At 38.6% G+C, this 71,775-nt stretch overlaps 5 protein-coding genes and 1 long non-coding RNA gene across 8 annotated transcripts; 2 read left to right on the top strand and 4 right to left on the bottom strand.

The window, feature by feature from the left end:
- Positions 1–4,233: 4,233 nt before the first annotated feature.
- Positions 4,234–5,183, bottom strand: LOC112168401 (auxin-induced protein 15A). The gene has a single exon (XM_024305518.2). The coding sequence runs from the start codon at positions 4,983–4,985 to the stop codon at positions 4,605–4,607; it is 381 nt and encodes a 126-aa protein (XP_024161286.1). The 5' UTR covers positions 4,986–5,183; the 3' UTR covers positions 4,234–4,604.
- Positions 5,184–15,897: 10,714 nt separating this feature from the next.
- On the bottom strand, positions 15,898–17,143 carry LOC112202224. Its single transcript, XR_002937170.2, has 3 exons — positions 17,041–17,143; positions 16,345–16,420; positions 15,898–16,145 (listed from the first exon to the last, which is right to left on the bottom strand). It is a non-coding gene; the product is annotated as an uncharacterized LOC112202224 (long non-coding RNA).
- Positions 17,144–22,431: 5,288 nt separating this feature from the next.
- LOC112166385 (UDP-glycosyltransferase 86A1) lies at positions 22,432–24,475 on the top strand. The gene is made up of 3 exons (XM_024303229.2): positions 22,432–22,983; positions 23,062–23,985; positions 24,335–24,475. The coding sequence occupies exons 1-2, from the start codon at positions 22,455–22,457 to the stop codon at positions 23,961–23,963; spliced, it is 1,431 nt and encodes a 476-aa protein (XP_024158997.1). The 5' UTR covers positions 22,432–22,454; the 3' UTR covers positions 23,964–23,985; positions 24,335–24,475.
- LOC112166384 (ABC transporter G family member 3) lies at positions 24,148–32,098 on the bottom strand. Of its 2 annotated transcripts, XM_040506719.1 has the most exons (13): positions 31,963–32,098; positions 30,631–31,236; positions 30,442–30,521; positions 29,037–29,323; positions 28,371–28,542; positions 28,021–28,134; positions 27,642–27,770; positions 27,229–27,420; positions 26,105–26,191; positions 25,182–25,454; positions 24,793–24,900; positions 24,497–24,544; positions 24,148–24,393 (listed from the first exon to the last, which is right to left on the bottom strand). In XM_040506719.1, the coding sequence occupies exons 2-13, from the start codon at positions 31,100–31,102 to the stop codon at positions 24,283–24,285; spliced, it is 2,073 nt and encodes a 690-aa protein (XP_040362653.1). In that variant the 5' UTR covers positions 31,103–31,236; positions 31,963–32,098; the 3' UTR covers positions 24,148–24,282. The 2 variants fall into 2 exon arrangements, with proteins under 2 accessions (XP_040362653.1, XP_024158995.1); XM_024303227.2 differs by having other exon boundaries at positions 24,148–24,544.
- A 2,943-nt stretch (positions 32,099–35,041) lies between these two features.
- On the top strand, positions 35,042–40,697 carry LOC112202214. Of its 2 annotated transcripts, none has more exons than XM_024343154.2 (4): positions 35,042–35,170; positions 39,506–39,657; positions 40,009–40,157; positions 40,244–40,697. In XM_024343154.2, exons 1-4 carry the CDS (start codon positions 35,119–35,121, stop codon positions 40,359–40,361), a joined length of 471 nt encoding a protein of 156 aa, XP_024198922.1. In that variant the 5' UTR covers positions 35,042–35,118; the 3' UTR covers positions 40,362–40,697. The 2 variants fall into 2 exon arrangements, with proteins under 2 accessions (XP_024198922.1, XP_024198923.1); XM_024343155.2 differs by having other exon boundaries at positions 40,271–40,512.
- Positions 40,698–50,531: 9,834 nt separating this feature from the next.
- LOC112202059 (high affinity nitrate transporter 2.4) lies at positions 50,532–52,957 on the bottom strand. Its single transcript, XM_024342961.2, has 4 exons — positions 52,630–52,957; positions 51,806–52,287; positions 51,587–51,702; positions 50,532–51,447 (listed from the first exon to the last, which is right to left on the bottom strand). Exons 1-4 carry the CDS (start codon positions 52,955–52,957, stop codon positions 50,781–50,783), a joined length of 1,593 nt encoding a protein of 530 aa, XP_024198729.1. The 3' UTR covers positions 50,532–50,780.
- Between the last annotated feature and the right edge of the window lie 18,818 nt (positions 52,958–71,775).

Genomic DNA, 71,775 nt, shown 5'->3' on the forward strand with positions numbered 1-71,775 from the left:
TTTTCTTGTCATTGATATAGCATTATAGTTGGATCCATACATCCATTGCTTAATTAAAGAAGAAGAAAAAAAAAATAACCTACCAAAAACATCATAAGGATTTGTAAAATCTAAACAAATACTAGTAAATCAATCCATTAAAATCAATCAGGGTCCATATAGAATTTCAACAATCCGTGGATTAAGTAAATCCATGGATTCTAAAAACTCAAACAAAGTCTTTTAAAATCTGAATTGAATACACCCTTCTTAGTCTTTATTCTCTCTAATTCTCACTTAACAGGTCTTAAAATGACTATTATACTCCTCACTTTTCTCTCTCTCTCTCTCTCTTTTTTTTTTTTTTCCTGCCTCTCTCCACCACTCTGTTTCAACACCACCAACTGAACTTTTCTTACTCACCCTTTTGCTCTTTTCTGAAACAATTTTGATTGAATTCACACAAGCTCCATCTTTCCGAACACTTGAGACCTTTCTCTTTATCCAAAGAAATTTTGTACTTGCTCTTAGATCTACCAGTAGTTGCTTTATTAGTTGTGTTTGACAATTATGCTTACCAGCCAACCTTGAAGATCGTCTAGGAGTCTGAAACCCATCACTGACATTGTTCAATCTTGGAGCTTTTCTTGACTCATAACTCGATTTCTTGCAATTATGTGACCCATAATTAGGTTTCCCCAAATTCCTTAAGACTATATCTGGGGAGGAATCTTCATCTTCATCCACCACCACCATCATCTCTTGATTCAAAACCCTAGATTCTCTAGACCCAACATTGTTTTTACTCAATTTCTTCGAGCCAATCGAAAGATTCAAAAACGTACCACATTGTTGCTTCTAGATTTGGATTTGGTGGTTTTAGGGTTTTTTAGATCATTCAGCTTTCTCTTTCAATTCCACAATTCATTGTGACTTTCGGAGAATTGTGGTCGGCTGCTCTGGTTCTGGACTGGTATTTTGCCCCATTCCTCTTGAGTTTGGATTTGGGGGGTTTTCGGATTTTGCAGCGGTCTTTTTTTTAGGCTTGGTTCTGGAGTGATGTTGCAAGGAAGAAATCTGGGAGATCTTCGTAGAATTGAGCATTGTTGGGCTATGAAGGCCACTGAGTCTCCCTCGTTCAAGACGTCGGTGTGGGGAAACTCAACTAGACAGCCATAGTGGGAGGCCCACTCGGCAAAGGACACGTTGAGGTCAAGGGAGAGATTTCCTCTCGTCAACGGCGCCGGAAAATTGGTCTTGACCTTGTTGCAGCGGAGAGACCTGGCGGCATCGTCGTAGGCGAGAGCTGCCTCCTCCAGAGAGAGAGAGAGGCAGAAAAAATATAAAAATAAAAGAGAGAAAAAAAAAATGAGGGGTATAATAGTCATTTTACGACATGTTGTGTGAGAATTAGAGACAATAAAGACTAAACTGGTTAATTTAAAAAATTTAGACTAAACTGTTTTATGAAGCAAAGTAAAGAGAGTAACAAGTATTTAGTTCTAATAATAATAATACAATTATTGAGAAAGACATATACACACAGTCACACACATACAAATAGACAAATATATATAATTAGGGCTCCATGTGCTGTATATACCCCAAGGCAATGAACTAATAAGGTTGCCGCAGAAGGCACTACTGGCCGGATCCATGAAGTTTCCTTTTCTTATTGTTTATAAGTTTGCGCACAGGGCTCCATCGTTATGATTATTTAGTTTGAATAACTATTAATTGTCATTCATTGTCGAAATAATTGAGACATTATAAATTGAGCTATTTGAAAAGATAGAGTAAGCTCAAAGAGAAAAACATAATATAGCTCTACTTCTGTATTTTAATATGCTCTAGCTAATGTTAAGTCATTACTCATCTGCATTTTAATAGCTATACTATTGAATGATATCTTCAAAGTTGTAATTGCATGTGTGTCATACATGGTTGTATAGTAAATAAATTCTTAATCGCATACCGTAGAACAAAAATTGTCCTAGTTAATTGATAATTTATAGAGCTTGTATTGCACCACATAAGAGCTTATCTAATTTACAAGAACAATCAATTTTTTTCGTTCCAGGCACGAAATGTTATCTAGTGATCATCATAACACTGGAATGGAAACCCTAGAGCATATATAATAGATGCATATGAAAACAGTTGTATGGTTTGACCTTGTAGTAATAATGAAAAAAATCCATTTACCCAAATTTAAGCTATACTAACCATATTTACCTAAGGGTTATCATTTGGCCCTTTGGCCCTAAGCCTGCCCTAAGCCCACCCGGTCCATAGGACTGAAGCCCAACCTGACCCTTGCATTAGGGCGGGCCGGCCCGACCCTTTCTCAATTAGGGCAGGGTATGGGCCATGCAAATGAAGCCCGGCTCGGCCCGTTAAGGCCAAGCTTGGCCCGACCCTTTAAACCCGCCCAATTAAGCCCTAATAGTTTTCTATTTTTTCTGTTTTTAAAATATGTTTCTCTTTTTTTATAACATACAACTTATCTCTTTCTTTGTAATTGATTTTCTAAGCTTTCTTTTCTTTAATTTTTGTTTCCATTGTTAAATAACAACTAATTTTGAGAGATTTAGAGACATAGTTAATTGAATATGACCACCTTAACTAATATTTATAAATGTTATAAGTTAATTTCAATATGTGTGTGTGTGTGTGTGTGTGTGTTAAATATGATCAACATAAATAATGAGTTTTGTATTATCTATATAATCATTGAGCCACATTTTGAGAGAGAAAAAAAAAAAAAAAAAGATAATGTATTTCCTTTTGTTACCCTTTTTGGCTCATTTTGGCCCTATTCGAAAGGCCGGGCCGAACAGGCCCTTTCAGCCCTAGTGGCTCAGGCCTTTCAGTCTAGTAAGGGTTAGCATATATAAGCCCCGACCCGGCCATAAATTTTGTTGACTTTGACTAGGCCCGGCCCGGCTCGACCCTAAGCCCTAAAAATGAGGGTAGGGCCAGCCCTAGCCCGGCCTATGATGACCCATACATTTACCCAAATATCTTATAAGATGGAAATTATTCTATACACCGACGGTGTAAGTGACCAAACCCTTATAAAATAATCTCAACCCTTGATATTTATTATCAACTTTATTTTTAATAAACAAAAAGTGTATTTAATGCAATCTAACCATTCATTTATGTTGGTGCAAGTGCACGGCGGTGCTCTGAATAATCTCTCCTTATAAGATTGCCCACTTACCCAACAAATTACATATTTTTTGCCCTAATACCCAATTAAGTTCTTTTTTATTTATTTTTATTTATTTTTGGGACAATTTTGCCCTCTCTCCCTATGTCATTTAGAGAGAGAGACTTCACTGAACTCCGGTCACCGACCTCGGGAATCCGGTCACCGATAACCGGATTCAGATCACCGGTGGCCGGAATCCGGTCAATGGCGACCGATGTCCGGTTTTATTGTGACAATAAACTTTTTATTAGCCCCCAATAATACCTAATAAACTTTTTGTTGCCTCTCAATAAACTTTATTGCCCCTAATAAACTTTTTATTCCTCCTCCCCCTATAAAAATTTATTAGGGGTAATAAAAGTCTCTAACGACCTCTTTAATTGCAAACTTCCCGCAACCGGAGTCCGGCGTCTTATTTATTGCCCCACAATAATACCCAATAAACATTTTATTGCCTCCCAATAAACTCCCACAATAAATTTTATATTGAAGGGTAATAAAAGTCTCCGGCAACCAGTGATCGGATTCCAGCGGCCGGTGACGGGATTTTGACTGTCGTCACCAAATTCCGGCGAAGTCTCCGATGACTTTTTAATTATTTAAATCGCAAACTTGTCTTTTTACATTTAAATTGGGTAAGTGGACGCACAAATTTTTTAGTGGAATAAGTGGGCATTTGTTGAGTCTAAATTGGGTAAATGGTCAAGAGCCCATAATAACATTCACAGTGCTAATTAAAGTTGTAGTTGTACCAAGTACCAACAGACAGATAGTCCCTAGCTCGACCATTCATGCGTGACCGCATTATTTGAACTCCTTAACTATTGAAACTATCGAACTCATTGCACAGCAAGAAAGTGTACATTTGTTCCAATAATTGGTTTCCAGGAAAATGTATTGTCTAATTTATTTGAAACTATTCTTTTTTAGTTATTTTTTGCAGCTTCGTTGATTTTGATTGTTTCAATTTTCAGCTTGGACCACGTACTGTGCTGTTTAAGAAGGAAAAGAACACTAAACTGTTTTGTGCATATGTTGGGGCCGAAAATAATGTTTTAGAACCAGTACAGTGATTGCTCAACATTGGCTTTTAGGGCCTGATTGTACAAGGTCTGCATGGTGGGAGCGGTAGGACTACTTTTTTTTATACTCAACCATATTTGGCAACAAACTAGTAGTCCTATACATCTCAATGTAACTTCGAGAAAGGGAAGGGCACTTGACATTTAGTAACTCTGGACAATACAAGAAAAAGATGAGCAAAAGATCCTATTTCTTGATATAAACCACCGTACGTGGGTGGTAAGTTACCGTAAAAAATTTTGTCTAAAAAAAAATTTACCATAAAATTAAACTTTATCACTCAGTAGCTCCGCACCAAAGCTTTACAAGAACTCCAGTTAACACCCTAGCTAGATGAGGATGAGTCTTTCTTCTGCCACTGCTCATCACTTAATATCTTCTCAAGCTCGCTTGGCAGGCAAGGAATCGTTAGGGCACCCTCGTGATCAAAACCGTACTCCTCGGCCGCTTGCTCCAGCAGCTTCAAGAAAGTTGGGTGAGCCAGATAACTTAACGGCACCACGAATCTCTTCGGTTTGTCCCCGTCCACGGCAATCACCGCAAAATGACCTTCTTTAACGTCTTCGGGCACTGAGGTAGAGTCGTCTTCAAAACTTGAATTGGATTTCCGGCTCAACAATAGACTCCACTGCAGCTTTTCTACTGCAACCTTGAGCTTCACTATGCTGTTCTTCTTCTTGCCACTGTTAATTCTAGACTTGGCCATACTTTATAAATTCTTTTTCGCTCTGATGTTTGATGGTCTTGATCTTTCTGCATGTTAGTTCGTCTTTATATAGTGTTAGGCAGATGATCAGTGTTTTCGAGCCTGTCAGTGATGATAAAGACTGAACATAAAGTTTCTGTTTACATGAGGACAACAGGAAAGAGAGACGAGGACAACGTATGGCCGACCCTGAAGTTAAATTTGAGAGACCAGCCCATGTGATCAGCTTCCAAACTTACCATGAGAAGTTGCCTTTAATAAGTCATGTCAACCTCCATGCACCAAAATCACTAGAACCACACTGGTACAGTGGTACTGTACACGCGTGCCTCGCTAAAGTGGCCACGTGATTGAAAAGGGTTCAGAGTTCGGAGTTCGGAGTCTTGGGTTTGCGAAGAGCGAAAATGCAAATTATAATTAGCTAGCGGTTCATGAACCCTCATGTCAATTTTTTCTCTTTCTGTAATGAATACTTCGTGAATACTGATGCCATTCTCTGGTACATATCTGCAGGTGCCATTCTCTGCAAGTGCCTAACTATGTCGACTAATAAATTGTTTAAAACGTTGGCACCGATTTCAGCCTCTTATTCACTTAAAAGTCTTAGAATATAAAGTTTGATGCTTGTCTAAATAGTATAATAACTGTTTCTGTTGTTCATGTTGAGACTTTTCAGAACATTATTCATGTACTCTTGCATAGGATTTTTTGCACCAATAGTGTCTGGAGACTCAGGTGACTGACAATATAATACCTGAACTTTAAAAGTTATCAAAATGATACCCAGACTTAATTTTTCGTATCAACGTCGTACCTGCTGTCAATTTCCATCACGTTTCCATCAATTTTGACCACATGCGAGACACGTGAGTCGCATAATGAGGGCAAAAAAGTCTTTTCCCCTCTATTAAATCCTAAATGAATAAATTCAAAATTAAAAATAAAAACTGAAATTTTTTTTATTTTGTTTATTAACCAAGATCCCAATCGGTGTTTCTCAAAAAAAAAAAAAAGATCCCAATCGGTGGGGAGAGGTTTTTTGCGTTTTCTTTGTCGACTCGCTGACTGCGAGTGTGGATCGGGTTGGGTTGCCGCAGCGGTGGATCAGGTTGCCGCAGCGGTGGTCGGGTTTGGTGGTCTTCGTTTGTCAAGTCGCGAAGTGAGGAAGGAGAATCGAAGGGGAGAAGCTTCATGGATTTCCGGCGAGCTTTCCAGATTTCGGCCGTTTCGAGACCTTCAACCGGTGGCCGTAGCTTCCTCTTGACGTCGTGGACGTCCTTGTGGTGTCGGATTGTCCCAACAACGAAGCATGAGTGAGAATCGAAGGAGAGATGGTGTAGGGATTTCACGGTGGATTTTCTTCCTTTTCCGGCGACCTTCGATTTCAACTCAGATATAATTGGTCTTCCTTTTCCGGCGACCTTCCTTTTATGAGTATGAGATATTCCTTTTCTCTCGATCTTCTTTATCGTTTCGATAAACACATATCTACCTCTGCTGCTCCATCCATCGGAAGAACCCAGACTAATGGTTTTGTTAATTATTGGTAGTTTTCGTTGTACTATGGCAGTATGGCTTGATTTGGTCTATGCGTTTTGATGGATATTAGTCATTAATTGACAATTGCCAGTGCCATAGTTTTTTTCTCATATAGAGAGATGGAGAACCCAGTGCCAGTGCCAATTCCTTTCTCTAAATAGATGGAGATCTCAGAGAGATGTTACGAGGATGATAATTAAATAGATGGATAATTGAAAAGGTTTATGGATTGGATTGAATATGGACATACCAGTAGAATTGAAGGCCAAGCTAACTGAAGTCAGCCGGAAAGGTTCGGAGATAGATAGCAAACAATGAACTTCGAGGCTCGAGAAGTGCCCTTCGAAGAGATGGATCCTCCTAATTCAAAACTGGTTACCTTAAAGAGAGAGAGGAATTTAAGGAATTGAGTTTTTTTTTTTTTAAATAATAATAATTAAAATAAAATAAAATAAATAATAATAACACTAATAATAATAATAAATAAAGAAAAAGAAATTGAGGGCAAATCGGACTTTTTAGCCTCATTTAACGAGTCACGTGCTACGCACGTGATTAAATTGACGGAGACGTGACGGAAATTGACAGCAGGTACGACGTTGATACGAAAAATTAAGTCTGGGTATCATTTTGATAACTTTTAAAGTTCGTGTATCATATTGTCAATCACCTGAGTCTCCAGACACTGTTGGTGCAAAAAAACCCCTCTTGCATACAATAAACAAGTTCATCATGCACATAGCTACTGATTTCATCGAATTTTAATAATGAAAAAGTATATTTCTATGGACAACATGCTTAAAAGTATATTTTGTGGATGCAGTTTTTTTTTTTTTTTTTTTTCCTCCTGGTCAGTTCCTAGACTTTTGAGACATGGCAATAAACTTCGTAATAGATAAAACATCCAAGGTATGAGTCGAAAGGCCGACCTCCAACTGCATTTCTCCTCCTATAAATTTCAAAAGCTCCAAAATTTCTTCGCTCTCTCAACATCAAGTGACCCAGACCTGGATGCAGAACCCGTTCCCTTTCGTCCTCTCCCTCTCCCACTCTTTCTCAAAGAAGCAGCTGTCCTTCTCCATAGCAAACACGCAGAGGTTAATCAACACCACTCGGCACCACAGGTTGCCAACAGTACTAACCTTCAGTTTACTTTAATTTAGTATATATGTAATTAGTACTTACTACAATATGCCCCACCTGAATATGAATGGTTGAGCTTGGGCTTACAAGGTACCACGTACAAGCCTCTCATCTGGTAACTTCTCTTTAAGGTCAATTTCAAGTTTTGTTTTGGTTTTTCCTTTTTTGGCATAAGGTTTGTCTCTATTTCATTTTCAACCCAGCTATCATTAAAATTACTTGAGCAGTTGAACTGTTGAAGGTATATATGATGAGCTAGCCCATTGGCCTTCTGGTATCAGTCTCTAGGTTAGATTTTACTCGAGCAAATATGCCCTATCTAATACATATAATTAATTATGAAGGTATACAACAACATTTTCAACTCTGAAATGAAGGTTGATATTTATCCTTCTCGTGATTTGAATGTTACTCTCTTTTTTTCAGACATTTTAAATGTTACTTTTGAACTCTGGAATTTTGAAGTTTAACATTCAGAGAATCAAAGTGTTGTTTAAATTGTTTCAAGTTTGGTGATAACTGCTATAGATGACCTTTTTACGTACGTGCATGAGTGAAATCCACGTACACGTGATTGGCTTAATTAAGAAGTTCGCTCGGAAGCCAAAGCCAACGCCACTACCAAACTCAAAATCTTCGTTCAAAGGTTGTACCAAACTCAGAAGCACCCTCCCTTTCCATTAGTTTCAACTCCAGTACGTCAATACTACTCCAGTAAGTCACCAAAAAAATGATAGTGCATTTTTGAGTCTTTGTCACGCCAGCAATGGCAACCATTCAAATTTTGGTGTCTAAGATGGTGACTATTGCCATTACACACCAATCATTGTTGTCTTTTACTTCAATCCACACCATTGTAAATGGTGTTTATAGCTCAGTTTTGTGGAAGTATACTTAGACATTCGGTTCATTACTTAAAAACTATTAAATGATACAAAAGAAGGTTATACAACTTGTACTATAGTTTCGCCAATTATATTGATGCACCTTTTGTTATTAATTAAGATGAAGGAAGCTGCTCATTCGATTAAGTAAAGCCTGAACTCTAAAATTGTTCAGAATCCAAAACTAATATTCACTGCACAAAAATGATTAAGATCATTTCAAGCAAAGGAAACTACAGAAAACAAAAGTAGGCAAAAAGAGAAAGCAACTCCTCCCATAAATATAATATGCATGTATTTGAAAAAGACTGGTAGTACGGCCAAACTCCAATTCGCAATGTGATTCTCTCTCCCTGACCAGTCTTAATACCCCTTCCTCCCAAGGAAAGTTAAAAACAAAAGTTACAGAGGGAATTTCTTGTAGGCCAAATGAGTGAATTGCCCAATAATAATACCACCATAACAGTTTGCAATAATTACAAATTAATTGCAGCTAGTTCTACCCAAAAAACACTTATTTAAATGTACGGTTTTTCATTTCAACTGACTAGAAACTTCAAGGGGGTCAATAACATATAGAAAAGGTTAGTTGTTATATTTTCCTAGCTGCACTTTATTTCAAACTCAACTCATAACTAAAAATCCATAATAAACTCAAATTTGACAAATAATTGCAGTTGACACTCAGTAACAAATAAGATTGATATTGCTACTAATGGTCAGTAGCATATAAGAGAATGCCACTAATAGTCCGTATTAAATTGGATGTTTCTTCAACAAGATCAAAAGATAAATACTCTCAAAGTATAACAAATAAGATATTTTTATTGACTGTCAGTAACAATAATAAACTTTACCTACTACCAAATATAAGCCTCCATTAATTAATATTTAACAAAGTAACCACAAAAATCAACAAGATAAACAGTAGAGCAAGCCTTAGAATCTTATAAGAAATATTAATATTATTATTCACACTCGACAACAATTACGCATTTGCTACTGAGTATCATTATATTCACCACATTACTACTAAGAGTCAATGTATTTATTGACATTTCTACTCAGAGTCAGTATACTTGCTGACATTGTTACTGCCGTTGGCGCAAAGCTATATCTAGCTAACAAGTTCATTGCAAATGAGATGTTCGGTCTTGTGCATTGAGTTAAGTACAATAATGCGCGTATTGTACTTAAGTAAGCCACTCTTGCCTCTAGCATATCTTCGTCGTCATCATCCTTTGGGCAAAGAAGATCCTTTTTAGGATCAAGACTACAGACGATCATGGGGTTGCTTGAAGGCTTGACCTTGTCAAAATGCCTAAGCATCTATCAACACGATGCTTAAGTTTCAAACCAAGACATAATCGTGTTCTCCCAAAATCCTTCATCTCAAACTCGGATTTCAAGTGTTCAGCTGTTTCCCTCAACTCTTCAAGGGCTTGTAATGAAGATCATGTCCAACATGAACCGCGATAGAATCTGAAACTTGTTATTGAAATGCGTGGGCATATCCCTTCCCAATCAAGTAGTCACTTTAGTGAGCATTTTAACCTCTTTGTAAAACTTGCTCCGTGGTCTAGAGCCACTTGACTTGGGTAAATAAAGTTCACCATGAACCTTCATGTATATTCCGTATCTAGATCCCTATAGAGATATGTAGTGACCACATTCGTAAGTTGCATGATCAGTTATTTGGAAACTACCAAACTGACAGGGTAGTAGAGTGCAATGACATCCATTACGAGAGAATATGTCACATCGTAGTCAATTCCAGGGCGTTTTGTGAGAAGCCTTGTGCCATAAAGCGAGATTGCCATCTCTTTTTCTCATCACGCTTTCTAACGAAGACTCATTAGTCAATATGATTTATGTTAGGAGGTGTTGGCATCACTGGCTCGAAAACCTTCCTCTTCATTAGAGAATCCAACTTAACCTGGATCATATCTTTCCATTAGGCCAAATTTCTCTACGTTAGTATTCATTCATCAACGGAGCGTAGTTTGATATCATCGGACTCAACAAACTCATGCGCAGTGAAATGCGCTACTACATCATCAATGATGATGGAGTTTCTATCCCACGTCTCATGTACACTAGCGTAATTTTCAAAGAGCTCTATATTCTCAGGAATAGGTTCTGACGTTGAGGCGTCCCCCAATGATAACCATAACCCGGAAGATTCCCATGAGACGGATTTTGAGTCTTAATGATCAAAGAATTGGAATGTGCCAAAGTATCATTCGAACCCACGAGCCTCCCATGCATCCTAGCTAGGGCCATGGCCTATAACGCTAGAGTGACACTCTCTTTGGCGTTGGCACCATGCCTACCTCCGTGTAGGGTGGTGCTACGTCCTCTCATAGGGACGTACTTCCTTGCATGCATATTTGCAGCAGATGTGTGATCTCGTCACTTTAGTAGGGATCGAGATGAGACATAGTGGGGACAGGCCACGACAATTCTTGTCGTTCCTACTGAACATCTGTGTTCTTATCTCCCCCTAACGACTGGAAGATTGTCTCATCAAAGTGACATCCGCAAATCTAGCGGTAAGGAGATCGCCATGCAAGGGCATTAAGTGGAGGACGATTGTTGGAGTCTCAAATCCAACCGAGTTTCCCATTCGTCAGTAAAGACCCATCATAGAGTGTTGTGGCGGCGCAATTGGCACATAAATGGCTCACTCAAATGTGTGTAAGTACAAAATACTTGTACTCAGTCAATAGCTGTAACGTAGAGATACATTGAGTGGCGGTAGGTCGTAGACGAATTAGCATAGTTGCATGCGATATTGCATCACCCCAAGCGGATATAAGGAGATTGGTACGCATTACCAATGTTCGGACTACCATGGTAGTCATTTCCGCGATACTATTTGGATGTGTACATGGGAATGTGATGTCCAACATCAGTCCCATTGCAATAACCATCGAAAGTCTTCGATGTAAACTCTCTAGCATGGTCAAGTCCAATTGACTGAATAGGATGATCCGGGGATTGAGTCCATTGTCATATGATATGTGCTAGGAGTGTAGCATAAGCAGCATTACAAGTGGACAATGGCACAACATGTGACCAGCGTGTTTGCGTGTCAACCAACATCATGAGATATTTAAACGTCCGCAGGTTGGTTGAATCAGTCCACAGAATCCCCACTGATTCTATGTAAGAACAGAATGAGTATTTTCATATCCTTTGCATAGGATTGTCTCAGTCCTAATTTCCCTAAGGAACGGGCTTTGTAAAACGAGCGAGAGGCCTTACAATCAACCAATGAGGATTTTAGTTGGGCCTAAGCGTCTGAAACTCTATTTGAAGCAAAGTTGGAGATTGCAACATCACCTGGGGGGCCATCACCATGATGGACACCATCCATAGCCTCATGGATAGGGACTATGCCAGCCCTTGGCTGGTGGCGAACGGTGGCGGTGCTCTAGATAGCGGTGGCGGCCATACTTAGTCCAAGAATCAACTTTTGATTCGTGCTTCGTTTGGCTCGAGAGAATGGATGTCCGTATGAAGTCTTTAGTAGATGGATCATCATATCATGACCATGATGATCTATCTTGTCGTGACAAAGCCAATCTGTGTCTAAATCCAAGAGATCCTCTCTCATAACTTTATTGGATTTAATAGCTCGAATAGTGACATAGAGTCCACTAGAGAGACACATAAACTTCTCTGAGATGCGCCTTTATTCGCAATCATTAGAGGTATTGCAAAGGAACTCATTTTCGTTCTTTCATGTTGTTTCGCACGGAATTTGTTAGTTATTCATAGGTGCGATTTGCCCTAGGAGAGTGGAGAGTTTCTGTGACAGTATCAAGGTGCCATTTGGCAAGGGGAACTTGGGCTATTCCATGTCTTTGAATTAATACTGATAGCCCAGCCATCGTAGTACAAAGAAATATGCTCAGAATCAAAATAGAGTCATAATAAAAGGAACTTGAAATTGTATTCATAAGCCAACGGAGTACATCATTGTCTCTTAACTATTAGGGGAATCTAATCCAAATGCTAACTAATGCAAAATGGTATTTACTACACAGTATATGGCAATTGCCAATTACATCTCTTGGAAAAATAAAGACTTAAACAGAATTGGCGATCAATTGATCCCAGCCTGATTTGTAGTCTTCAACCCTTCACTATAGATCATCTTCTTGATCTTCTTGTTCCACATAGTGAGCTTCTCTTGCTTCACAATATGCTTTGTAGGCGGTGACAATTTCTTCACGAGCTCTACAAATGTGTGCCCAATGACAGGATACTCCACATCGAGAACATACATCTCTTTGCTCAAACTCCATTGATTAAGGAACTTTGAAAGCGTCATTTAGATGGATCTTAGTGTTGGTGGCACCACCAACATGGCCAGAGGCGTTGCCTCCCTTTCTCTTTCCACGTTGACCTCTTCGGTTCCGTGTTCACCTATTTAGGCGGTTACCTTCCCAAGTAGAGAAATTATATGGGCCAGAACGTCCAAATGTATCCCTAAGATTAGGGTTTTGCAATTGGCGCCCTCTCTTTGGGGCGCGACTATAATTGGATCCGTCATATACTCTGTTCCCACGGATCTCGAATTATAGTTCTTCACAAGGATGTTGTCATTCTTTTCAACGACATTCATAGCTCCAATGAGCTCATGAAAACTTGTGATCCGTCTTGCAGTAACATCGATTCGATAGTTCTTAGCAACTATCAATGCAGAGACGGGGAAGGTAGAGAGAGTCTTCTCAATCAACATCGCATTTGTGATTTCTTTACCATAGAATTCCATTAAGGATTTAATGCGAAGTGCTTCCGAGTTGTAGTCAAGAACTGACTTGAAATCACAGAAGCAGAGGCTATGCCATCTCACTTCTAGGTCAGGAAGCATGGAGTCACGGACGTTGCCAAATTTTTCTTCGAGTGAGACCCACAGCCTTCTGGGGTCTTCTTCATTCATACACTCGTACTTGAGCGAATCATCCATATGACGAGTCATTAGGATGATGGCTTTCGCCTTATTTGCCTCTAAGGCTGCTCTATTTGCTTCCAAAGCCTGAGCTTGCTCAACAGTTAGCACGTCCTGGCTAGGCTCGAGAATCGTATCCAAGATTCCATCAGCCTTGAGATGCTAGCGGACATCACGAACCCACCTGTGATATCCAGAGCCAGTTGTTCCCAATGGAGCAAAGTCTAATTTGTTCAGGTTACTCATCTTGAAAGAGAACACGAAAAATGGTCAGTTTCGGAGCGAAAAAGGCTACCACAAAAACAATGAAATTTCTGAGCGTAGTCGCTTCTAAGAAAATCCGATTCCAAGAGGGGTTTTGGATTAGATCGAAACAACGATGTATGTGGTAGATCGTTTTCTTCTCAACAAACTCTAAGTTTGGAGGACTCTACAAGCTCCAAGCTTGGAGTGAGCATGAACCCCCACAGTTCGGTTATTGGTCTCTCCTATGAAGAAGAAAGGGGGGTAGAAGAAGGGAGGTTGCAAGTCCCCGAGAAAACAAGAAAAACTCAAAAACGGGAACTTTTAGTAAAACATACCTCTTAGGATTGCAGGGCGTACTTGATCCTCGTTGAAGGATTGCAGATGAGCTTCAGTCCTAGGCGAGCATTCCAGGGAGATGGAGTTTGCGGGATCGCGGAGTCGCAGTAGTCTCGCGGTCGAGGGCAAATCGCAGGAATGAGGAGTCACGGGGGTCGCGGGACTACAGAGTCGCTAAAGTGCGGAGTCGTGGGTGAGTCGCGGTGTCGTGGAGGTCGCTAGGGTCGCAGAGTTACGAGCATGCTACGGGGGCAGTGGTAGCGCAGGCAAGGCTAATCCAGTGGAGTTTGATCAATTTCTGGGGTTTTGGTTTCTAAAGCTAGGGTTAGGGCTCGTGCTGATAACGTGTTGTAGAGAAACTGAAATTGAAAGGAATTTGCTGTGTATTCTCATTGATAATATGGGCCTCTTTATATAAAGGATTACAATGCATAGAATCCAAATCATACAAGGAAAGTAATTATACATTGAATAGGAATCTAGAGCCTTCTAATGTAACTCTATTACCACTAGGTCAAGTAACCTAGAGTTTAGGCCAGACACAGAATAAAGATTTACTTAAACATGTATATAGTTTAATGCAAGGACTAATATGCAAGGAATTATCCTTACATATGGTCAGTAATGTGGACCCCAAATTGTAAAATGCAAGGACAAATTCCTTGCAAATGATTGTCCAAATGCAAGGAATTTTCAAGTTGTTGTATTTGCTCTTTTGCAAGGACTCAAATGCAAGGAATATTCCTTGCATTTGGGTTAATGCAACGAATTTTCAGTTTTTTACAAGGAAAAAATTCCTTGCAAAAGGCCATTTTTCTTGTAGTGGTGGTAACATGAGTATTTAAAATGGTAAATTTTCTTAATTACCACAGAAGACCTCAAGTGGTAAAATGAGTTCTCAAAGTAGTAAAAATAGTTGATATATGAAAAATATTAACATATCATAACCTTACCCGATTGTAGCTAGCAGCTTTGTTTCGATAAAAGTCTTATAGTTTTCCCTCCAAAAAGAAAAAATGAAAAAGAAAAAAAAATCCAGCTGGATTTTAAATGGGACGAAATGATTATCCAAGGCCACATGCATGATAGTATTTAGCTAGTTTAGAAATTTCATCAATACCGTGCACGTCAAGAAATGTGGTTATTCCCAAAAGCCAAATGCCTATCAAAAGACCAGATGCATGATAGTATTTTGTTTTCAAATTTGCTTCTTGTTACTGACACTATCAACATGCATGGTCGAGAATTAATTCTCATTAGCCATAGGTAATTCTTGGAGGAACAGACTTTTAACTCGCTCTTGCTAATATGTAAGACATATCTCAAGCCTCCAAATGCCAATAGAACGCTAGGGAGTTAGAAGATGTGATCGTTGGAAGGGAAGAGCAAAGTGAATGCAAGGAAGAAGAAAGGGCTGTTAAACATGTTAAGGGGCTAATTGATAAGCTTACATCACTACTACAAAAAAAGCATTTTAGGACGTTCGAAAAACGTCTTCGAAAACTTAAGATGACACGCAAAAAAAACGTCATCTATCAAGGAGTCATTGTAAGTCACTTACGAGGACGTTCAAAAAACGTCCTCTAATGTTTATAAGGACACCAAAAAAACATCCTCTAATCTAAAAAAAACGTCATCTAATGTATTTAAAGACACTAAAAAAGCGTCATCTAATGTCTTTAAGGACATTAGAAGAGCGTCCTCTAATGTATATTAGGACACTAAACAAACGTCCTTATATCTATTATAGGACACAAAAAAAAAATATTCTTGAAACAAAAAGAAGAGATTTACATACAAATAATCTTTACAATCCCAAAACAAATGTCATTGTATCTTTTACTCGTTACAATATACTTGGACTATAAGAACAATCCAGTAATTAATTCCTACTTATAAGTGTTCTAATGTTATGTAATCCTAGATGACAAGAGACATACATACTTGGCCTCTCATCATTTGAACTTAACTTACAGCCACTTATCTTTAAGGGAAGAATGGCATGGTTTCTGTAATGAGCTTCTTCATGAATCCTTTTTACCTTCGCTCCACCTGATAAAATAAAATAAAAAAAGTTCAGCGATTAATAAAGCTTAAGTGTGTACTTATATATAGCAGGTAACAGACATGCTCAAGCAACCATACCTACCAATATACTTGACTGCTATGATACGAAATGAATAAATAAGATCATCATATAAGCTAATAAGCATATACACGTGAATACATTTAGCAACAAACTCTAATTTACCTTTCAGATTACCTTCCTCTTAAACTTTTGTAAAGCTACTCATAGCATGAACCAACGTACTATTTGAAGTCTACACCTGCAATGGAAAAGATAAGCATCAACCACGTGACACATGACAACCTACAACAAAAACACAGCATACAAATGTACAGAGCTTATCTAGAGAAAAACATATAACACAACACTATTAAAGAATGTCCAGGGGTATAGTTTGTTTAATGTATCTCTATTCATAATTACGATTTATGCAGAATTCTCTCAAGGGAACAAAACCTACAGCTTAATAAAGAACTTGACTTTGACACCAAAAAGACGAAAAGAACTAAACTTGTGGATAGCTCAATCAAATAGGGTGGAGGGAAAAAAATTACTTTTCAGTACAAAAGAACCAGCCAATATTGGTAATCATAATCTTGTACAAGTACTGCCCCTTAGACAAAATTGCTTAGAAAACACATTAAAGTGGAAGCAAATGTGCCATGCAGAGACATACATACGGCCATGATATAAGAACGACCTCTCAAGTGCACATGAATAACTATGTTCCACAATCTGAAACAATCAAACACAAAGTATAATTATCCAAAAAAATAAAAATTGGATTAAACTAAAAGAGCCATGCACATGGACAAACATTAGACATATCTCATAAATAACTCCACATATTAACATATACAAAAATTCAACCCAAGTCACCTCATTTGGAAGTAGATCAAATATGGTTTGATGGGGTCCTGGCTTTTGATGAACAACTGTGGGTTCTTTTTTATCTAAAGGTGTGCTTCGGCCACCACCATAAACATTCACAACCCTACCACTGATTTCAAGGTGATAAGACATAAAATCAATAAAATAGTAACAATAACAATATTAACTAAGAAAGGAAAGGAGTTTGGAGTGTACAATTGTGTGGTTCCACTTAAATAGTACAATTTCCATCAATAGTATGTTTTTGTTCATGGTCTAGAATAGTGAATCAACAAAGCATAATTGAAGGAAAAAGAAGAGTAACAATAAGCCAACTGTGGGTTGCAATATGGAAAGGTAAAGCTTGTAGTCTTACTTTGTGCAATAAATGGAAAAGCGAAAGCAATTTTGAAATCAGAAGTTTCATATCATCATACAAACAGTAAAATGAAACTCAAAAAATATATTCATTCTAGGCATGATTAAAAAGAAACACATACGTACCAGAGGAACTGCAGGATATAGCCTCAAAATCTCAGTTAGAGCAGCGTGAAGATGATGCATTTGTTCGAGAGCTGCATCAGTTATATCTGCCACAAATTCATCAATGTTAGCTTCATGATTTATACCAACGACATCCCTCACTTCTTGTGCAACTTTCTCCTTATTAAAGGGTTCTTACCGAGCATGCAGAAGAACCATGAAAGTGTAGTTGGACTTGTATCTTTCTGAGCCTGTACAAAATCAATTATCAGCCTTTTTTTGAGGTCTCAATGAAAATTAAATAAGCAGAAGAGTAAACTCACTCTAAAACAAAACTAGAAAAGAAAAGAAAAATTAAACAACAGTGAACTTAAGTACCTTCCCAATCCCAACAGAATTTGCTTCCATGTAAAATTTCTGACAAGTATTTGAAAATGTCAAACCTGTGATTCAATAAAGTCATTCTTATACAAAGATAACAACTCAACAAAATCGATTCTTAAACTCACAGATAGTAGGTTACTTGATAGTTGCACAATAAAACTAGTTAAAAATTGCTATAACAAAATACTCAAAAATAATACAAATGTACATCGAGGAATAGAGAGAACAATACCTGGTTCTTGCAGAAATATGAATTCTGGATGAGTTGGTGAGGAACAAGGGTTTGTTGTTTTGAAATACGAAAACACTTCATGTGATAGACTCTGTAAAACAAAACAGAGCAACAAGAGTAAATAGTGCCTCCTCTTAATTGAAGAACATTGCGAAGAACTGAAGAACAATCAACACCAACACCAATAATCAATAGTTCAACAACCAACACCAATTCACGTATCCAAAATAGATCACTAGATTCAGTAGTCAGTACCCAACTACCCACTAACCAAAATAGTGAAATACCAATTCAAACTTCCAATCGTATCTCTCACTCTATCGATTTCAATGGAAATTGTCAGAAAATGAATTAAAGGTAGAATCTTTACAACGAAATTAGTTTCCTGTGTGCAGAAGATCATCATGGTTTCAAAGGACATCAAGCAATGACATGATTTTGGGATTGATTTTAGCAGACACGATTCATTGCGGCTGAAGTTTAGAAATTAGAACTTACCGTTTAGAGGCAGAGGCGCGGACCAGAGGGAGTCTGAGGTAGAGACGCAGTGGAGGCGTGGAGCAGAGGCGCGGTGCAGCTGCGGTGGCTTGGGGTGGGGGGGGGGGGGGGGGGTGGGGGGGAGAGCGAAGAGCGAAGAGCGAAGACGAGCAAAGAGCTGCGGTGCCTTGGGTCTGTTTGTTTTGGGGATCGAATGAATCGATCTGCTCTGATACCTGGGTTTGAGTAAATGAACGGGGTGATTGGGTAAATTCTAAAGTGAATTTGGTGAGATTCCATGGTGGGAAATTGAAACTCAGAGAGGGAAATTTTGGAGAACCCGGGAAAGTGAAAATTTAGGGTTTTCTCTTTCAATTTTGCTGCACCGTGCTGTGATTTGGGAGACTGTTATATATATATTTCTATATTATTGTTCCCTATGTTTGGGTTTCAGCGAATCGAACCGAGGACCTTACCAAACTTAGAGTGCCTTTGTTTAGCTGAGTGGGTGGCCATGCTCTCCCTCCGTGTTTTCGGAAAAGCTAAAACGTCCTAAGAATAATACAAGGACGCATTTTAAAAATGATGTCATTGTATCCAAAATCCATGTGTCCCCAATTTAGTTTTATGTAGTAGTGCATGTATCCAAGGCGCAGACAGCTATACCTGTCAAAAGACTTAGTATTTTCATATGACAGCTACTAATATATATATATATATATATATATATATATATATATATATATACAGATCCTATCCAGAGCGGAGCTCCGCTTTGAAAATTAACGTGTGAAGTTCAAGTTTTGGGTCACTTTTCGGTCGCATATCCACATCTCGACCGTTCAGTTTTTAGGTACTAGTGTATAGATCGTCTCTGCAAATTTTTAGCCAAAATGATGATCGTTAAGGCATTGATAACTGCCTTAAAGCTAGTACGGTTCAGGTTGACAGATTCAGTCCGTCCATTGGTTTAAGCGAGTTAGATACCTTAACGATCATCAATTTGGTTGAAAATTTACAGAGATGATCTATACACTAGTACCTAAAAACTGAACGGTCGAGATGTGGATATGCGACCGAAAAGTGACCAAAAACTCTAACTTCACACGTTAATTTCAAAGCGGAGCTCCGCTCTGGATCGGATCTGTATATATATATATATATATATATATATATATATATATATATATATATATATAGAGTGAGGCCTCGCTCTGAAATTAAAGGGAGAGGTTGGAGTTTAGGGTCACTTTTCGGTCGCATATCCACATCTCGACCATTCAGTTTTTAGGTACTAATGTATAGATCATCTCTGCAAAATTTCAGCTAAATTGATGGTCGTTAAGGCATTGATAACTGGCTTAAAGATAGTACGGTTCAGGTTTGACAGATTCAGTTCATCCATTGGTTTAACCAAGTTAGATACCTTAAAGATCATCAATTTTGCTGAAATTTTGCAGAGATGATCTATGTAGAAGTACCTAAAAACTGAACGGTCGAGACGTGGATATGTTACCGAAAAGTGACCCTAAACTGCATATATATATATATACAGATCCTATCCAGAGCGGAGCTCCGCTATGAAATTAACGTGTGAAGTTCGAGTTTTGAATCACTTTTCGGTCTCATATCCATATCTCGACCGTTCAGTTTTTAGGTGCTAGTGTATAGATCATCTCTGCAAATTTTCAGCCAAATTGATGATCGTTAAGGTATCTAACTCGCTTAAACCAATGGACGGACTAAATCTGTCAACCTGAACCGTACTAGCTTTAAGGCAATTATCAATGTCTTAATGACCATCATTTTGGCTGAAAATTTGTAGAGACGATCTATACACTAGTACCTAAAAACTGAACGGTCGAGATGTGGATATGCGACCGAAAAGTGACCAAAAACTAGAACTTCACACGTTAATTTTCAAAGAGGAGCTCCGCTTTGGATAGGATCTGATATACAGATCCTATCCAGAGCGGAGCTCCGCTATGAAATTAACGTGTGAAGTTCGAGTTTTGAATCACTTTTCGGTCTCATATCCATATCTCGACCGTTCAGTTTTTAGGTGCTAGTGTATAGATCATCTCTGCAAATTTTCAGCCAAATTGATGATCGTTAAGGTATCTAACTCGCTTAAACCAATGGACGGACTAAATCTGTCAACCTGAACCGTACTAGCTTTAAGGCAATTATCAATGCCTTAATGACCATCATTTTGGCTGAAAATTTGTAGAGACGATCTATACACTAGTACCTAAAAACTGAACGGTCGAGATGTGGATATGCGACCGAAAAGTGACCAAAAACTAGAACTTCACACGTTAATTTTCAAAGAGGAGCTCCGCTTTGGATAGGATCTGATATACAGATCCTATCCAGAGCGGAGCTCCGCTATGAAATTAACGTGTGAAGTTCGAGTTTTGAATCACTTTTCGGTCTCATATCCATATCTCGACCGTTCAGTTTTTAGGTGCTAGTGTATAGATCATCTCTGCAAATTTTCAGCCAAATTGATGATCGTTAAGGTATCTAACTCGCTTAAACCAATGGACGGACTAAATCTGTCAACCTGAACCGTACTAGCTTTAAGGCAATTATCAATGCCTTAATGACCATCATTTTGGCTGAAAATTTGTAGAGACGATCTATACACTAGTACCTAAAAACTGAACGGTCGAGATGTGGATATGCGACCGAAAAGTGACCAAAAACTAGAACTTCACACGTTAATTTTCAAAGAGGAGCTCCGCTTTGGATAGGATCTGATATACAGATCCTATCCAGAGCGGAGCTCCGCTATGAAATTAACGTGTGAAGTTCGAGTTTTGAATCACTTTTCGGTCTCATATCCATATCTCGACCGTTCAGTTTTTAGGTGCTAGTGTATAGATCATCTCTGCAAATTTTCAGCCAAATTGATGATCGTTAAGGTATCTAACTCGCTTAAACCAATGGACGGACTAAATCTGTCAACCTGAACCGTACTAGCTTTAAGGCAATTATCAATGCCTTAATGACCATCATTTTGGCTGAAAATTTGTAGAGACGATCTATACACTAGTACCTAAAAACTGAACGGTCGAGATGTGGATATGCGACCGAAAAGTGACCAAAAACTAGAACTTCACATGTTAATTTTCAAAGAGGAGCTCCGCTTTGGATAGGATCTGTATATATATATATATATATATATATATATATATATATATATATATAGACACACACACGGAATTTGATTGAATTGGATATCTCTAAGCTTCGCCCCCTCACGGCTAGACTTGATGTCTTCAAGAAAATTAGTCCAACATATCCCACATGAGCCTGACATTTATGCATGCTTATCTCCATTGCAATTCATCCATCACATTTTGCAGATGTTTCCTACTTGAACTTTGTTAGCAACATTTTGAGGGAGGATAGAGACGCAAATAGCCGCTTGGCATTTGTTTTGCATATGCATCAGCTTATCCGGAAAATATTCCCTAAATTTCCACTTTTAGTAAGAACAAAGCTGAAACCTGCGCCCGAACGGTTGTTTGGCTTAATAGCATGAACCTGACAGTTTAGGCTAATTGTAATTTGCTGTTTTCAAGTGGGGAGTGTTGCTTTACACAAGCTTAATTGAGCATGGAAAACATAATTCCAAATGCAAATATAACTACATGCAGGTCTAAACGGCCACTACTCTTACATATCGTCCATTTCAAATGTTCTTCCTCCACGCATATTAATGTCCGCAAACAAAGGTGAATTCAATCATTCCTAGGCCATGTGTAGTCAAAGCCCCCTATAACTTTGGGGATCATAGCCATAACATCCGAAAAAAAACCACTCTAATGAGGCTCCCTCAATGGCAGAATCAGATAATCAAAAGCCTCACGCCATCTTCATCCCCTACCCTCTCCAAGGCCATGTAATTCCATCAGTCGAGTTAGCCATCAAGCTCGCATCACGCGGCTTCAAGATCACCTTCGTCAACACCCAATCCATCCACCACCATACCTCGAAAGCACAGCCGAAAACCGGAGGCGACCTCTTTGCCGCCGCACGTGAAGCCGGGCACGATATAGACTACACCACGGTCTCCGATGGCCTCCCCGTTGAGTTTGACCGCTCCCTCAACCACGACCAGTTCATGGCCTCTTTGTTGCACGTGTTTTCCGCGCACGTCGATGACGTGGTCGGGAAACTTGTCAAGTCCTCGGCGAGCACCGTACCTGTTACTTGTCTGATTGCCGATACTTTCTTCGTGTGGCCGGGCAAGGTTGCTAAGAAGTTTGATCTGCTTTATGTTTCGTTTTGGACGGAGCCTGCTTTGGTTTATTCACTCTATTATCACGTTGATCTTCTTCGGAGAAATGGTCATTTTGCATGTCATGGTAAGTTACGTACTGAAGCTTCATGTTAATTCTTGAAGCTGATGTTCATGGTTAAACTTAGCTTGTGTCTTTTGTTAGATGTGCGGGAGGACAACATAGATTACATACCTGGAGTGAAATCAATTGATCCCAGTGACATGATGTCCTATCTTCAAGAAACTGATATAACAACTGTGTGCCACCAGATCATTCTCAATGCCTTCAAGGACGTTAGAGGAGCACATTATGTCCTATGCAACACAGCGCAGGAGATCGAATCCGAGACCATCGCACCCCTCCATGGCAAGATCCCCTTCTATGCAATTGGTCCTATTTTTCCCAACAGTTTCAACAAGAGCATCGTTGCGACTAGTCTGTGGTCCGAGTCGGACTGCAGTCAGTGGCTGAACACCAAACCCAATGGCTCAGTATTGTACGTCTCATTTGGTAGCTATGCACATGTCTCCAAATGTGACCTTACAGAGATAGCTAATGGACTTGAACTCAGCAAAGTGAACTTTGTTTGGGTGCTCCGGCCGGATATTGTTAGCTCGGAGGACACAGATCCGCTGCCCTCTGGCTTTAAAGAGCGGATTAGTGACCGGGCTATTATTATTCCGTGGTGCTGTCAGAAGTCGGTCTTGGCGCACCCGGCTATAGGAGGGTTTTTGACCCATTGTGGGTGGAATTCTACATTGGAAAGTATTTGGTGTGGTGTACCATTGTTGTGTTTCCCTTTACTTACTGATCAATTCACCAACAGAAAACTAATAGTTGATGATTGGAAGGTTGGGATTAATTTATGCGATCGGAAAGTGGTCAGGAGTGAGGGTGTTTCAAAGAAAATCAACCATTTGATGGATGAGAAATCAGGGGATGAGTTCAGGAAAGCAGTTGCCAAGGTTAGGAAGACATTGGAAGATGCATTGACACCCAATGGATCATCTGAGAGAAATATAGACACTTTCATCAACGACCTAAAGACCAGGATTCGGAAGTAAAAAGATTTTGAGTGATATTAACGTAAGTATAAGTCACTGTTTATAGTCGTTCATTTTCTGTATAATCTGCATAGTATAAGTCACTTTCCTCGCCTGTATTTACAAAAATTATTACAACAGCAAGAATGATACTCAGCTCAACAAAAACAAATTTAAGAGGACTCCCAAGAAGTTGACAGCAGTAGAAAATAACAGCAGAATCTGCTTCCTGAAGTGTTAACCATATCATTAATACTTCATCAACGGTTTTTCCAAGGCAAAATTGCATATGCCAGAGACAATTTTACAAAATGAGAACCAAATAAAGCACATGGCAACTTCATTCATCTCGCATTGTTCGTATCCTGATTACACTTGAAAATCTTATACAGGAACTCCTTTTTCCCAACTCGAAAGTACAGCAAACCAAAGACGAGAATACGATACCCAACTGCCATTAGAAACAAGACCAATAAATTTTCCCACTTGGAATTACTGTCCATAGAGATGTCGTATGCACTTCGAAGCGCTTGATACCCAGAGATGGTCCGTACCTGCCCAACTGCAAAGGAAGTCCCAAGGTACTCATTCTCCAACAGCCCCTATTACATGTTGAAGGTAACTGATTATTATTCAGTAGGAGATATTGAAATTAGCCAATTAGTTCCTGAATACAAATTACTTGAACTACAAATGTGAAGAAAACATAGCAATGCTCTTCTTTTTGTTTTTGTTTTGTTCTCTTTCTTTCTGGCCAAATTTGAGAAACTCATTGAACAAGGTAGCTTAAAACAGATTTTTTTTTCGTTTCTATTTCCCAGTATTGTTAGGCACAGATGAAACCTCTTGCCTGTATAGAGTAGGTGTGGAAAGCAATATAGGATATTGGATATGTCCACACTGGTTTGGGCAAAGCATTTCGAATTCTGAAATAACCCGCAGATAGCATCATTATCACCTGAAATGTGTATACTTTCAGTGTAAGATTAGAGAAGCCTAGGAAATTAACAACAAAATATAAAATTACACCACATTAGAAAATAATTCACTAAAACAAAAATCATTTTCTCTCATCACTTGCTATTAAACACCACAAGCGCTTATACAGCAATATAAATTACTATCTCTTTTTGGAGAGGGGGAGTGGTCTATACTTAATCAAAGGCAAGATGGCCCAATACTGAACATGTTGAAAGAGGAAATTTTAGGTAAGATCTTCATTGAGATAGAAGAACTTACTTGTACGGATAGTAGAGTCAGGGTGCTCCAATAAACATCTTGCCATAAAGAAACAACAACTAGCATCAATCCTTCATTTACTAAGAGGCACATGAAGAAATTTAGCACGAAGTACATCAACAAGCTGAACTCATCACGCAATCCTATAAGGAAGTAGAAGACGAGACTTGATGAAATAGAGATGAGAAACAGGAATGGGATACTAGAGAGAAGCTGCCCAACTAAAAAGACTAGTGCCCCCAAGTGTTGATTTGATTCTTCACTCGCATATATCTGCACATAAAATAACAGTTTGATCAGAACAAACATTCAAATGAACCTAAGCCAATCAATTACATTACTAATTATAGTCCAAGTTTTATAAAGATGAGAAGCCTTCATTACTAATATCAATTTTTTTTTTTTTTTGCACATCATATATATCTCCTTATATAACAAGACCCATATACTGCCATGTCACATTTGAAGAAACTGATGTACTGAATTAACCCACATCCATATATGCCCCAGTTTGCATATATTTATTTCTGAGATCATCATGTAAGAGATACAAGGATCTTATATGCAAGCCTGGAATAATTCACCACAGTTAAAGAAAGTTCACAATTTCCTTGTGAACACCCGTCAAGTATTGATATATACCTATTACCATAATTCTTGAAATACCTTTAAAACTGCAAAAGTTCAAACAGAAAGAACAATCCTATTGGAGGCTAATCACAGTTCACAGATGACTACACTTCCAAACAAACAACCATAACATTTCGGTTTCAGCCGTAACAAACCATAAGACCACCATAAATTCGTAATATTAATGTACGAGACATTTTGCTTTTGCTTTCCATATTCAACCATAACTTGGCAGAATTTCACACTCCTTTATAACCAATTAGAGAAAGAACAGAAATCTGTGTTACTGTTACCTTGACTTCTTTCATAATTGCAGGTACTCCAGCAATGCTTAGTAGTGCAGTAAATGAAACAAACACAAATATGGCTGCAACTCTGGTCTGCATAGAAAAGGTAAAGAACAAAAAAGAGTCAGATGCCACAGAAGCAAACAGATATTGTGGATGCATGTGATATGAAAACAGTAAGCAACATTTTCCGGAAAAAAAAAAATTGAAAAAAAAAACTTATTTGTGTTTGATATAAAAAGTTTAGCATTATGAAGGGAATAATTCATGAAATAATCAGTGAATAGATTTCTGTAGCATGTAGTAATTGGTTGAACTAAAACCCAACGATGCTAAAACAAAACAAATCAAATTACACTCCAACTGTTATTAGCATATGAAAGGTGAAGAAAAAGAAAACTAATCTCTGATGCAACACAAGCAAACAAGAACATGTCCAAAACCAGTAACAGGTAATTATTATATGTTTGATATGAACAGCTCATAATTAATTAAGGAATATTAAGAGAAACGATTAACAGATTTTGCTATAGCCATACAAGCGTGCTAATTTCATGCAGTCCAATTAATTGGAGGTTTAGAACAAGCAGAGCAGTCCATCAAATCTTACTTTGAAACATCCTTGCAGTATCTGAATCCTATAGGTAGCCTCAAGGTCACAAGGTGACAACTGACAAGGCAGTTGGGTTTAGGGTTTTTTCAGAATCTCCTTCCATAAGTACAGAGGGACCAATCACGAGCACCAGTAACAAATTTTACAAAGGCCATAATAAAATAGTGGTACTCTAATTTTTTGTTAGCAATAAATTCTGGTATTCATTAAAAAAATTAATAAAACTAGAACTGATTGATCTTAAGATGAGGCACCAGACTGGACATGTTACATATGGTGATTATAAGACACAAATTCTGCTATATTACTAAAATGAAAACATAAGAATTATGAAGGAATATTTCTTATTGGGGAAACATGAGAGGTAAAGCTGATGCTATACGTGACCTTTGTATCAGTGTTTACTAGTAGTGGTTCAATTACAAAAAGTTTTCATTAAACGAAAATTAAAGAGGGGAAACATCTGGCAAAAGATGCCAGTGATATCCTGTTCTAAAAGTGATATTAAGATACTCACCACAACTGAAGACAAAGAATGCCCTAAGCCAGAAAATGCTGTACCAACAGAGAGCGTAAAAATGATACAAAGAATAAGTCGAAGCCAGTAGTATTTCCATTCCCTTGACATTATCAATAACGATCTCCAAGTTAAGACTGCTATCCGTGTAGCACTGCCAGCTTTTCCCTTGCTTTTAAGTAATGGACCTTCCTGTTGAAGCATGTGCATATTGGAAGTCAACAAAAACCATAGAACCTATCATACTCTTTCAATATATGCATACTAAGTATGTATATATATGGACCACAAATTAGGGACTGCAAGATGAATAATGAGACACTAGTAGTTATGATGGACAAAATCGAAGCTGCAAGTGTGTGCAGGCACCCAGAATTAATTGTGTATTAGATAATAAAATGTCAAAGTTGTACCTTCTCTGTGAGTCTTAGTATCATATTTTCAACAGCAGCAGCATCAGCTGATGATCTATAAGTTGCTTCAAGGGTGCGTATTGCCACAGCCGTGTCCATGTTTACAGATGAGAAGTCCCCATTGTCATCCTGTCATCATGTTGCAGTCAAGGCATATGTCACAAAGTAATACTGGTAAATGTCTACCTAAAGTTTAAGATGTAATTTATAGTCCCACAAATATCATGGTAATTGTATACAAAGTCCAAGTCAAAATACAGGATCAAAATTTTTTTTGAATCAATTAGTGTACTGTTTTATTATAGCAAAAGTTTTACAAGGCATCGTTAATGCAATTCAAGCAATAAAAATCAATAAACTGTGACCTGCAAGCATTTACCTGCCAGTTCTTGCACATTGCAATGATCCTATCAAAATCTGTATTTATTGCACGCAGAAAGTGATCGGAAGGACTTTGCATAATCGGACAAGGAAATCCAGCATTTGAGAAGTGCTTCATCATCATAAGATAATTAATTTAGTACTTCTTTACAAAGCTAAATTACCTTCCAAAATGATAAAGCGTAGAAAATGAGCTTCCAGAACTTTAAAACATAATCAGTTTCCAAAAATGTTGTCAAAATGAAACATGTGACACTAACAAGGAATTAAGGTTGTCAAAAAAATTTATGACTTGCATAGTTCATGTTCAGCTGGTCCAATTTTAAATTTCGATACAAAATAACTTACCTGCAAGCAAGACAATGTTTCTCCAAAGAAAAGGGTATTTCCATTAGAAAGCAGACAAATCCTGTCAAATAGGCCAAACACTTCTGTGCTGCTCTGGTAAATGGTAAATATAAGAGTACAACCTGTACTTGCAAGCTTCTTCAATGTAACCATCATCAGAAGTGCAGAGACACTGAAATGTAAAAATACTTCAGTTATGGTACTGCAAGAAGCAAATAATTTGCCATAGAAACGCAATTGTTGACAAGCATGCAGTAGCTGTTGTAAGTATCTATGGGTAAATGAGACCTAATAATCAATTCAGTGATTCTGCAAGATCTCTTAAAACATGAATACTGCAATAATTTAATGATTGCTGGTTACATTAGCCAAATGATTGTTGGGTACAATTGCATCAAGTAGATGCTGTACCATACCCAAACTTTTTATATTTCAGAATTCAGACCACTTGACCACTTGCAATTTCTTGAATAACATAGTGCAACTGGGTCAAATGCTCCCATGGGAATAAGTTGGTTGCTTGAATTATACAAAAATACTCAAAAACTTTTAATAGTGCTTCAGGTCAAGCCATGCTATTAGATAACTATACATAGGGCTGTGCACCGTGGAATTCATAGAATCCAGATAGAATCCAGGGACAGGGTGAAGCAGAATAACATTTACCTATCAAGGTGATAAAGAGGCTCATCTATGAATAAAACATGAGGCCTCATCACAAGCTCTCGGGCAATGCTAACGCGCCTTCTCTCTCCATTAGGAAGGCCTTTCATATAACAGTGGCCACCTATCAATCTGTTTGCATAATCACCCAGTGACATGGCATGAATAGCGTCCTCTACTACACTCTTTTTCTGACAAAAGAAACCAGGAAGCTGAAGGAGTGCCGAATAATACAGAAACTCCCGAACAGTGAGAGATCCAATTAAATTTATTTCCCTCTTAACAAAACCCTGCAAATTGGATTAACAAACGAACATCAAGCAAGAGACCAGATGCAGAGTCAAAACCAACCAAAACAATGATCGTTTTACTGCATTACATCATAATGGACTACATTTCTTAGACAACCACTGGACCCCAAAAGCTTAAGTTTCCAAGCCAACAACCAAATGTCAAACTTACACCCTCCCAAACAACCTGCAGGGGAGAGGCAGAGAGATAAATGCAGAATAACACATATAGGTTAAGCCCCACCTTTAAAAGTTTTGGAATCATGTATTTCATATAACGAGAATATTTATCAAGAGCTCCACCTAAAGGAGGCAACAAATAATAATTCAAGAAGAAGGTGTGAAAACTAACTTTCAGGAAAACATAAAGTTCAAAGGGCAAAACTCTAAGCTCCAGTCGAGAAGAGTAGAAACTCATGACGTCGACGAGGCTCCATGGGACACGACCACAAGCTAGGTTTTAAATGCACATTAACAGAGGCTGGGTTCAAGACCTGACTTCATGCTAACTCAGAACTAAACTGACCCAATCAGGCCAGCATAGGGATTATTCATTTGTTATGCCTTGCTCTAATATTACTTTTATATAGACTTCAGATTACCAATCTCTAAAGATGACTTACTCACAAAAAGGATAAGTATTTAAACATGATATCAGATCATACAGCCACTACAAAGTAAAATAGAATTCTTCCCATTATTAATTACTGAAATTTCAGAATCAAATATTCTGAAGAAAAAAGCCCATGTCACAGTGACTAATGTCAAACAACTGAAATTTTATCACACTGAACTAATTAGACAGCATATGGTAACATAATCAGTTGATGACTTGAACAACCAACCTCACAAGTAAGCACAATCGAGTGGGTGATAGAAACCACAGAAAAGCAATAAGTGGAAGAATGATGACACACACACAATGTATCAAACGATTGGGCTTCATTTGATAATGATGAATCAATTTGCAAAGCAAACATGCTACATTAAAATCAGATATGAATTTTAAATAAATCCCAAGATTAATTGAGTAATAGTAGGATAAGATATAGAAGAACGCATCAGTTGGAAAGTGCATAAAACACAGAACAGAAATGTAATGGTAATGTGAAACTTACATATGAACCATATGGCATCGATGATTTCGCACCGTTTACAAACACTTCACCGTACATTTTGGCTGATTGAGGCAGTCTTCCTAGAGCAATGCAAACAAGCATTAATACTTGGCACTTATGCATCCAAAGATAAGAAAAAGACAGAACTCTAAATGCTAAATTTTGTAGTAACAGTGCGTGTTTGAAGACCTGCAAGTGCTCTTAGTAGTGTGGACTTCCCCGATTTAGCAGGACCCATAATTACTGTTATAGTTCCTGGCAATGCATAACCATTTGAACTCTTCACAACCCTCTCAGAGTACTTTCTTTTTCCTTTTATTGTAACAGTCAAGTCCTTCCACACAAGTGAAGCCCCTGCAATCTTTCTCACTACAGTTGCACCGTCCGGTAATGGTGGGGATGGCAAGGACCCACTATTGAGCTTTGAAAGTGATGGGGAGACCGGAGTGGTTGCAATGTTGATGGAGTCACCTCCTTCTTCCACCCTAACATCAACATCTGTATCCTCCCATTCAGGTGAATCTTCAAATGAGATTGGTTGTCTGAGCGAACCAGGTTTGCGCAAGTAGAAAAAATTACTTGAGGGCACCCTACTTGCTGGACTGCTTGCTGATGATGAAGAAGACCTATAATTATCTGACTGTGACTGTATTTCTTCCATTATCTTCTCCCAGATAAGAAGACTTCAATTCATTCTACAATAACTTTTGTAGCGGCAACGAGCTTGAATAACTAGACTAACACAATTGTCAAACTCTGTTATCAAGAGCCACTGCCAAATCTTTGCCTGTCAAGCTGTGGGAAAAGAATCACTATATAAGAACCCGAAAGAACTGATCAAATGCAAAGCTAAACTTGATATGGAAAAACCACATTGAAAGGACTTTAACAGCAGATTTGAAAACTTTGTCTTCAAAACTTTCCCTAAAGGGCAATTTCCATTATTGTGTGTGAAATGCCCCGAAATCAAAACACGAACCATCAAGCTCCAAAGTTGTTTTTCCTCATTTATATCTCAATTCTAAGAAACAACAACGTGAATGTGAAACAATATCTACATTTTAAGCAACCAATGAAACAAAACTGAAAGAGGGAAAACAATCCATTTACTTTCTGTATCCAAGACCCACGTCCATTTTCTCTATTTCACATAAACCCCAAATACAGAATGCTTTGTTGGGTAGCTGAAAACCTAACAATGAACAACAAAATTGAAAGGATAGGAACCCTGAATCCTAGTATTCTTATTCACTCAACTGAGACCGTAGCAAACAAAGCATTCCCTCTTTCAACAGTGCTTAAAAGAACCCACTTTGGTAAACTTAAGCTCCCTTCCTCTGGAAAAAAAAAAGATCAAAACAGCACCAAAAGCACTAAACCCATAAATGTGTGTGTGTACTGTTTGTGTTCATTTTTTATTAAATTTTCTCAGATACCAAACAGAAACAGAAGCTGAAACCCAAATCCAACTTACTTCGAACAGTTACAGTAAAAGCAGTAGAGCATAGAGAGAAGACAAACCTGGATCTGAGTGAGAGCTTCTAGTAGTGTAACAGTGAGAGAGAGCCAGACAGACAGAACAAACAAGTTTAATCAGTGGATTATTTAACACGCTTTTTTCGGGTTTATGTCTTTGCATCTCTCACTTTATCTTTTTTTTTCTTTTTTTTTTTCCTCTTTTTTTTTTTTTTTTTTTTTTTATTCTTTTGCTTTCTACGTGTTTTCTTATTTTCTAATCCAACACAATTTCTTGTAGTAATCATTCATTGGGGGCATCCAACACGCTTTCTTTTCAAGTCCAGCCTCATCCCATGAAATGAAGTAATATTTCCGTCAAGTAAAGGTTTCAAAAGAAATGTAACGCAACATGCTCCTAATCATACTCCTAATCATCTCCAATCGTACACACTCTCACAACATGCTTGATGCACTTTCACGTGTCATGCGACATGACCAAAGTACCTATGTGGACTGAAGCCACCACACGAGATTGGGGATTGCTAGCGCGTTCTGGTGCGGAAGGTTACAAGATTTCACGAAACCTTTAGACCTCAAATGTCTAGTGTTTCAAGGCGTCTTCAGAGTCAAAGACCAAACCTAGTGTGAGCTGCTAGGCCTTCTTAGCGTCTGCAACTGCTTGCAGGGTTTAAAAAGCTTGCATCATGGTGGTTCACACTTATGGTGAGGACGGTGGTCAAGTGACAGCATCCTCCATATGGGATCGCCTGAAATGTAATGTAGATGGCGCATTTGTGAGTGGTGATCGATGTTTATGGTAAAATTGGTGGAGTAGTCAAAGATGGGAATGCATGGTTAACACATCTCTCTAGAGTCTCCAATGTTTTTATTTTTATTTTTTTATATTTTTTATTTTAGATAAAAAGACGACAATCTTTATTGAATGATCAAATAGATAACAGTTACAATGTGAGAGTCCAATTTCCCGAACATTTGTAGGAACAACGTACACCTACCCAAGAAACACCTAACCGAGAATGTGAAGCTTGATTTCACATTTTTTGTCTCCCGTCTTATTAGTTGTAAATCAACTTATACTTGCATGTTGTCTCCCATTTCTAGGCTGAATCAGCTTATTGGGACCTTTGCAAGCCCTGTTGTCCACTATAATGACTCAATTTCTGCTTGGTTTCTTTTCCTTTTCAATAAAATTATTGACATTTTCCCTAAAAAAGGGAAAGAAAAAAAAAAGAGCATCTCGGTGAGTTTTGTGTGGAATTCACACAAGTTCTTAGTCCTTACACGGTGAATAATGCATACATTGCAAAGATGATGTTAATAATTTACTGAGCTAGCATAGATGGAAAATGTCTATTGTCTAAGAAATTAAATTATTTCTCAAACAAGTTGACTAAGCTTTGGTGTTTTCATTCAATCGATCACACATAGGAGTTGTATTTAAAAAACTGACGAGGAGTTTCTTCATTCCATTCATCACCTAGATAAAAAAAACAAAGTAATAAATTCAATAGTAATCATCATGACTCAAAAGTACTATACTTAAACCTAATAGCTAATATAAGTTTCATCATCCCATTCCCCTTCCCTTAAATCTCTATGCACGAGTTATATATAGTCCTTCTCATAACGTGCATCATATGTATGTAGAACTCAGATCACATACTGGGGAGACGTAGATACATAACCAACACAAACAATAACTTATGCCAACCATAAGATCTACCACATACATAAGAGGTACAAAATCATATACAAGCCATCTCCGAATCTCCATCGTCTCCATCATCTCAAGGTTTCTTGGTGTGCATATCGGAAGAACAGCCTGCAGAGTTCACGAACCGGCTTGGAGCGGAAGCATGCCTAAACCCTTTCGGCATGCAACCTTTGACTTCCCTCCCATGAAAGACTTGTTGCTTGTGTTTCAAGTCCTGAGGCATAATGCTCACATAACGATCTTCTCCCTCAGTGACCAGAGGCCTCACCATTGTGCTCGGAGCGCTGGATGGGATGTTCCTCGCAGCCATAGATACATCAAAACAAGACAACAATAGTAAGGAATGTATGATGACAACAATGTAAAGAACAATAGTAGACATGTTTCTGAGGTTTTTTTTCTCTGAGATGAATGAAGATATTGAAGTTGAGAGGTTTGAGAATTGAGAAGGGGGGTTTAAGGGGTTTTATATCATGTGGTTGACATTGTGGAAAAGGAGGTGAAATTGAAAAGGGTCTTAAATGGGCTCGTGAGTAGCTGAACAAAGGGCACAGCTCATTGCAAGCACTGCATTACTTTGATGGTGTGGAGGTGGTGAGTGGGTGTGTGGTGGGTGCTAATAGAGTTCCTTTAGACTATAGAGGAAGGAGGATGCCCGTGAATTTCTGCCATTGCACACATATATAATGCTCCAAATCTAATGCTTTTCAAGGACCTTTTTTTTTTTTTGCTTCTCAGAAATAAAAATTTCTGAAATTAAAGAAAGGTGTATAGCTTGTGACATATTGATTTAGCATTTGAAAAATATCTGGCTGTTAAGTGTAAACCAACCCTTTCAAAATCAGATCCAAGTAACTAAAAGATAAGCTTTAGATAAATTAAAATTACTTATAACTTATGATGATTCAAGTAAAATGTCATATATTCATCTCGCATAACGTCTAGTTATTTACCATATAAAGGATTTACTTTCAAACTGTATACGAAAGATCTCACTAACAGCATCTACCAGAAGAGGGAAGAAGGAAACTTTAATGTAATTTATGAAAGCATTTGCTTGCTGCATCCCAACTTCGATGAACTTTAATTGAGCACTCTTTGGTATAATGTCGCACTCTTTGCAGAGTTGGGTGAATTCACCCAGCAAATACACTTAACTTGAGAATCGAACCTCTTAATTCCATCCACACAGTAGGACATATATTTACTCCAGTGATAATTAATCTGCATTCATTCTTAATTTCTTACCATATAGTATTAAATACCTCTTTCTCAGTTTTTATGTGTAGGAAAATGACCCATGGAGTCACAGAGGTCCTAATGTTTTCACCAATTTCCCCACCAAGAATAAATACCCTTCTTGAAGCTCCAATAAGGGCAGTGTTGAAATTTATATCCAATGTCAGGGGCAATTACAAAATAGCAGCCAAGATAAGGCAGTTAGGACCTGGGACATGGGGAGCCTGGTGTTAGAAACACAGTAAATGATGATGGAGTTGGCTGTGAGGAAACTACCAGTTCTCTCCTTCTCCAAGAGTAAATTGTCCTTCTTTCTTATTTATTTGAAGCAAAGAATTCAAATTTCCTAGCCGTTATATATATCTTTATTGTGCACCTGCATATCTTCCCATTTTATGTGCGTGTTAATGTAATGGAAGTGAAGGTTGTTGATTGATTATGGTTAAAGTTGGTAGGCAAGAAGTGTCACAGATGTGAGAAATGAGATAACCATGGATTGGAAATCACCCATATCAGCATTGAACTTATTGGGGCTTTATTTCTGTATTTGGAGAATCATAAGAAGTAGCTCCCAATGATTTTGTTGTTCCACCAATACCCGTTGATTGTAATCTTTATGGTAGAAGGTTGCTGTTGCAATGCGTCTTAGAATTAATATGGAGATTGAATGTGGCTCCTTGTGTTACTAATTCTTCATTCTAGTTATTGAAAGTTGTTGAGAGGATACCCATAAATGGGGACACTAAAGATTAATATTGGTTAATGAGTAGTGAATTGATTAATTGTTTATGGATGGTGATTCTTGGTTTGTTGGGTGGAGGTGAAAATGAGTAGAATTACTTCCGGGCTGAGAGTTGGGTGTTTTTTTTTTTTTTTAAATTTGGTTGATACTTGGTGTTGGTGAGTTAGATAGTTTCTTGTGGTAATATGGGTTTAGAGATTCTATCAAGGGAGACCATTGTTGAGGAGTTGGGGTTGGTCGGAGCAAGATGGTGAGATTTAGGATTTAGGTAGAACTGGTGTGTGTTTAGTAGGGAGCAAGATGGAACTTGAAGAATGATAAGGCTAGAACATAGGAGACCATTATGAATAGTCCATAACTAAGATTGCTTGGATCTGATGGTGATTAGTGTAGCTATTGAAAGAAGCTGATGTAATCTATTGCTTAAAGTAAGAGATGGTAAACAATTTAGTATCTGGGTATAACTATCAAATTTAGTTGTGCAATATAAATCTTGTACTTCCGTCTGGATTTAGGGATTGCGGTATGAAAAATAAAACATGTGGGTATGCTTACAGAAACTTATATAACAAGTATAATTGGATTCACAAATCATAACATGATGACCTTTACAGGTTTCTGTTTTCCGTCCATATTCTTAGTGGCAAAAGTCTGGCTTCCCAGAAAATAAACTACAATACTTAGTGGTTTATACAGATGCTGTCAGTGTTGTTAACCTTATCTCAGGTACTAGTGAGGTTCACCACCCCTACTATAGCATGGACTGTCAAATGCTGAGCTTCATCATCTGTTCCATAAGAAAAACATGGTGGTTGATAGATTGGCTTCTTTTGGGCTGCACTAATTTTGGCTCTCCTCCTAGTTCACTTACCCTTCTGTTGTTTGAGGATAGGTATAGTGTTTCTAGGGCCAACATATTTCCTTGGTACTGTTAGCCGTTCTCTTTTGGCCTGGGAATCCTTCAATATATGCATTTTACTCTTGTATGCTTTTTGGGGTGTGTGTGTGTGTGTGTGTGTGTGTTTATTTATTTATTCAAAAATGATAAAGCTTTTAGCAAGTTATATTTTGATTTCATCGTCATTAGGATTGGTTGCTTGGCTTAGGATGGGGGAGCAAGATGGTGATATTTAGGATTTAGGTGGAGCTGGAATGTGCCTAATAGAAACATGGCAAGGCTGAAAATGTGTGTGGTATTTTGAATTCCATAATTAGAGTCTACCAGTTGCCAAGGACAATGCTCAGTTGGCTTCACTTAAACTGAAGCCTCTTACATATTATGTTCACTATTCTATCCCCTCAATATATCCAACTCATCACCCTTACTTTCTTAAAACTTCTCTCCAATGAACCAAAACTCAGCCATCATTTCTCCAGAATTGACCCCTTCTTTCTCCTTCCAAAAGAACTGTACCACACAATTGACTGGAGTGTTCCAGCTGACATTATACTCCCTGAACATTGTTCTCCAAAGAGATAATGGAATCAGACAGTGCAAAATTAGATGATTTGCACTCTTCCCTCCTTCACACATTTATGCATCATTTAGGGGGAAAGACAAGTATACGTTTTTTCTTTTATTTTTTCTTTTTTATGATTTGAACAAGTGTTTACCTTCCCATGAGTAGTAATCCAAGCTAACACCCACACTTCAGGTGGGACATACTTTAGCTTTTCAAATTACAGAATAATGAATGAATTGAGGAAGGGAAGGGTTGGCCATCAACTTCTTTCAGTAGGAGTTGAAAGACACGCCTGAAAATATGAGTATTGGTTTCAGTTTTTTTCTTTCTTAGTTACTAGTTGAGAAGTATAAATACAATTATTTTTGCTTTAACAGACGCTGCAATGCATGCTGCCTACATTGTTAGTTGGTCTTGATTTAAGGACAGGGTTGATAAGGACTATGGGTCATCACATGCTGCTTACTTTCATTGAAGGGATACTGATAAGCGGGGACACTTAACATTGACGTTGGTTAATGAGTTGTAAATTAATTGATCTTGCTAATTGTACTCTTGGTTTATTGGTGGAGGTAAAAATAAGCCGAGTAACTTCCTGGTGAGAGTTAGGTGCTTTCTGATTTAGTTACTTACTTCTTTGGCTAGTGAAGTATTTGTTTCCTGTGCTAATATAGGCTTAGAGATAAGGTATACTATCGTTAAGGAGATGGGGGAGTCAATACAGATGGTGGGATTAGGGTGGCTTTTTGCATCTCTTAGCTCCTGGTTTCAGTCGAAAAAAAAAAACGATGGTGGGATTAGGATTTAGGTAGAGCTGGTATATGTTTGTCAGGGAGCAAGTTGGGACTTGAAACATGATAAGGCTAGAAGTATGTGTGGCTGTTTTGTATAGTCCCCTGTTAACGTGGTATGGATCTGATAGTGACTAGTAATTGATCCTATTGCTTGAATAATTGTCACCTGTTAACTATCAAACTAAGCCTTTTATATCAATCCACTACTTTTGTCTGGACTTGAGGGCTCGAGGCTGGATAGCAAAATTAGAACATGAAGTGTGCGCTTCTGATAAGTGTATCTTGAAACTGATGAATCACAATATAATGACATCACCAAGTACATGTTTTTGACATCTCCAAATTTTAAAGTCCTGGAGGTCAAATTGCTATCCTTAAGAGAGTCAGGCTGTGTTAGAAAGAATTGGAAGGCTGGTTGGTCAGCATCATTAGTTTTCTCATAATTGAAATGCGGGTTAGAAATAATTGGACCAGCTGGCTTCACCCACCATGTGTTCCGAGAGACTAACATGATAGCTGAAAGATTGGCTTCCTTTAGGTAAGGTTGGATTTGGGCTGCTAGTTCTCTTGATTTTGTTATTTAAAGATCTGTGTAGTGCTTCTAAACCCAGTTTTGTTCCTGGTTGGTCTTTTATGTCTGCATAGGCCCTCCATTACCAGTAACAAAAGAAATCTGATTGCTGATCCTTTGACTCAATAGACAGGACATTGGTTTAACATTGCTCCCTAGTTCCTCTCACCAAACCAAAATAGATAAATAAATAAATAAAGAAATATGTTGCTCCCTAGTTTAATATCCTTTGGAATCTACTGTTGCGAATAATAGCACCATCTAATTTGGCCGGGGAATTCTTATCTTTTGCATTTTTTTTTAGTTCCTCTCAAGTCTCACCAAAACAAAATAGATAAATAAATATGTTGCCCCCTAGTTTATATCCTTTGGAATCTACAATTGCGAATAATAGCACATCTAGTTTGGCCTGGGAAATCTGGAATATGTATGTTTTTTGCATTTTCTTCTTGTATACTTTTTTTTATATAGATTTACTAGTGATGAAGGTTATGGCGATTTAATATCTTCTTTTCTTCATCATTACGATCAGTTGGGACTCTGTTCAGGTTGGATCAAACAATTTTTTTTTTTTTTCTGATCAAGTCAGACATCGTTGTGTCCATATCATATCACTGTTCATGCATCTCATCACTTAGTTTTCCTTACTTCCATCTCCTTTTGTATTTCTATTCTTTGAACTCAAAAAATGCCAATCTTGTTGCATTTCAGTCAGCAAAATACATACCCTGGAAAGTTTTTGACTCCGGTTTCAATTCTTCAATTCCTTGGTTCTTTTTGTGCAATGAAACTTGATGTGACATTCTAGCATTCCTTTTATGCTTCAGGCTGGAATACATGCACTTTGGTTGTTAGTTATACTATAGCTACAACATCTAGTTAAACTTGGGATAATTATCGATCAGCAAGCAAGATTTTAGATCAGATGCTTGGAAATTATTTTTTTTTTTTGTTTTTTTTGTTTTTTTTTTATTATTATTATTGATTGACTAGTGCTTATATTTGATATTTCTTCTGACATGGTGATCTTCAATGCACTCATTACCCATTTTTGTTCTGCAGTTGATGTAAAGCCACAAGAACAAAGAAGAAGAGTATCTTTTGTATCTTCTGCTCTACCTGAAACAGTGGCTTCAGTGGCAATTGCTGCTACAGTAGTTGGTGCAGCAGCAACCATTCTTGTGAGGAGAAACAAAGCTGCAGAGGCAGCTGAGGTATATGCTTAATTTTAGAAAACCAAAACTCTTAGCTTTATGGCTGTTTGTGTAAAAAAATTTTAAAATTTAAAATTTAAAAAAAAAAAAAAAACCCTTAGCTTTAGAATTTAGATAGCCTCATTTTCCATCTGCTAAAGTTTGGTCTACTTACCAAAACTGAACTAAACATTACTTATAAAAGAACGTATATATAGTTCATAGATGGCATTTATAAAAGAATGTATAGCATTTATTTGGTTATTGAGCAAAAACTGACCAAACCACATTATCTTTTCCTGTGCTCGAGCTTTCTATCAACTTAACCCCTTTCGAGCTTTCTATCAACTTAACCCCTTTTCAGAAGTGCAGGTGCCTATGAAAGACTGTGAAGCCTGTGGTGGTTCTGGTATATGTCCTGAATGCAAAGGTGAAGGCTTTGTCCTTAAGAGACTGTCAGATGAAAGTGCTGAGCGGGCAAGATTAGCATCTAAGAATGCAGCCACTCGATACACTGCAGGGTACATACACTTTCTTTCAAGTTTTTGTCAGCTTTCTTCATCTTTTCTTTTTTTGGTCAAAGCTTTGCTCATCCATTCTCTCTCAGTTTTTTATTGTTTGTAAATGGTGTCAGGCTTCCAAAGAAATGGAGCTACTGCACAAAGTGCTCTTCTGCCCGATCATGCCGTACCTGCGATGGCCGTGGAAAGATAGTTTTGCTCTAACCATCTTTCTTAATTTAGTAGCGGCATGAGAGTGTGCATATTTGACTTCTTACATCTAAGAATATGATCGGCTTCTAGTTGGGAAGATTTGTAGTGAGAACTCATTTTTTTAATGTTTTTTAGTTGCATATTTGAAAGAAGGAGAAATCAATAGACTGAAGTGATAATCTCATTTACACAGAAACGTATCTTTTATACAGGGATGATTACAATCAGTTCCTACAAGTCAGGAACCTGTTTTCTACCTAGATTACATAGAAGGAAAGATACAGCTATTGTACAACTCGATCTGTATAACAATATGCATTAATACTGAAGATATGACAGATTAATTTCCTTACACTCCCCCTCAAGTTGGAGAGTGGATGTCTTGCACTCCCAACTTGTGAATTATAGGAACAAAGATATCTTTCCCCAAAGGTTTAGTAAGAACATCGGCAAGCTGATAAGCAGAATTTACATACCTCGTGGCCACAGTACCATCTAGAATTTTGTCTCTAATGTAGTGGCAATCCATCTCGATGTGCCTAGTTCGCTCATGAAATACGGGGTTGGCTGCAATGTGTAGTGCAGCCTTGTTATCACAGAACAGCAGGGCTGGTTCACGGAGAGACAGGCCGAGATCTCTAAGCAGATAACGCAACCAAGTCAGCTCGCAACATGTTCCTGTCATAGCACGATATTCCGCCTCTGCTGAAGACAAAGAAACTGTCTTTTGGCGTTTTGACCTCCAAGAAATTAAAGAAGGTCCCAGAAAGACAAAGTATCCGGTGGTAGATCTTCTAGTGACAGGGCATCCCGCCCAATCAGAGTCACAATAAGCTCTCAACTTCAGATCATTGATGGAAGAGAAAAACAAACCTTGTCCAGGAGCGCCTTTTAGATAACGTACCACTCTCAATGCTGCTTCCCAATGCATTTTCCTTGGTTGGCTCATGAATCTGCTAAGGACATGGACTGCATAGGTAATGTCAAGGCGTGAGACAGTGAGATATATAAGCCTGCCAATTAACCTTCTGTACTTTCCGGGGTCTTTGAGCAAATCACTACGATCATATAATTTTAAACCTTTTTCCATGGGAGTATCCGCAGGTGCGGCTCCTAGTAACCCTGCGTCTTCAATAATCTCTAGAGCATATTTACGTTGACATATAAAGATCCCACGTTTGGAAGTCGAAACTTCAATACCAAGGAAATACTTTAGGTCTCCAAGATCTTTGAGACAAAATTGACTATGTAAGAAAGCTTTAAGTGCAGCACTAGTCTTCAAATCATTCCTGGTAATCAATATATCATCAACGTAAATCAAAAGTGCAGTAAATGAATTCCCATGTTTTCTAGTGAACAATGAATAATCAGCTTTTGATTGGACCTACCCGGCTGACCGTACAGCATCAGAAAACTTCTCAAACCACTGCCGTGAAGCCTGCTTCAAACCATATAAGGATTTGTGTAATCGGCATACCAGATTCTCCTCCCCCTGTCGCCGAAGACCCGGCAGAGGAGACATGTAAATTTCTTCCGACAAATCTCCATGAAGGAACGCATTGTTCACATCCAATTGATGCAATGACCAACCACGAGCTGCAGCCAAAGCCAACAAACACCAAACAGTAATGATTTTGGCAGTAGGGGAAAATGTTTCCTGATAATCAACCCCTTCCAACTGAGTAAAACCCTTAGCAACCAGGCGGGCTTTATACCATTCGACAGAACCATCGGCCTTGTGTTTCACCTTATAAACCTTATAAACCCAACGACAGCCAATGGGTACCAGCCGGAAGAGAAGTGAGGGTCCAAGTTCTGTTAGCTTGAAGAGCCTGTAATTCAGAAAGCATAGCGGCCTGCCATTCAGGATGGACTGCAGCCTCAAAATAGGTGCGTGGCTCAGTAACGGAGCTGAGGGAGGCCGTGAAGGCTTGGTGCTGTGGCAGATATCGATGATACGAAACATAATGAGCCAAGGGGAAGCGAGTACCTTTGATTGGACCAAGCAGCAAAGAGGACGATTGGTCGGAAGGAACAGTGGTGGAGACATGGTAGGTGAAGCGGTCCGGTGGACATGTTGGACGACTGGAGCGACGGAGAAGGGCCGGTTCGGGATTGGGAGCAGGGTCGGGGTCAGCAGCGGAGGTGGAAGTGGGCACAGCAGCTGCCGGAAGAGGCAGTGGGGAAGGAGGAGAGAGCGACTCAAGAGTAAGGAGCGGCGCCGGAGAGGGAGAATGAACAGAGGGCGGAGCGGGAAGAATGGCGTCGCTGATCGGCGGAGGGGGCAGCGAATGACGGCGGGAGTAGGTACAAAGAGGTGGCGGCAATGGAGGCGGTGGTGGTGGTGAAGAGGACAAGAGGGTAGACGAAGGAGACGAGGTGGAAGAAAGATCGCGATCTGGAGAAGGAGACGAAGTGGAAGAGGACGTGGGGAGAGAGAAAGAAAAGTCAATGTCTGAGTCAGAAAGAGAGGGGTTAGGAAGCAAGGGAATTGGGCCTGGGTGGTGACCCAAGGACGAGACAACATAACCGGGCCGAGAGGAATAAAGAAAGAGGTGTTCATGAAATTTGACGTCGCGACTAGTAAAGATCTTCTTGCGGGTTACGTCAAACAATTTGTAGGCCTTTTGACCGATGGGATATCCGATGAAACCAGACCGAATGGGACGTTGATCGAATTTATGAGAGGGGTGAACGTTAGTAGCATAGGTTAAACAGCCAAAAACACGTAGATAGGAGAAGGAAGGAGGTTTGGAATAAAGGAGTTCGAAAGGTGTTTGGAAGTTGAGGATGGGAGAAGGTAAACGGTTGATGATGTGGACAGCGGTAATGGCACACTCCCTCCAAAATTGAGAAGGGAGATGGGCTTGAAACTTGAGTGCACGAGCCACTTGAAGGATGTGTTGGTATTTGCGTTCCACAACCCCATTTTGTTGGGGCGTGTAAACGCAAGAATGTTGGAAAATGACACCTTGATCATTAAAAAAGGAGCGAAGGGAGAGGAATTCACTACCGATATCACTACGGAAAGTTTGAATACGAGAATCAAATTGAGTGATAGCATAGCTAAAAAATTGTTTGATGAGTGATTGGACTTCATCTTTATGCCGCATTAAAAATATCCAAGTAAAATGTGTATAGTCATCAACAATGGTAAGAAAATAATGAGCACCAGAAAGGGAAGGAAATCGACATCGACCCCAAATATCACAATGAATGATTTCAAATGGTTTGATAGACGAAATGGTACTAGTAGGAAAAGGTAAGCGACTCTGCTTAGCCAGAGGACATATGTGGCAAGCATTATTAGACGGAATGCATGGAAACATGCAAAAAATTCTTAGCAATAAAACCTAAACAAGTGGATGACGCATGCCCTAAGCAGTTGTGCCATAGATCGGTGGAGGTGACCGTAAGATGACAAGTAGGGCGTGTGGTGGAAAAAGATGGACTGGTCTTGGACTTCTCCGTCGCTAAGGCCATCAAATAATATAATCCGTTGTGTTGTTCACCCAAACCAATCATCCTCTTCGTAGCCAGATCCTGCAAAATACACCAATATGGGAAGAAAGTCACTAAACAGTTTAATCCTCTCGTCAAGTGACTAACCGATAATAAATCGACTTTAAATTTTGGCACAAACAACACATCACGAAGATAAAACATGGTACTCAGAGGTATTGATCCTTTTGCAATAATGTCAACTTTATCCCCGCTAGGCAATAGAACAGGTGGTAATGAGCAGTTATTATTTTTGTGAAATAATTGCGTAGAGGAAGTAATATGATCGGTTGCACCGCTGTCAATGATCCAATTGCGGGAAACGACCTTAGACAAACCCGGTTTTGTTACGGCATTGGCTGTAGGACTTGAGCTTGCATTTGAATTGGGCTTCGAAGTTGGATTATTGAGAGCAGCCATAAATTGTTTAAACTGGGATTCAGTAAGTGTCACCGTTGGCCCATTAGCATCTCCAACTGCATCACCAACCTGATTGACGGAAGGCACTGCTAATCTAGATTGCTTTGAAAAATCGGTGCCCTGTTTGGCTTTAGGGTGACCTAGGGGATACCCAATCAATCGGTAACAAGTCTACACCCAATGACCCGGATCTCCACAGTAAGTACAATGAGGTCTCCCCCTGCCAGAGCCTTGACACCATTCAGTGTCAACACGGCGTACTTCCTGAGATGCAAAATTGCGGTCTTGACGCTGGTTTTGTCTGTCAAATCTCTCAAAACGTCCTCCTCTTCCTGAATTGGGATTAGGTCTCCCTGAATAGCGCACAACCATGGCTGCGCTTGAAGATGAATCTGCAATAGGATGAGAAGTACAAAGAGAACATTGCTTCTCATCTTGGGCGACTGCTGCATATGCTTTACGAACTGTTGGCAAAGGAATCATTAGAAGAATTTGTCCGCGAACAGAACTGTAAGTATCATTCAAACCCAATAGAAACTGCATGAGTCTTTGTTGTTCTGCCTCTGGTCCACGAGATATCTCTGAATAGGTAGCTAATTCATCCCATAGGCCCTTCAATTTTGTATAGTAGGCTGAGACTGACAGCTGCTCTTGTCAGAGACAAGCGATTTCTCGCTGAATCTCAAAAATTCGTGGTGTGTTGCCTTGAGAGAATCGCTCACGAAGATCTTCCCATACTTCGTGAGCGGTAGGATAGTAGATGACGCTGTCGGTGATTTCTGAATCAATGGTGTTGATGATCCATGAATGAACCATATCATTACAGGGTCTGTCTCTTCTAAGGGAGCCTTTATTGTGCCGTTCACAAAACCAAGTTTGTTCTTAGAATTCAGAGCTAGGGTCATAGCCCTTTTCCATCCCGCATAATTGTCTCCATTCAGGGGCTTAAAGACTAGGACTAGACCTGGATGATCTGAATGATGTGTGAAAAAAGGATTAGATATGTCAGATTTTGACATCTCAGATGTAGGAGGATTGGAGGAATCAGCTTTTGATTTGCCATGATCTTTGAGTGGTGGTGAGAGGACATCGTCGTTGCCTATGTTGGCTAGAACGATGAGGGAATGAAGGTTAGGCTACACGAGATGTTAGAGTGCAGCAGATGAGAAGAGTCAGGATCTAGTCCTGCTCAGATACCATGAAAGAAGGAGAAATCAATAGACTGAAGTTATAATCTCATTTACATAGAAACGTATCTTTTATACAGGGATGCTTACAATCAATTCCTACAAGTCAGGAACCTGTTTTCTACCTAGATTACATATAAGGAAAGATACAGCTATTGTACAACTCGATCTGTATAACAATCTGCATTAATACTGAAGATATGACAAATTAATTTCCTTACAATAGTTGTTGTTCATCATGTGTTGGGTGATGTACATATTATGTTGTGCAAACTTGCTAAATCCCCCTATATGATTATAAGGATTGTTCGAAACCATTTCATAAGAAGGTAGGAGAAATACTAGGAGTTGATAGCAAGCCATCAAGTGATAATTACTAGGTGGAAGCGCAATCCCACGAAGGGTGATCAACAATGGTAGGGTAAGTGTTCTGGCATGGCGTTGGTCGTGTTGGGTTTTCTGCGTTTCCCATATTGGTAATTATTGGTCTTTGAATCCTTCTTGGTCTCTCTCTCTCTCTGGTCTATTCACTTGATAATCTTCTGCTTCGGAGACAGATAGGTTGACATGAGGTAAATGATCTGACTCATGCACATGTAAATTTGGCTCCAAAACTAGTCTGGGTAGCAAACTGTCTCTTTTGAGTGCGCGAGCGTGCCAACACCTTGTGGTGTAGTCGTAGGGGCGTCCCTTGACCTGACTTCTTCTCAAACGTTGTGGACGAGGAGAGCACCAACTTTTTCACTAGGTTCTTTTCTCTGCCTTTCGGAAAATGACTTTCGCCTTACGGATAGGATTTGTGGTGTGATCTCTTGCGTTCACCGAATCGATACTTAACGTTGTAGGTTAAGCATAGCAATCATTGGGAAGTAGGAGAAAGCACGGGTTTGCTAAAACGTGACTTTAGTTTCGCTGGGTTGTGAGAGCGTTACCCTTGCTTAGTTGGTTTCAACTAGGTTGAAGGTAGGTTGCTCCGAAGAGACTTTGGATAATCTGTGCGATTAGCTTATTGAAGAGTTGTGTCTTGTTGTCCCTTGAAACCTGGTATTTATATTGGGTTTCTGCTGTTCCTTGTCATAGAAGGATTATTGATGGAAGATTCCTAATCAGTATCTGCTACCCGAATCCTATAAGGGCTCGTTTTTCTTATGGACCCCGGAATGGGTAAAGCTATAACTCAATAACAGGTAGGCTTATTTTTGGGCCGCAGGTATCAGCCCGCTGTGCTAAACCCTCTTAAAGGATATTGCCAAAAATTACTTTTGGGGTCAAACAGCTGTTGCATTAATTTGTAATGTTTAACCCTGACCTCTTTACCATGTGTTGTTGCTGTTGCCTTAATGTTTAATGTTTAATGTGCTACTGATCACTTATATCTGATCTCTTTACCACATGTTGGATTCTCTTGATGTTGCATTAATTTGTAATGTTTAATATGCAGGGCTGCACTTATATTGTACAATCTTTCATGGAATATTTGGCACATCATAATAAGGTCATCTTGTTAGTGATTGATGTCGTTAGTGAGTGTTCCAAATTCTTGGTTACCATATAATTTGTTACATCAATTGATCATGATTTAAGAATATATCTCTTTAATGGATTTGAGTGAAACGTTAATGTTGCAGAGAGTGAAAATGAACTGAAGTATATGTATGTATTGCACTATTGCAGGTTTTCTGTTTAGTACTAAGAGATGAAGGAAGTTTAGCTTAAGAAGGAAGATTATAGGTGTTAAACCAAACACTGCTTCAGTTTTTGTATCAAAGATTGCAACATTTGTGAATTGATGAAGAGTTTTTGTAGCCTCAGTCAGTGAAATTTCAATGAGAATGTGTAATTAAAGGTTCATTGGGATTTGTAGTTATTCACAGTTCACTTATTTGTAATTAGCTCAGGTTCTCAAGTAGCCTATTCTCAAGTATGAATGTATGATGATTGAAGTTGTTTTTCAGTTCGAGTTTTTTCTCTTCTTTTCTTTTTAGTTTCAGACTTTTGAGTATATTAAGTTTTGCCGAAATTATGTTTTATGCGAGTTAAACAAAAGCCCGATCCAACCCTATTAGGAAAGGCTGGCCCGGCTCGGCCCTTTCGACCCTTGTGGGATGGGCCTTAAGGGCAGGTAAGGGCTTACATATTAATGCCTTAGCCCGGCCCGGCCCTACCCTAAGCTCTAAAGTTAGGGTAAGGCTGGCCCTAGCCCGGCCCATGATGAGGCCTAGAGGTGTAGTTGGCATTGCCACCTCCCGTTCGAGAGGATACCAAAAAACAGGAAATGGAATCAAGACTCCAGCAAGTCACCTTATTCCCAAAACAAAAGAAGCAAGGACTATATCAATAAAAGCAGTGACCGCCAAGGCAAACCGTATCAACAGATGCAATCAAGACTCCAACAAGTCACCTTATTCCCAAAAAAAAGAAGAAAAGAAGCAAGGACTATATCAATAAAAGCAGCGACCGCCAAGGCAAACTGTATCAGTAGTAGGAGAAGAATCTCCCTAACAGCTACGTCAAACCAACTCCGCCACCACGATACGAGGTATTCATGGTACTTACGCTCCTATGAAACAATATGAAACGAGAATAGAGACGACGTCCCCCGCCCGCTGCCCAAAAAGTTATCAAAAAGCAAGCTAACACAACGGGACACAGGAAATACTGCAGTTATCACGAGGATGCGGAGCACAACACGAACTTTTCTATAGCGCTTAAAAACACAGTTAAGCCGCTAATACAAAATGACAAACTGTAGTGGTACCTACCACCCCAGCAGGTGGGAGCTATCGATGTTTATGGGAAGATCCTCACAATCCATGATGCAGGACCAAATGATCAGTTGTCCCATCAGGCCAAAAAGTGACGTACAAGAGTTAGACATGCAAGTGAGGTCTTTAACTAAAATAAAGGTGGCTCGCAGAATACCAAGGCAGGTTGGAAGTCAATCATGTTCAACGAGGAGGAAGAGGCCAATATAAGCATGCCACACGGTGACCCGTTCTTAATTACCATTCATATCAACCATTACCTTACCTCCAGGGTGTTGGTCGACACAGGGGCATCAGTAAGCGTATTATTTGTGGATGCTTACAAGGCCCTGTAGTGTGGTTGATCTAAGCTATCCCAAGACAATAAGTTGCTGATAAGTTTTCTTGGGGAATTGTTATGCCCCTAGCCTTAATTACATGAAAATAATAGTGGGAAAAAGCCTGAATTTTCTGTACTTGGTATTCTTGACATTTTGAACGGTTGGATTGTTGTGGTTTTAAGTTTTGGCCGACGGTGATTATGGTGGTTGTGCCACTGCCTGTGGCAGCACTTTGGCGAAATTCTGACCATGTAAGGGACAGTTTCTAGTCTTATATATCATCTACTCATCGATACGAGCGTTTTGATATATAATACGTAAATTTTGGAGACCGTATGAATATGTTATGATTTTTTCGGTTTCGAACTGTTCGATTATTAGATCCGTGAGGATTCGAGCGTTCGATCGACTTGTGGTTTTGACATATCGCTCGGAGGATTGTTCCAAAGACTTTGGGTGGTCTCAGATGTGGTTTCGCCTTGATTGGCATCACTTTTTGGGATTTTAGTTCAAAACAGGGGTTTCGGACTTAAATCGCTTATGATTCATATACTAAGTTGAGACCGTATGTGATTAGGTACTTGACGAAGGATATTTTGTGGTTGTGCTGCTTTGTTCTGTATAGAAGACGCAGCAGGATTCAGAGGTGAGTAATCTCACAATGTTCATTTACGAACCGAGTTACCATTATTGTTTTCGGCTTTATTTATTTAACTGCAAAATATAGTTGGTATAAGTAGGCGTTCCTGAGCGAATGACTACGTGTGTGTGTGTGTGTATAATTTTATCTTTTTTATGTGAAATATAAATATTCTTGTGAGTGATGTGTGATGAAACAATATGCATGATTATGTTTATATTATTGTTGAATGTGACTTTTAGGGAAACAATATTGTGGAAAAAGATATTTTCTATTGTTTGAAAAGTGTTGAGTTTGATGTTACATTTTGAGTCAAGCATGACTTATTTTAAATGTATTGGTCTTTGTACCAAGAGTCACAGATGATAATCAAGGAAGGGGAAATCTTTTAATTGATTTATGTAACGTTTTTAGGTCGGGTGCGACTTACTTAACGTTTGATTTGAAGACCAAACATGGTCTGAAAATCATATGTCACAGATGGTGACCGAAACAAGAAATCAGAAATCACGCCTTTGGCCGAGCGAGTGGTTACGATCAGTTAGAGCTCTAGTCTGTCTGTCATTATAGCTTATGGTGGTAACGGTCGAGGTTGTTGGAGACTCATAAGTGTTTAGTTTAAAAGAGAGTCTCGAGAGTATTCTTTCTTTTATTGTCTAGATGAGACTTGATTTTCTTATTGATTGTAAGTTAGCAAATAGTACGTTGTCACAGGGGTGACTTATGTTGTTCCTTCGGGGGGAAGAACATGGAATGTTGGAAGGAATCATGGTTGCGTTGTTTCCTTAAGTTGATTGGTGTGAGTAGTTGATTGATGTTCTTGAGTTACTCATATATACAAGCTTTCATAAGCTTACCGGGTTTGTTATGTGGCAACCCGGTACACTATTCAATAGTGTAGGGGTTAATCCTGCAGGTCATGGTAATCGTGGCTGAAATTGAGGTAGTTTGTTGGCAACAGTACGGGTAAGAAGCAAATTTTATTGACTTTGTCATCGTTATGACTTCCGCTATGTAGTAAGCTCTGAGGAGCATTTACGTTTATTCTGTTATGGTAATTTATTTTGTAAACTTGTGTAATATATGATTGTGCAGAGTGAGTATATATTGACGTTGTCGGTTCATGGCATCAGTATGTACTTGAGTTAAAAAGAAAAAGTTTTCCAGATATTTTGTATTGATGACTAAACCATCACGCATGTATAATTATAAAATTATATACTAATTTTTATTTATGTTTAAAAATCGGAGGGTGACATGTAGTCTCTTGGTACTTACTCCGATCGACTGTACTATAATATGATGATTGCCGATTTTCTATATATATATATAGGAAAAGGTTAAACACATGTGAACGTAATAAGATACATTAATCGAGGCACACGCAAGTATACCAAAACTACCAACATATCTCCTCTCTTATTGGTCGGTTTCCACACCTCATCTTGAACATTTTTTTTTTTTGTTTAAATTTTGTAAAAGATGATCAAATGATTTCACTCCTGCCCCATGGTGACTCGAACTCATGACTTCGTACATAGGTAGTGGAACCTCATCTTGCACCTTAATGCTTAATGTTAACCTAATTCCCTTGTTGACTAAACATGAGAAGGTGTGGCGTTGGGTGGAGTCGGAGCAGAGGCCACGCGCCTACCACGCTCAGACCTACTATTCTCTGCAAATTTGATACTCTGCTGGTGCAAACCCTTTTGCTTCTCTTCCTCGGTCCACTCGGACCCATAATAAAACTCTTCAGTAGATTTCTCAACGTGTTGAGAAGCTGGGAGGAACATGCTTCCCCACTGTGGAAAGTGAACCAAAGTCACTGGCAAAGTGCAGCACACAATCATAACCCCCATCAAGGATAGACCAGTGCCTGTGGAGAATGCTGAGGATGAGAAAAACACGAGTTGGGTGAGTCCGGAGCCAAAGTTCCCGCCAGCACCGGTGAGACCGGATATTATCCCAAGGGATCGTCGTGAAATGAATGGGATGATTCCAAAAGTTGCTCCACAGGCGGCCTGAGCGCCTACGGAGAAGAGGATCATGGCCGTGACGGCGATGGGGAGCGTGCTGGCTCGGCCGAGCCAGATGCAGAAGACTCCTCCTAGGCTTTGGAGGATCCAGAGGGTCCACAGCCTGCCCCTCATGCCAAAATACCTGGCTGCTAGATCGGAAGCATACCCACCAAAGGGTCGAGCTATGAAGTTGGCCATGCCGAATGTGGCGGCAATGAGCCCGGCAGTGTGAAGCTTGAGGTTGAATCTACAGTCAGATAATTTAATCTTTGGTTAGGTTTCGCTACCCTTTGTAATTATTTGTTAATAACATTTAGATTCAATAGAGAAAAATAAGATTCAGATTCAACTCTTAAATAAGTAAATTATTGTGGAAAGCAACAAACCTGTCATAGAAATATTCAGCAATGACATTATCAGTTGACAACTCAACGCCCATGGAGTAGCCATAGAGAAGGACAAAGACCCACGTCCTGTAGTTTGTGATAGCGTACCACAACACCTGTTCAAATCAAACTACAGAATTAGTATCCTTTAATTGAATCTTCTTGGATCTTTTGACCATATGAGTAAGAAAGCGAAACAAATATCCTAATTAAACTGACCTTTTTAAATTCATCTTTCGCAACTTCACCCTTCTTTTGTAGGGCACCAAGATTCCCATCAGGCAAGTCTTGGCCAAGAGTCAAGACCATTATGCCCATAATGATATGAAGCCAACCAGGAATGAAGAAGGCAATTCTCCAAGCAGTGAAAGGAGTTGCTCCGGCTCGGCCGATAATATCATACACTAGAGGCATCAAGAGCTGAGTGGCGCCACCACCCATGTTACCCCACCCTGCTGCTGTTCCATTGACCAAACCTATGATCTTGCTGTTGAACATGGTGCTCATCCAGTACTGGCAAGAAACAAATGTAGCCAGAGAGAAACCAATCATGAACCTCACGGCTAAGTAACCCCCAGCATCTGCTACAAATGACATGCAAAACACTGTGGGTGCGCTAAGCATTACTAGAAATGCACACCCATATCTTGGTCCAAGTAAGTCGCATACTGCGCCCATTACAAGCCTAGAGAATATACTCCCTGTGAAACAAAAAAATGGATCGATTCAATAGGGTGTTAACGGAAACATCGAAGAGAGTTTCAAAATACCAATTATCGACGAAATGTTGTGATGGATCGGAAAAAGTTATATAAAATTTTTGATTAAAAGGTACTATAGAAAGTGTCAGAAAAACTTTTGACATATCATTTAGAACAGAATTAGTACATGCGATTCCCAGACCTTATTTTTTGTGTCAAAAGGAACTATATATTGAGTTTGAAAATGATAATGAACTGACATCGATGGAGTGCATGTGAGTAATAGCTACCAAAGAGAATTAATCAGCGAAGGAATATTAGGAAATTAATGAAATTTCTGACCAGAAACAGAAGCAACTCCAGCATTTCCGATGTCTTGCTTGGTGAGGTTGAGGTTGTCTCGGATGATAGGGACGAGCGGAGCAGCAGCGAAAGTTGAGACAAAGCAAGTGAAGAAGGAGATCCAAGACAGGTGGAAGGTTCTCATGTGAGGATTGGCCAAAGAGAAAATCTTAAAGACTTTGGCCTTGTGCTCAGAATCGACTGGCAAATCAAATTTTGCTGTGGTATCGGTCGGGACTATAGGTGAAGCGACTGAGAACGCAAAGGTTTGCTCTTTTCCTGTGACTCCATGCATGGAGCTTCCTGGTTCGCCTTCCGCTTCCGCCATTTAGTGTTTCGATTTTAGAGGACCTAAGAGAATCGAAGAGGGAGCTAGATAGCTAGCTAGGCAGAAACTTGTACGTAAAATGGAGATGTAGAGCTGTGTGGGGAAGCTAAGAGGAGTGTGGCGTTTATATAGGACTTTGGCGTTGACGGTAAAGGTCTCTGAAAAGGCAAGAAAGATTCTAAACATTTTGTGGTTCACTTCGCCGCATATGAAATGAACGGAACCGAAATGAACAGAGAAAAGTCTCATCGTATATCCCAAAGGTTCACATAGCCTGCCTAATAGGCCAACAGCTGGTTATTTGCCTAGTAACCCTAATCTTAATAGTTAATTTATATAATTGTCCTAATTATTCAACAATCTTAGTTTAGGATTTGTACACATTGTTCCATGCGCCAATATAAAAATAACGCCCAACAGTAATGGTTGCATGGATATGACATACAGAGAAATTGTCCTGTACTCTAGCTCATTTGTAATCAAATCTTCGCAAGAGTATGAGTGTTTTCTTATATAGTAAGGCTTTTGCTAGGGTTTCCGTTTCGAGCACATAAATTCTTAGAATGAAATCATTTTTATTATATTATATATATTGGGGACCTCACTAAATCATTTTAAAAAATATTTTCACTTATTATGCTGAAAATAAAAACGTCCTCACTTTACAAGTTTATAGAGGTCATCTCTCTCTCTCTCTCAAAAGTTTATGGAGGCCCTTCCACTAAGGGATCCTTTGTTGGACCTACTTTTCGATCATATATCGGCATCTTGACTGTTCACTTTTTAAGACTTCATGAATAGATCACTTCTGTAATTTTTCATCCAAATTGGTGACCATTAAGTAGACCTAACAACTGAATGTGGAGATGTTGATAAGTGATCGAAAAGTTGGCCAATAAAATGAATCTCTCACTAGACGGACCTTACACACACACACACACACACTTACGATAATATAAAAAGAGCCCTCAGGTTTCACCAAAATATGGATTCTCCAAAATATCTTTTAATAAAAAAAAATCAAAAAACTCATAATGAAATAATCAGAATATTTATTTTAGTAAACATATATACTTAAAAACATAACGGTTAAGATCTGAATATGTGATCGAAAAGTGGTCAAAATATGGAAATCCGTTCCTTAAACTAAGTTAAGGACCTCCTTAGTAGAGCAAGATTATATAATCTTGCTATGAGCGGTACGTTTCAATCAATTAAACTATAAGCCCCAACAGATCTATACATGCAATTCGCTCACTTCGGGAAGAGCGGACGGAAATAAAGAGGACGCCTTTGCTCAATCTGCTTCTTCCTCTTCCCAGGAATGAACAATTGGAAAAAAAAAACTCTTTTTTTAGTTTATAGATTTTATATAATCTTGCTCTGCTAAGGAGGTCCTTAACTTAGTTTAAAGAACAGATTTCCATATTTTGACCACTTTTCGTTCACATATTCACATCTTAACCGTTAAGTTTTTAATTATATATGAGTAGATCATCTCTGCAAATTTTCAGTTAAATTGATGATCGTGAAGGCATCCAAATCTGCAATTTACACGAACGAACCGAATCTGTCCAACCTGAACCGTTTGTATAAATTATAGTTTTGGATGTCTTAACGATCATTAATTTGGCTGAAAATTTGCATAAGTGATCTACTCATATGTACCTAAAAAATGAATGGTAAAGATGTGAATATGCGATTGAAAAGTAGTCAAAATATGGAAATCCGTTCCTTAAGCTAAGTTAAGGACCTCCTTAGCATAGAAGGGCTATATAAATATAAATAAATAAATAAATATATATATATATATAAACATAAAAAAAATTTAAAAAGTGGCTGACAATTATTATAGGGCATTCACCAATCACACATGCATCACATAAGTATCAGGCAAGTGAAGTTCTTAGGCTTTCACCAAATTTAAAAATGAACGATTTTGACAACTACGTATTGAATAAAAGACCTCTCAATTACAGGATAAAGACTTATAACAGTAAACCAAGTGGTCATGGTTGTAATGAATAACCTAAAAAATGATTTTAGTATGATGAGGAGCACTGTAAAATATAATGAATACCACTATAAAACTATTATATTGGCTTTATAATAAGAAGTTAACCACACTCTAAACCCTTAGATTCATTTAATGATTTAGATCAGATCATAATTAAAATCTAATTTCCAATATTAATTGTATTAAACTCAAAAATAATTAAATTGTTAAAAAGAAAAATACAAACAAATTACCAAAACCCTAACCTCTAAATCCTAAACCCCGATTCAAACATATAGGGTTTCTGGTTTACAGTTTAAGGGTTTGGATTTAGCTTTTGGGTTATGGGCTTTTAGTTGAATATGGTACTTTGAAATTGAAAATTAATTCTATTTTAATCAAAGTCGTTAGATGAATCTAAGAGTTTCGAGTGTGGTTAGCTTCATATTAACTAATAACTAGTTAGATTGAGCGGTAACTAGTCAAGGACCCATAATGTATATTATGCCCTACCATATCCATTCTTACTCTCTTATCAATCAACACTCAATCCAATCAGCAAACTTTCCGTATAGAGTTTATCTCATTTATATATATATATATATATATATATATATGTATTTTTTTAATCTTCTTACATGTAGGTACCAAAGGGAAATTTTTGAGTCACAGTAAGGGACAAGTGCCTCTGGCAGTTGAGGATAAATGCACAGTTTTTTTTTTGAAACGAAATGCACAGTTTTAGGTTGTTAGAATTTTAGCATTGTTTAAGGATACGCAAATTATATGTGTTTGACCCAAACTCGGAGCTAAGGGTGGAAGACATCAAATCTTGCCAAAACCAAGAGACCAACGATTTTGTTTAAGTCCATATTTTTCAAAGATGATGTAATAAGGCAATTGACATAGATTTTAGTAGGACCTTATTTTTCTACGATGGCAGGACCATCGAGTTTGGTTCAAGGATATGGAATGACTCAATTCCTCTTGCATAATGGCACCTTGATCAATATCGCAGAAGCTCTCTACGCTCCTAGGGAAAATCAAACCTTATTGAGCTTTAAAGATATTTGAACCAACAAATTCCATGCGAAAACGCATACTGAGGACGAAAATGAGTTCTTTTGCATCCCTCTAATGATTGTGGACGAAAGCGCATCTTAGAGAAACTTTATGTCACCACTATTAGAGAAATTGAATCCAATAATGTCATAAGAGAAAATCTCTTGGTTTCAGACACATATTGGGTATATCATGATAGGTTAGGTCATCTTGGTTGTGACATGATGATCCATATATTAAAGACTTCACACGGACATTCATTCTTTCGAGCAACATGAAGCAATAACCAGAAATTGATTACTGGACCACGTGGGACCGCCGCCACCATCCTTGAAGATGAATCCACTTGTGACACCATATCACCAACTTTGCTTTCAAAGAAAATCTTGCGACCCGGCCCAACCAAAATCCTCATCGATTACTTATAAGATTCCTCGCTCATTCTGCAAAGCTTTTTCCTTAGAGAAATTATGACCGAGACCATATAGGCAAAGGATACGAAAGTTCTCATTCTGTTCTTACATTGAATCCAAAGGGATAGCTGTGAACCAATTCAACCAACTTTCGGACCTTTTAGATATTTTTTGGTCTTAATTGATGCGTCGACACGTTGGTCACATGTCGCGCTATTGTCCACTAGTAATTCTGCTGATACTAAACTCCTATCACATATCATACAACTACAAGCTCATACCTAGATCATCTATTAAGTCAATTCGACTTGATACTGCTGGAGAGTTTACATCGAAAACATTCAATGACTATTGCATGTCCGTGGGGATTGATGTTGAGCATCTTGCTCCTTATGTGCACACCCAAAATGGTCTCACGGAAGCCGCAATTAAATGACTACAAATGGTAGCCCAGACATTGGTAATACACACCAATCTCTCTATTTCTACTTGGGGTTATGCAATATTGCATGCAACTATACTAATTCGTTTACGACCCACCGCCACTCAACATTTCTCTGCATTACAACTAGTGACTGGGTACAAGCTTGACATCTTGCACTTACGCATATTTGAGTAGGCGGTTTATGTGCCAATTGCGCCACCACAACACACCAAAATGGGTCCCTAGAGACGACTGGGCATATATGTTGGATTTGAAGCTCCAACAATTGTCCGCTGCTTAGAACCTTTGACAGGCAATCTCTTTACCACTCGTTTTACGGACTGTCACTTTGATGAGCCAGTCTTCCTGTCTTTAGGGGGAGATAAGAACCTCAATGTAAAATAGGAATGATAGGAATTGTCATGGTGTCCCCATTTTATCTCATGTTGATCTTGTACTGCACAGTCTGAATTAGAAGTGCGAAAAATTATCGAGCTTCAGAACATAACAGATACTTAACCTGATGTGTTTTCTCACATTACTAAAGTGATGAGATCACATATACCTATTGCAAATGAGCCTGCAAGGATTGATGTCCTGAATACAGGACATAGTGCCGCCCCTGAAGCACTAAGGGATGGTGTCACCACCCCTAGTGGCGATGCTATGGCGTCACAGGCCGCCACCCCTGCGAGGAAGTTCGGGAGGCCGATTGGTTCGAATAATACTCGCCCTAAAAAGAGAGCTATTGTGGCACGACCCGATCTTTTGATCATCGATACTCAAAATCCATCTTATGAGAATGTTGCGGATTATGGTTATGTTCAAGTGATATCGTTGGGGTACAGCTCAAAACTAGAACGTAATCTTGAGAACGTAGAGATCTCTGTAAACAACACTAGTGTACATGGGACGTGGAAGAGAAACTCCATCATCATTGATGATGTATTCGCATACTCCATTGCGTGAGATTATTGAATCCAATGATATCGAACCTCGTTCAGCTAATGAATGCCAACGCAGAGCGGATTGACCTAAATGAAAAGATGTGATCTAGGCTGAATTGGATTATCTAGCGAAGAGGAAGATATTTGGGCTTATTGTGCCAATACCACCTAACACAAAACTTGTTGGAAATAAATGGGTCATCGTTAGAAAGCGTAATGAGAGAAACGAGATCGTAAGGTATAAAGCTTACAATGCCCTAGAATTGACTATAAGGAGATAGATTCTCCCGTAATAGACATCATTATGTTCCACTACCTTGTCAGCTTGGTAGTTTCTGAAAAACTGAACATGCAGCTTATGTATAAGGACATTGCATATTTTTATAGGGATCTAGATATGGAAATATACATGAAGGTTCCTGATGAATTTTCATTACCCAAATCAAGTGGCTCTAGACCATGGAGCGTGTGTGCAATAAGGTTGAAATGCTCACTACATGGATTAAAACAATCAGGACGGATGTGGTATAAGTGTCTAAGTGACTACTTGATTGGGAAGAGATATTAACAATGAAGTATGCCCATGTGTTTTCATAAAGAAGAGAAGTTTTGGATTTTCCATTGTCACGGTTTATGTTGATGACATGAACATCATTGGCACCCTTAAAGAGTTAAGGGAAATCGCTGAACATCTGAAATATGAGTTTGAGATGAACGATCTTGGGAGAAAGCAGTTCTATCTCAGTTTGGAACTTGAGCACCATATTGTTGGTATTCAAATTCACCAATCAGCTTATACCCAAAAGTGCCTAGGCGCTTTAATTAATATAAAGTTAAGCCTGCGAGAATCCCCATGGTCATCTGTAGTCTTAACCAGAAAAAGAATTTGTTTAGTCCCAAGGACGATCACGAAAATATGCTAGAGGCAAAAGTACCCTACTTAAGTGCAGTAGACACATTTGTTGTACTTTGTACAATGCACAAGACTAGGCATCTCATTTGCTGTGAACTTGTAAGCTAGATATAGCTCTGCACCAACATGACCCCATTAGATTAGTGTGAAGAATATATTTTGATACTTGAGAGGTACTATAGATATGGGCTTGTACTATCCCTACAGAGAGAAAACAAAGGATAACATGATGGATTCGAACCCATCATTGTTCAAAACTTATGCCACCGCCACCTATACTATCCATAGGCTTCCTATTTCTCCTCATCAAAACATGAATGATGTTTAATTTGAAACCTTTTGCTGATACCGAGTATCTCTCTGACCCATATAAAGGTCATTCCCAAACTGTCTATATATTCACCGTGATATCGTGGAGGTCTACAGTCGCCACATCTTTGAATCATGTGGAGATTATAGCTCTTCAAGAAGCAGTTCATCAATGTATATGGCTAAGATCCATAACTACGCATATTTGAAGTACTTGTGGTTTGAGATATACCACAAATGACCCTACGAGCATTTATGATGATAATGCTGCTTGCATTGAACAAATGAAGCAAAGCTACATCAAAGGCGACAACACAAAGCATATATCGCCTAAGTTCTTCTACAATCAGCAACAACAAACTCTCTTGAGGATTAAGGTAAATCAATCTGAGGATAATGTGGCGGACTTATTCATTAAGTTATTGCCCAAATCCACTTTTGGAAACTTGTTAAAAGCATTGGTCTACAGAAGTTATCCAAACTCTCATGATCATAATTATCAGAGGGAGATCCAGACATCAGGGGGAGATGTCTATATGTTTTGATCTCGAAATGTGAAGGCTGTGTTATACTCTTTTTCTCCTTCGACTAAGGTTATTTTTGTCCCACTGGGTTTTTGTTACTTGGCAAGGTTTTTGAAGAGGCAACAGGAGAGCACCGACGTTTAGGCGACACAAGGGGGAGTGTTTAAGGATACACAAATTATATGTGTCTGGCATAAACTCTGATTACTTGTTTCAGTTGTAATAGAGTGGAATCTTCTAGACATCATAATCAATGTTCAATTAGGTTTTCCTTGTATGATTCAGATTCTGTACTTATAATCCTTTATTTAAATAAGCCCCTATCATCAATGATTACACACAATCATTCTTCCAAATCTCTTTCTCTAAAATAATCTTTTAAATTTAATACATGTGACTGAGATTCACTAGTCCCTCATAGTCTCTTAAAAGTGTCTGTTAGGTGAGCAAGACTGTCTTCTTACATATCTTATCTACCTTTCTTATTGTTAAAAAAAAAAAAAAAAAAGTGATCGCAATTAAAACTGTGTATATTGTATTTTCTTAATAAATAAATATATATATATATATATTTTTTTTTTTTTCCTTGGACTAAATTCAGTTTGCCCCCTTCAACTTTGGGGCAAACATCAATTTGATCCCTGTCCTTTTTTTTAATCATGATGGTCCTTGCACTTCTATTTTCCATCACACAAGTCCAAAATTCAAATTTAGCTCGAAAGGTGACGTCATATGCTGAGCTGGACCAGACATCCGGGCCCACTTTTCAGATTTTAAATCACTAATAAAGGCAAAATAGACATTTCTAATTTAATTTAATTTCTTTTTTCTTTTATTATCTAATTTCTATTTTTTTTTCTCTATTTTCTCTCTCTTTAGCTTCACTTTGCCTCTCTCTCTCTTGCCGCACGGCCTCTCTCTCTCTTCCCAACCTCTCTTCTTCTTCTCTTCCTCTGCCATCACCGGAGAGTCGGAGACCACCACCTCCAGCCACCACTTCACTACACAGCCATCATCATCTGAACCACAACTGAAAACCCGACCAAGACCCAGTTTTTTCATCATCGATCAAGACCCTCCGGTCACCGCACACGACCTCCAAACCTGTGACGCCACTGTTCCACGACCCTCAACGGTTTCCGGCCATCTCCTCACCACACCACCATCACCACTACACTCAGCAAGCAATGGAGAAGAAAACCCAGAAGTTTCATCGCCACCCGAAGTATGACGACACCGTATGTGCCGTCGCCGGAATCTGGGTTATGCAAGGGCCAATTCGTCTTTTCCAGCCACGTCCGAGATGCACTACCACCCTAATTGGAATCAGAGCCTCACAATTCATCAAAATCCCTTGGTCCTTACTTTGTTTGCTACCAGAGCCGCCGCACATGTCGTCGGAGATTATGGAGAAAGAAGTGGGCATTGGTTCAGTTCTTCAGCCATCACACGCCCTCCTCCACCGCCTTTCATCTTGCACAGATCCGGCCTCACCTCTCATGCCGACATCATCTTCATCTTTGCATCTTCATCTTCGCATCTTCAACTTCATCAAGGTTTGGGTAAGCAATCCAAGAAATTGGTGATGAAATTTGTTGGGTGTGTAGATGGGGGGTTTGACATTCCCAGACCTGTCCAGGTGGTGGTAATGGGTTCTAGTGACCCAAAAGTGATGAAAGGGGTGGTGGAAAGAGGTTGTTGAAAGCTGGAGATTTGATTTCGGGGTCATGAGGTTGTGGCTGCAATTGACCCTAAGCAGCGGTGGGAGGGAGAAAGCAGAGGAGGGTTTTGTTTTTGATTGCTGGTTTTCGATCGTGTAATGGGGCCATAATTGACTCAAAACAGTAACAAGGGTTACTTAGGACATTTCGCACAAAATGAGAGGACAAAGCTGAAAAGTGGGCCCGGATGTCTGGTCCAGCTCAGCATATGACGTCACCTTTCGAGCTAAATTTGAATTTTGGACTTGCGTGATGGAAAATAGAAGTACAAGGACCATCATGATTAAAAAAAAGGGTCAGGGACCAAACTGATGTTTGTCCCAAAGTTGAAGGGGGCAAACTGAATTTAGTCCTATTTTCTTTCATGAATCTCAATATCGTCTAGACGTCCATATTGACATGCCAAAACAAGCCCAAACCACCGCTTTGGTGCATCATTGGACACATATTATCATTGACACAACAATTTTGAATAAAAACACGATGGTAAGTCGATCTCTCGTTGAACCAGAAACAAGAGAGCTGAGAGGATTTCTTCGTTGCAATATCATTGGAAGTTCTATATTTACATATCCATGGAATCAAGTTACCTACTAGGGTAGATTAGTGATAAACCCTAATAATGATATTGCACATTTTTCTTTTGGTATAGACTAAGGCAACCAAGAGGATGGTTGCAAGGTGTTGAATAAACCAAATTTAATTCTCGCCTCTTTGATTACCAGTAATTTTTGTCTTATCTAAATTAATTTTAGGGTTTTTGTCCATTTACCCTAATTCTAGGGACTTTTTTCCCACTTATCTCATTAAGTTATTTTAATTCCCCTTTATCCATGAAGAGTCTAATAAGGTCTTCCCTAATACCCAATTATGTTTTTTTAAGACTATTTTACCCTCACCCCTTTATTACATAGAGAGAGAGAGAGAGAGAGAGAGAGAGAGAATCTATAGGAGACTTCACCAGAGTACGGTCACCGACCTTCACCCATCGGACTTATCTGAAAACCTCGCCGGAGGTCTCTAAAGAGGTTGTCGGAGATCTCATAGGTCACCAGGAAGGTTTATTGCCCCCAAATAGATCTGTATTGCCCCCCAATAGACTTTTATTCGGGGGAAATAGAGGTTTATGAAACCTAGCCGGAAGTCCCCAAAAAGGTTGTCAGAGATCTCACATGGGGCCGATGAGGTTTATTGCCCCCCAATAGACATTTCAGTTGCCGGAATTAGAACTAATCTCCTTAAAATCAGACAAATAAAACTTTGTTGGAGATTACATCAATTCAAAACATTTATTGCCCCCAATAAACCTTTAACAGACATCTATGGCCCCCAATAGCCATTTATTGCCTCCAGATAAACTTCTTTTAATTTATTTTTTTTCCCTTTTGGGCCATCTGCTCCGATTTTACCAAAACTTAAGGTTTAGAATTTCCACTTACATATTAAACATAATGTACATGACATACCTTAATTAAGGTTGAAACATGTATATGCTCACAATTTCACAAAAGCAAAAGAGATGGCCAATTAGCTTCAGATTTCTTAGCCTTCAGCAACCTTTTCATGCTCCATTTTTTTTTTCTGGATAATTGGACCATTACAACAGAAGAAGAAACATAGTACGCTTTCCTCCTAAAGAGAGAGAGAGATAGTACACTTTTGTAACATAGAGAAGCCAGATGTCATCATGAGCCCATACCTGAAACAATTCAAAACCTTGTTGCTGGAATCAAAACGCTCACTTGGAAAGCGCCACCTCACAAAGTCTTCATATGCATACTCCTTCAGATCTATGCGCCGCCCTACCAAGTTGTTGTTCCCTTCCCCTTCTCATCCTCCTACTACCACAACCGCTTCGGCTTGTTCTTGCTCGCCTAGAGATCGATCATGAGAGAAGCAGGCCGAGGTGAAAGAAAAACAGATTGAGGACTGACTAAATAAGATTTGCCGGAACCGACTGAGGCAATGATTCTGTAGAGAGAGAGAGAGAGAGAGAGAGGGGGGGGGGGGGAAGAGGCTAGGGAGATGGCGAGAAAGATAGAGTGGGATGTAATTTTTAATTTTTGGAGCCCAAAATCATCATTTAACTATTAAATGGGGTTAGTGGGAACAAAATTTTCTTGACGGTGTAAGTGGGCTACTTTTAAGCCATTTTGGTGCAATGGGTCAAGGACCCTTAATTATACTCAAAAAGGGAAACTATAAATATTGTTCATAGTTGGATAGAAAACCATATATATCTACTATTACTTGTCTCCTACAAAATATTTCAACTCTGGGAAAAACTAAGCTCACACTACCCTTACTTTCAACTTGTTGGATTAAACCCTCATTAGCATATACCAATAACAAAAATTTATTAGCTATTTTTGTCTAGCCTTGCCGCTCTTCTAAGGCTTTGGAAGTGCCACTATTATTCCATATCTCTGTCGTCTTCAATGGCAGTCCTCCTATCAATTTCTCTGGTAGTTGTCTCTCATTTTCTCTTAGTGTTCTTATTGGCATGCACTTGCTCTTATGGCTCTTTCATTTCAAGTCATTGTGGTGATTGGATTCGTAGGTGTTGTTCTACGCCGGATTAAAATTTTCTTGAAGTTGGCTTGACATTGTTCGTCGATAAGGTGGTGAGGTTTTTTGATGGGTTTCAATTAGATTTTATTAATTAATAGGTTTTGTTCTTCTGCTAGGGCCGACGACGCATATCGGCGATGCTCAAGGCTAGTGGTTCTTGGATCTCTTCTTCCCCTCGGTGGTGCAGTAGGTGGTGGAGGTCTAGTGGCAGGTTTGGGAGTTGTTCATCCTTGGCCATAACGACAAAGCTTGTCGTGGATACGTCTGTTTGATGGACCTAGTGAGATGGACATCTTTTTGTCTTGAGTCGTCAGAAGTGGGGTTGTTGCTCGACCTATTGATTCCAAGGTTGGCATGTCTGCTGCAAGTGACATTATTGACGACGGCGGTGGCGTCTGTGATTTGTCAACAAAGGTAGTGTTTGCTAGGGCTTCTCAAAGTTGGGGTATTGCGCTCTAAAGTGTCCCTTGGACTTAATATGGGCTTAGTTGTATGTTTTGGGCCTACTAGCTAGGTCGTAGGATTTTGCATTTTTTTTTTTTTTTAGTTTTGGGGCTCTATCCTTTTTTACAAAAAGATAACGGGTTGTTTTTTTTACTCTTTTGAGTGAGGAGATAGCAAGGAAAACGAAAGCTTTATTATTTCATTTTTATTTCTCTTCGGATTTCAAGTTTTCTTTGTTTTGGGCGTAATCCTAAAAGGCACATGAGTGTTCTAGGAGTATGTTTTGTAGTGTACATACTATGTTTAAGGTGTGTTTGGTAGTATGTTCCGTGTAATGACTCTTTATAATGACCTTTATGGGTATGTCGTTATTGTACAGCTTGCTAAATTGTATAATAGATGACATTTTCAGCTTAAAAAAAAAAAATCCCTTGTTGGAGTAAGTTGACATGTATGTTGAGGGATTTCTAAAATATTCTTTTAGTTAGATGTTCACCCCTACGAGTACAATTAAGAACCTATTTAATTAATTTATTAGTAAAGAATCAATAAACCATATTGCGAAGTTTCCATCTATCATAGCCCAACCTACTTTTATATATATGTTAACATTTAGGATACTTTTTTGTGTTTACTTTAATGTGAACGTTTTACAAGTGTATCTCTTTGTCTTTTAATTAGTCGTGTCCAAATTTGGAGTTTACAATGATGATCAATGCTAGCACTATATGCCTATGAATCTGTGATAGGAGTATTTTATGCAACGTTTATAATGTTAATCTCTATATTAATTTTTATTAGTTTATTCTATTTTCTATTTATTTATTTACTTTTGTGTTTATTAGGTTTTTCGGGGCAAATATCCAAAAAGAAGATAATATGGAGGAAAAATGCACAGATAAGGAAAAACTTGAAGTCCTGGCCCAAGTAGGAGACCATAATGGATCGAGGAGCCTAATTCATGGAGATGACGCAGCAAATTAAGAAGATATTCATAGAGATATTAATGATGACATGACATATTCTCATTGGACAAGTGAAGTGGAGAAATTCTAATTCAACCAAGAAATCAAGAAGACAGTTTTCTCAACAATTCAAGGAATCTCAAACTAAAAAAATAATTAAAGAGGACTCAAGGAGCAATATAAAAAGGCTATGCAACATCTGAAAATGCTCTCTCTTCTCTCTCTCCAACGACTTCTTCTTCCCTTTTCTTTATTTTGTTTTGTTTTGTTTTCTTTCCATGAATAACTAACTCTTTAGTAGTTAGGGGCTGTTGAAGCCCAAATTATGATTGTAAACTTATTATGACTTTCAGTTAGTTTTGTTTATCTACTAGATGAGAACCTAATTTCTATTTTTCTATCGATGAATTCTATCTATGTTTACTTTGAATGCATGCTTAATATGCATATCTAGGGATTAATTGCTAAGAACAAACATTTCATGTGCCTTTGTTATAAGGGATCCATTGAAACTTCTAGAGTAGTAAATTGTCTATCAGGCAAGTGATTAGGTTCCTAGGTTAATTGAGAAGCTCGTACTCAAGATGTCTTGTGATGTCTCATTTTTCTGTTGTGTAATGATTTCTTTGTGTTAAATCTAGAGTTGCGTCAACCTAGGTTCCATTTTAGTAAATAGGTTAGGTGTAGAGCGTCTCTCACTTGGGATACAAGTAAGGAAAAACAATAGGTTATTTCAAGCTTTGGGTTAAATTGATCATCTTTATCCATAGACAAATGAAATTAGGTCGAACATGATTAGTTTGCATGATTGATTGGTGGTGAATGCAAATCCCCAACCCTTACTTGTTTTCTCTTTGATTTTCAAAACCCTGAATCAAGTCTTTTTATTTTCGGAGTCATTTACCGTTTTGTCTTTGTTAAATTATTTTGTCAACCAAAACTTCGTCAAAAACCGCCAAATTTATCCATAGTTAGTTTGTTGTGTTTAGAGTCTGTCTGTAAATTTTCGTGACATTTAGAGTCTTTAGCCAGTTAGATCTTTATAGCTGGCCAGTTTAGGTTTTATTTTATTTTAAGACTTAGATTAGTGTTTAGACCACAATCTCTTGCAGCAACGATCCTTACTTGCCCATACTACTTTCGACATTCTTGTAGGGTTAAGTTATAGTCATTTTTGAGCATCTATTTAGGTGGATAAAAATATCTTATCAATCTGCTTGATCACAATGATAGTGTGAGTGTTGCTCGTCAATAGAATGGAAGATTTACTGTTGAAGTAATTGAAGACAATGACTGGTTGTTGGAAGTAGCTTTTCAATTAATGACAGTAGTTGTTTTGACTCAATGGCATTTTTGTAAATAATGACAACTAAAATTGCAGTAGCATCTTTATAAATATTGATATTTCTTATATTTTTGGTGCCTTTATGAGGAAAAAAAAATTAGGTGGCCTAGTGAGTAATAAAGTTATTAAAGGTTGTCTTATTTGTCATTGGCCTTAGATAATAACCTTTATGTTACTCCCCTGAGTGATTGGTCCTTATATGTAGCTTTTGTGATAATATTCAGCTTAAAAAATGATATAACATTTAAGTTAGAATTGAGAGAATGCGCCTCACGCGCCAGATGTTTTCATGAGTTTCTTCTTACTCCTTCATGCGGCGCATCTGAGTGACATTGTCATCAGACGGGCTGTCTTGATTGGTTGTTCATCAGCAAAGAAAATGGGGTTCTTAGTGGCCTTCTTGGCTAAGAGTTTTAAGGCAAGGACGTTGGTCTAAGAAAAGCCTGAGGTGGTTAGTAAGGGTGGGGTTTTAAGGGTGGATTAAAGCAGTGGTGGCTGACAAGATCAATACGATCAAAATGGAGGGTGGTCTAAGGATGTGGAAACTGGTCTGCCAGATCGGGTCCCTCCTATGCCCCTCTACTGGCTGCAATGGAGTAGCTCGGTTTCAGAGATAACAGAGTGGTCGGCCCGCGATTGGTGTTCGACCCTAGGAGGGGGTCTGGTCTGGCAGAGCAACGAGAGTGGAGTGATGGTGGTCTACTAGATACCATGACAGGAGGGGCGAGATGGGAGTGGATCAAACCAATGGTGTTTCAGTAGGGGTGTTGCAACCCTAGTGATGCTTGGCAGGCCTGGGCTATGGCTAGTGGGCTTTTGACACCTTCCGTTGACCTGACCTTAGGCTTGGACCCATTTGGGCTTTGCTTGTTTTTTTGTTTTTTGTTTGTTATAATTTTAGTTTTAGTTTGCTTAGTCCCTTTTAGTGTTTCATGGTTTTCTACCATTAATAAGTAGCTACAATTTCCTGGTAGATCACGGTAGGCTCGGTCCCGGTCTGTGTACTTTGTGTGTCTTGTCCACATTAGGTTATTGGCGAGTTCCTTGCATGGGCAAATGGCAATAATGTGTTTTCTTTAGGTAGGAGGATAGTTCCTTTCTTTGTCAAATGGTCGCAGCCTTCTAGTGGCAGGATGAAACTGAGTGTTACTGGATTAATATTCTACTGGCAACATAGTAGGAAAGCTATGCTATTTGGAATGATGCTTGTTTGTAATAGAGTTATTTTTCCGGTATGTCATCACAATTGTGAAGCAAAAGGAGTAGTCAGTAAAACATTCTTCATTAGTTGGTGCTTGTTAGAATACATTGTTTTAGTTGAGACCCCTCTTATTATCTTAGGAAGTTTTCTTGATGCGTATTATAAACTGGAGTATAGGTTCCATGTTCCCCATGTATTCTGCGATTTTATTAATCAAATCTTAAAGGCAGCCGCACCAACCCTTATTTGAAAAAAAAAATTAAAAAAAACATATTATTAAAGGAAAAGCACATTATGTGCCTTCGTCAAAGAAATAGACGAAGAGGGAATCAAGGAATTGCAATCACATCACAATCAGTATTTACTATCATTATTGTAATTGATGTTAATCGATATTTCCATTGTAATTTCATCCCTATATAAAGGGGCTATGAAATTAAATGACTAGACCAATTCCAATTCTCAATTTACTTTTACACGTTATCAGCACACTCAGAGCCAATAGCCAAGACAAGAGAAAAAAACTCCAGTTTTCTAGTTTCTTTCCGGCGAAAAAAAAAAAAAACCAAAACCAAAACCAAAACCCTAGAAGAAAAAGTTTTTTTCTCTTATTTTCTACCGCCACCAACCAATAAAAATAAATAAATAATTCCGATCCAGACCAGCCTCCCCTGCTCAGTCCAAACCGGCCTCCTCCCCGCCTGTAGCACAGCCTACATGGGCCTAGACTTGCACAACCTTTGATCAGCGATTTGCAGCCTCCCACAACCAGCCTCGACTAGATCCCCGCGCCTTCTAAAACCACCCAGCGGTCTCTGCGCTTGCATCACTGGCCTGCCCAGGCCCTTCGCTCGCCTAGCTCGCTTTGCAGCCTCCGGCACCGACGAAACAGCTCTGCCTCAAAGAACCAGACACCAGAAGAAGACGCAAAGAGGAGAGAAAAAGAAAAAAAAACAAAGAAAAAACATAAGAGAAGGCCCAGAAAGAAAAAAAAAAAAGAAAAAAAAAAGGGGCCTGTGACCCAAGATTGTGACCCGGCCCAGACGAAAAAAAAAACACGAAAGCAGGCCTCACTGGTGACCAGCCCAACAAGAAGAAAAAAGAAAGAAAAAAGGAAGAAGGCCCCGACCAACTGCTGAAAAAATAAATAAATAAATAAACTATCGCTACGCACGCCTGCATCAACACGTACGTGCGCTAGTATTGTTTTATTTTCTCGAAACCAAGTATGTTCTCTTTTATTTATTTAATTTCATACTATGGTATATTTAATTATTTATAATTAGAATTTTTTTTAGCATGCTATTTTATTGCTTGTTATATATGTGATATATATTTGTGGAATTTAAAGCATGTGATTTTCATTTATGTTTACTATTTTTTTAAGCATGCTCTATATTTTATTGTTTATGTTTTTATCATGCAATTTTGAGCATGTTTTATTTTATTTACGCTTACATAATTATTTCTAAGCATGTCTTTATCTTATGCTATTGTTTATATTTTATTTTTACACATGATATATGTAGCATATATTTTGTTGTATATTTGTGCAATTTGAGCATGCCATGCAATTTATTTTTATACATGCTATGTTTTATTCTTTATTACATGCTATGATTATTCCTTATTTAGAATGCTATACAAAAATTTGGTTTTGCCATGATAATGAAAATTCATGCGCATTATACATACACACTTACCTTGATAAAGTATTTTTACATAGCATCGAAAAAAAATGTGACCATTACGAATCTTGGTCTTGAAATCTAATTCGTATTTTTGGAAAATAATTCACGTGGATGTCTTTATGACTGCGTAATTTATATCTTCCCTCTTGTTTATGTAGATGATTGATCCACCTCGACCTGAATTTGATATTTTGGACTCAGAAGGACTTGAGTACCATCATTGGGTTTCCGATGTGGAAACTACCTTTGTGGCAAAAGACTACACTGCCACCAATGCCAACCCCAAAGATGATAAACTATCTAATAAGGTGAAAGCAAATGCCTTAATGTTTCTGAGGCGACATATTGATCCTAGCCTACGTTGGGAGTACCTTCAGTTGAAGACACCCAAAGAACTGTGGGATGCCCTTAAGGGACGTTTTGGGAACATTCATGACACTTTGCTCCCAGAACTGGTCGTTCAGTGGAATGGAATCCGCTTGCTTGACTACAAAAGGGTCAATGACTTCAACAAGGACGTGTTGCGCTTAAAAGCACGTCTCAATTTCTATGGAAGGGAAATCATAGAAGATGATATGATCTACAAGACTTTTTCTACCTTTCCTAGTTCAGCGCTTATACTAGCGAACCAGTATAGGCTGGAGTATGACAACAAAAGAATCACAACCTTCAATAAGTTGATCAGCCTACTACAAGTGGCTGAGAGGAATAATGAGATTCTCCTGAACAACAATGTCAGGTCCACTGGGACAAAGAAAATTCCCGAGGCTAATTATGGAAAAATGAAAGGTGGAAAGAACTCCAATGCAAAGGGGTTTAGACGTGCTGATCCCTACCCACGTGGCAACAATGCACCAAGTAGAAAGGGACATGGGGGTCATGGAAACAAGGTGCAAAGGGCACCAATGAACCCTTCAGTCAAAAGGATAGCGTTGGCAATGAACCATACTATAGGTGTGGAGTCATTGGGCATTGGTACATGAACTGCCAAGCAAGCAACATAGTTGCAGCCAATTATAAGAGGTATAGGGAGTCTAAAGAACAAGAGGCTCATTATATGGAAGAAGGAGGCCATGAACTGGACGTCAACCTCACAATTGCATACTTCAATGGCAACGAAGAACTTGCTCAGTCAATGGATGCTCTCAATCTTGACTGATCTGCTTTATTTATTTTATTTTCCAAAGACAGATGTGAAGGCATAATGCCTCATTTTTAATTAGACTATTACTTGGTCTTAAAGTTTCTTTCAATAATGGTTTGATGAATTAGAACAAAACCTTGATTTGATTATCGTTGGCTTATTAATAAATTTTGAATTTTATTCTGAAGCATTGAATTTATTCAAAGTTATTTATTACACATATTTACATGGTTCGAAATAGCACTATAAAGATGTAAAACAATACATCTAGAGAAAAATTATTTGAATGAAAAGATTATCATTGTACCTAAAATAGAAATACTCTAAAGAATATGAGATATATTTAATGTCACAGATGCTATGTATGCACCCAGAGCTAATCGAACCTTGTTAAGTTTCAAAGATATTTGTGCCAACGGTTATCATGTAAAAACACATTGTGAGAATGGAACTGAATACCTTTATATTACCTCTAATCAATGTGGAAAGAAACGCATTTTAGAAAAACTTATGAGTCAATCTAGTGGACTGTACCTCACTACGATTCGGATAATTGAATCCTATGTTGTCACCAACAATGAAATGTGGGACACTGACTTATACAGGCTTTGGCATGACCGCCTAGGGCACCCCAGTCGTGACATGATGATCCGTATTTTAAAGAACTCATATGTACATCCCTTCTTTCGAGTGAAAAATAAAATGGGACAAAAAATCCGTTAAACTGCAAGGTGTCGATCCTAGCACTGCTTAAATGCAGTCATTGCTTTCTGAAGTACCATAAGCACTACCTCCCTCCCATTATGTCTCATTGACTATTTCAAAGGCACATCACTCTTTTTGCAAAGCCTGCTCTTTAGCAAAAACAGGATCGAGACCTTCCTATGCTAAAGATACAAAACAAAACATTCCATTCTTACAAAGGATACAAGGAGATATCTCATATCTGTGGACCTATCCATCTAGAATGAGGACCATTCAAGTACTTTATGGTTCTGGTGGATGCCTCGACACGCTAGTCACATGTCGTTTTATTGTCCACAAGAAATGCTGCATTTGCAAAACTCCTAGCACATATATAATATTAAGGGCTCACCACCCTGATCACCCCATCAAGTGAAATTTTCACATATATAATATTTAAAACT

This window comes from Rosa chinensis, chromosome 5 (assembly GCF_002994745.2).
Source record: "Rosa chinensis cultivar Old Blush chromosome 5, RchiOBHm-V2, whole genome shotgun sequence".
NCBI classification, from domain to species: domain Eukaryota; kingdom Viridiplantae; phylum Streptophyta; class Magnoliopsida; order Rosales; family Rosaceae; genus Rosa; species Rosa chinensis.

Coding starts and splice junctions, on each gene's coding strand:
- LOC112168401 (XM_024305518.2), bottom strand. CDS start 4,985: ATGGCCAAGTCTAGAATTAACAGTGGCAAGAAGAAGAACAGCATAGTG.
- LOC112166385 (XM_024303229.2), top strand. CDS start 22,455: ATGGCAGAATCAGATAATCAAAAGCCTCACGCCATCTTCATCCCCTAC. Junction 22,984..23,061: donor TGGTCATTTTGCATGTCATG/GTAAGTTACGTA, acceptor GTCTTTTGTTAG/ATGTGCGGGAGGACAACATA.
- LOC112166384 (XM_024303227.2), bottom strand. CDS start 31,102: ATGGAAGAAATACAGTCACAGTCAGATAATTATAGGTCTTCTTCATCA. Junction 30,522..30,630: donor ACTACTAAGAGCACTTGCAG/GTCTTCAAACAC, acceptor GCATTGCTCTAG/GAAGACTGCCTCAATCAGCC. Junction 27,771..28,020: donor CAATGTGCAAGAACTGGCAG/GTAAATGCTTGC, acceptor ACATGATGACAG/GATGACAATGGGGACTTCTC.
- LOC112202214 (XM_024343154.2), top strand. CDS start 35,119: ATGATGATGGAGTTGGCTGTGAGGAAACTACCAGTTCTCTCCTTCTCC. Junction 35,171..39,505: donor AGTTCTCTCCTTCTCCAAGA/GTAAATTGTCCT, acceptor TTTGTTCTGCAG/TTGATGTAAAGCCACAAGAA. Junction 39,658..40,008: donor AAGCTGCAGAGGCAGCTGAG/GTATATGCTTAA, acceptor TCAGAAGTGCAG/GTGCCTATGAAAGACTGTGA.
- LOC112202059 (XM_024342961.2), bottom strand. CDS start 52,957: ATGGCGGAAGCGGAAGGCGAACCAGGAAGCTCCATGCATGGAGTCACA. Junction 51,703..51,805: donor CGAAAGATGAATTTAAAAAG/GTCAGTTTAATT, acceptor TGATTTGAACAG/GTGTTGTGGTACGCTATCAC. Junction 51,448..51,586: donor GCTGAATATTTCTATGACAG/GTTTGTTGCTTT, acceptor ATCTGACTGTAG/ATTCAACCTCAAGCTTCACA.